Consider the following 72,089-nt stretch of genomic DNA (forward strand, 5'->3'; position numbering starts at 1 on the left):
TCAAAATAATCTTATGCTCCTACACACTGCTCAAAAGGCAAATCCATGAAACTGTAACACTATTCTGACGGTCGAAAAATCGCATCTCCAACTCTCTAAGTCGTCGATATAGGTTTCATTTAAAGCACTTAATTTATAATTCCATTTATACTTATACTTGTGTTTGTAATTCTACAAATTGATAGTGAATTTCCTAAAGTAAATACTTAATCAGTGTGAGTCTTAGAGTATGAGTCGTCATAAGCTTCGAACTAAATAAAACCAAAGGTGTCAACTTGGTTTTCGATTACTCGCTTTTCTCTCTTACTATTCCACTTTGTTTATTTTATTTTCCTAAAAATGAATGTGAAAAAGTCACAAGCGTTATTCCCCCCCCCTCTAGCATTTTTGATCCTACAATCATAACCAAATGATTTTACCATTTTGGTCCTCTTACTACGTCTTAGTTCTTCATTATTTCCAAGATTATCCATATTCACAGTTTCATGAGTTATTTTATTTAAATTTTCTTCTTTCCTCTCTTTGCAAGGAAAGATATCTTCAAAAAATATAGCATTCATTAATTCTATTATTGGTCCAACATGTACATCAAGAATTATTAATTTGTGCACAAAAAATCGATATGCACCACTATTATTGACATACCAATAAAAATATAATCAATTGTCTTTGGTCCTAGCTTGGTTTACTTTGGCTTAGGTACTTCCACCTTAGCCAAACACCCCCACACTTTCAAATATTTATAAGAAGGTTTATGATTCTTCCATAACACATAAGGAGTTTTATCTTTCTTTTTGTGAGGGATTTTATTGAGAATATGGTTTGCCAATAAAATAATTTCCCCTACAAATGCTGAGGTAAACTCAAACTTATCAACATAGCATTCATTATTTCTTTAAGAGTTTGGTTCTTACACTTAGCAATCTCATTTAATTGAGGAGAGAAGGAGCAGTCGTTTGATGAATAATGTCATATTCTGCACAAAATTCATCAAATTGATCATCATATTCTTCTCATCGATCACATTGAATTCTTTTAACTTGTTAACCAATTTGATTCTCAACTTCATTCTTATAATTGTTCAATACTTCTAAGGCCTCACCTTTACCTTTTAATATATACACATAAATCTAGTGCAGTCATCAATAAAAGTAATAAAATACTTTTTACCTCCTCTAATTTGTATGAATTCTAAATCACATATGCCATTGTGAATTAACTCTATAGGGGTAGTACTTATTTCGACTAAATGAAAAGATAACTTTATTATTTTAGGTTCAACACATATTTCACATTTATGTATTAGATCAACATTAAATATTAGCAATAAATTTAAATTCACAAGTCATCTCAAAGTGTTATAATTTACATGTCCAAGTCTAATATATCATAAATTAGAACACTCGATCAAATAAACAGAATTAATTTTGTTGCCATTGAAGTCACAGTGTACATCCATTACATTCATTTTGAATAGATCATTCTCCATGTACCCTCTGTCAATGAATTGACTATTTTTTATCAATATATATTTATTGGACTCAAACACTAGCCTGAAACCAGCTTTGACAAGAACCAACTCTAGCACTAAATTCTTTCGAATGTTGGTAACATGAAGCACACCAATTAGTGTCACTTCTTTGTTTGACGTCATTTTCAGCATCACTTTGCCATGACTAATAATGTCAGAAGTTGCAGAATTATTCATGATTAGCTTTCTCCCACTGATAGGGGCATAAGTTGAAAATTAAGTCTTGTCAGAACAAATGTGTCATGTAGCACCAGTATCAGCCCACTATTACCTTGGATTGCCCACCAAGTTGGCTTAAAATATAACGACAGTTAGGTCTAATTCTGACATATCTATTGGCACTGACTTATCTTTAGTTATGTGCACTTGAGTAGCTTTTATGGACGTCATCATTCTTTGGCATTGTGATTCAATTTGCCACAATTATGGCATGTTCCTTAGAACTTCTTGTCCTTCCCTTAGCTCTATCATTTGCTGATATACTTTCTTTTCTTGCAATGTTTGGTTCTATCAGATTTATCTTAGCATAAATAGGCATTTTTATTGATTCTGATTTCTTGCGATTATCTTTTTTAATCCGTAGTCTTACAATCAGATCCTTAAATCACATCTCCTTTCGCATGTATTTTAGATAATTTTTGAATTCCTTCCACAAAGGTGGGAGTTTCTCAATTATCACGGTAACTCGAAAGTACTCATTCATTATCATGCCCTAGGCATGCAAATTATCTAGGATTAACTGTAACTCTTGGACTTGAATTGTCATGGTTTTGGAATCAATCATTTTAAAGTTTAAAAATTTTCCAATAATAAATTTCTTCAATCTGATATCTTCTGTTTTGCACTTCCTTTCGAGAAATTCCTATAATTCATTTACAGTGACATTAGACTATACATAGTGTATAATGTGTTATCCAAATTATTAAGGACATAATTTTGACATAAGAAGTCATTATGTCCTCAAGCATCATATGTTGCCTTTTTTCTTTATTAGTCTCACCTTGATATACGGAGGGCCATCTCATGTAAGAACCTCACAATGTGTAACATGGTTAGGTAAAGCAACATTTTTTATTGTCACATCTTAAAATCGATATCTATAAACTTCTCCTATTTCTCTCCATGCACTAGTGGAATAGGAGCCATCGATGATGACTACATCAAGATTGTATGAAAATGTTAAATATGGTGGTGGTGAAATTTGAGCTCAAGCAAAATGACAATATAACACCGCTTTAGCAAAGTCAATACTAGAGTTGGACTTTATCTCTTTAAGATAAATTTACCCCGTATATGGTGCTCACGGAATACGACAATCATTTCCCAAGTTATAATGACTTTATCTTGTGATAACAACACTACAAATCGCAAGACCTCTGAACCGAAAAAACTTCTTAAACTCTCCAAATGGAAGTATGGAATGTAATGCTTACTTTGCTTTTAATTGAAATGAATCAGAAGACCAAGTGGTGGGCTTATTTATACTTTGTGAAGGGTTAGAAGTACCTTTTGGTTCAATCAAATCTCATCCGTCAAGTTAAATTGGATGATCCAGATTATATCACTTCCCAAAGAACACAATGTACCTTCCCAAGGCACGTAATGTCTCTTCATTTAGATACCTTCTATTTTGAATTCAATGACTAAGATTAAGTCATTCAAAGAGGCACATTTGGATGAACCCGATTTGTCCATCTTTAATCCAACGATCCAGATTAAGTCATGTTACATATTAAGTGATGGACTTTAATTTCTCATTCACACCCTTATTTGTTCAAAACCAATTTTTCAATGGATATGCAGATCATACTCGAATAGACAAACGAACGCAAGAGTTGTGTACAAGAAATTGAGATTGATGTTTTAGTCTCATATCCGCTTTTTTTATAGATTTAATCTAGACGACTGAACACCTGTTCAGTTGACCAAACCAAATCAGATCTTGTTGTCTTTGTGCTTGATTTCAAGGTTTTTCTGTCAACTGAATGTCCTTTCAATCGACTGAAACCCTATTCTTTCCTTACTTGCTTTGATCCGATCAGATTGATCCCATGTAATCTGTTTGATCAATCGAATGATCCTTCTGATTAGTTGACTGAACTCAAGGATTCCATTGTTGACTTGATTCAATTGAATCTAATCTCAGTTTCCAAATATTTTCGGTCGACTAATCTTCCTGATCATTCGACTGAATCTTTATTTCCTTCTAAGCTCGGATTGAATTTGATCTGTTCTTATCTATTCCGATCGGTCGACCGAACCACCATGTTCGATTGATTAAACCCTTCGGTTAACTGAAGACTTTATTTTTTTGTAAAACAAAGTTAACACAATTATAAAAATAATAATCCTACAAAATAGAGTTATAAATAGATAAGTATGCATGAATCAAATTGATCACAATTAAGACTATTTGATCTCGACTTAGAAACCTTCATTGGTTTTGTCAGTCGGATCAATGCCTAAAGGTTGTCCCAATTGGGATATGTCCTTACTGACTTCAAGAACCAAAAGACCTCTCCATGACTTACCTTACTTACCTGCTAAATATCCGGTCTAGCTAACCTGTTTGGACTTTTTCTTCTGCTTAATGTCTAATTGATTCATCAGGACTTTCCTTCCTTGATGTTCGGTCTAGCTGACTCATCAAGTATTCTGCCAAATCAACTAATCTGGTCTTCTCCCTTGGTGTCTGGTCCTTCTGATTCACTAAGATTCTCTTACTTAGTGTTCGGTCCTCTTGACCTACTAGGACTTTCGATGTCTAATGTCTAGTCTTCCTGACCCATTAGGATTTTTCATATTAAGTGACCCACACACTTAACTCTCATATTAAATACATAATATCTAGCTTAAACATTTTGCTAAACATCAAAATATAAATTTGATTATCGGTTTTACATGTACAAGCAATATTTAATTAACGAGAAAAATAGATATGATAATCTAGGTGTTTAAGTTTCACCTAATTAATTATAAAGGTAGATAATCTTCTTCTCTAGTTTACCTATTAAATAAATCTAAGCACAACTTATTCACACTTAAAGATTGATCATCAAAATATTCATCTCTACTACAATTTAAACTCTGATTCTCTTATTTGTTCTAAGTGTTTTACCATTGCATCGCACCCGTGGGGACGATATATCCATTTACGATTTATTTTCAATGTTTTACTAATGCATCTCATTCATGGGATGTTATATTTTTTTTTGTCCTCAGCCTATGATACCGTGATAGGACATCCAGATTGTCACCCAAGCATCCACGGTTCAATTCCTAGATATAGTATATTTGCGAAAATTTTTCTTCTAAATGGGGTGCACAACCAAAAGATGTTGAGCTTTTGAACTATTTACCATGTACACTTCCAATTTATCATAATGGTCTATAGAAAATTTTCATAGAATCATATTAATCATCCTAAAATTAATTAATAAGATTAATTAGATTTATCATATGTTCTATCTATTTGTTTTTATTTCTAATAGATTTGGTTGATGTCAATATTAATTTGACAATGATTAATCATCTTTAAAAAAAAATCTTCGAAAACATTTGGTTGGTGCCAATGTTGACACCAAAGGATTAATTTTTTTAAAAAAAACGCTTAATATATATCGACAAAGTAAATGGCAATTAAAAATTATAAATATGGTGCGCCTTTTCTTATTTTCTTTTCTGTTGGGTAGTTAAACGGTACTTGTTTTTTTTAAATAAATTGGAGAAAAAATTTTAATCACAACTTCAACTCTACATATAATTTTTATATCCAACAAATTTTATATCCAACAAATTTTATTTCTACTTCCTATTTGTAAAGTTTTACACTCTCATGCAAATAGCAAATATTATTATCAAATTACCCTTTATATATTTTATGAATAAAAAAATTTAAAAATAAATATAATTTCTTCAAAATTTATCATTTTAAAATATAATCAAATATATTTTTTATTCAATTGAGTATTATTATTTTTGATTTAACATAATTCTCTTGAAATTCAACATTATTTAAAAAAAAATTAATATATTTTTCATCTAATTGAAATCATTTTAAGAGAATCAAATATATTTTCTATCCAATAGAAAAAAAATCGTATAAAAAATATACTAGACTCTAATTTAATATATTAAATTTAAAAATAATTATATTTATTTTTAAATTATTTGTATTAAAAAATATAAGAGATAATTAAGTAATTTGATGTTTATTATATTTGAGTAAATGTAGAAATATAATTTTTTTTTACCTAAGCACTATATAAAGTTTAAGTTCAGGTAAATTGCCTTTGTTTTTTTTTTTTTGGTTTTTGTTGGTTCCATTTTTATTTATTAGTCGAAATTATTTATTTATTTATTTACCTTCCTAGCTACAATTGTTGCAGATTGGCACGTCGGCCGGCCCAACACCACCACTGCGCGTCAGTTGCGGCCGCTGCAACCACCGTGATGCTCCGCCACGCGCGGCGGCGCCCAGGCTACGGCCTCCATCTCTGCGCTGCCGCCTCAGCACTCATTCTTATTCTCTTCTCTCTCTCTGTACTCCATAGTCGCCTCTCCTCCTCCCCTTCTTTTCCCCTCCGCCTCGGCCTCCCTTCCGTCCTTCCCCGCCGCACCCATGTTGACCCAGTTCCTGATCATGACACTGCCCTCTTCGAAGACGAAGACATCGATCCTCTCAATGAGACCGACCCAGGAGAGGACAGGATTGATGAGCTTGACGTCGTCGAGGAGGAAGTGGAACGTGGTGGAAGCGCCCAGGTGGAGGAGGAGGACTCCGATGAGCAAGATACCGACGAGACTTCAGTCCAGGATATTCCCAGATCAGGCCTGTTCTGGGACCATGGCCTCGGCGTCGCCCGCAGGCGATTTGGCCCAGCGGATCAGGACTGGCAGCGCAAACGCTTTCCCTCGTCTTACGGTGCCTGCCCCTTTAGGAGCAAGATCTCGTTCGCGTCGGATGATCAGCCGGTGGATGAGGACATGCGGATCAAGCTCGACTCCATCCGGAAGGTCGAGGACGCTCTACTGCTAAAAACGGGCTCCGGCGAGTCACCTCTGCGGGATGGGTGGGCCCGTTGGTTGGAGGGGAAGGGGAATTTCCTCCGACGGGAGCGGATGCTCCGATCTAATCTCGAACTCTTGAACCCCAGGAACCATCCTTTGCTTCAGGATCCAGACGGCCCCGGATTAACGACCCTCACTCAAGGCGATCGGTTGATTCAAAGGACGCTGTTGAGGGAGATGGAGAGAACGCCACTAACTTTGCGCAAGGGTGATGATGCTAAAAGGTCCGAGAGGAGAAGAACACTAGTAGTGGAGAAGCAAGAGGAGATATCAAATGGGCACCTGCAGAAGCATACCCAAGAGGGTCGAATGCACACTCATGATCGGCGATGGGGCTATTTTCCTGGTTTGGATCCCCATCTAACATTTTCGGAGTTTATGGAGCAATTTCTGGGCAGTGGACAATGCGGCATAACAGTATTCATGGTGTGGAACAGTCCACAATGGACTTATGGTCCCCGGCATCGCCTGGGCCTTGAGAGTCTTCTTCATCATCATTGGGACGCTTGCGTTGTTGTGTTCTCTGAGACAATGGAGCTGGGCTTCTTCAGGGACCTAGTCAAGGAGGGGTATTGCATTCCTTATCTAAAAAGTAGTTTCCTTTAAAGGTTTTGCTCGACGAGCTGTGTCCAGCATTGCTTCCATGTCTTGCTCACATTCTTCCTCCTTCTAGAAACGCTCCTGCTTGATTTCACGCAAGTCAGATTTTTTTCCCCACATACTAGTTAACTGAACATCCTTTCTGATACTTTCGGCTGATTAGCTTACTAAAACTTCTAACTTTTTCTCCATACATGCTTCTTGGATCTTGTACAGTTATATTTGATCTCCATCTACACCTCATTGTGTATTTATAGTTCATATATCTATTGGTCTGGCTAGATGCCATCATCGAGACTTCATTTTTCTTCCTATGAATATCCAATACTGATTTCAAAAGAGGACAGTAAAATAAAATTCAAAGATAACAGTTTCATACTTAGGTTCTTCGTTGATTCATGATTTTATTTTACTTATTGTCAAGGATGTGTACTGAAGAAATGCTTGTTTTCATGTGAATATGCATCCAAGTGCCTTTTATTGACTACATCATGTACTTGCCACAGGTATAGAGTTGCTGTTGCAATGCCAAATCTTGAGGAACTTCTAGAGGACACTGAAGCACGAGTTTTTTCATCTGCATTCTTTGATTGGAGGAAGACGAAGTATTATTCTGTTCATTATAGTGAGTTAGTGCGTCTTGCTGTTCTATTCAAGTAAGTTTTTAATCTTATTGCTCGTGTAAGAGTTGTTTTATGAATACACCCTTCTTCTGCAAAAAAGAAATGCAAGTTAAAGTTAAAAATTGAAGCGGCAGCATACCCATGAATTTTAAATTATATTTTTGTTTATTATTGACTTTTTTCTTTTGTCTATTTTATATATGCATACAATATTATAAGCAATGATTAGTAAGCATAATTACTACATCCATCATGTACTATGTACGAAATTCTCTTTTATTTTATTCTTTTTTTGTTTTATTTGTTTTTCAGTTGCATATTATTTTGAGAGATCCAATAACGCTTGTGATGTGATCTTGCATAATTTAATATAGACAAGATTCATGTAGCAGACTTGTTTATCATTTGCACATTGTTTATCAATTGCAAGATTTCCAAGTAACTATTTCTCATTTCTTGTGTCGATAGTTTACTAGAATCTACGATTTAGAAGTAACCTTATTCCAATAATTGACCAACAAACCTTGTAACAATATAGAAAACATAGTTACTGGCAGTCTGGTACTTAACTACTATATTACCATAAATTTTATGACTACCAAAGCTATATATTTCCTCCTTATGTCACACTATAAGTTTGTACCTCTAAAATTGTAGGTACGGTGGCATATACCTTGATTCAGATATTGTAGTTCTAAAGCCTCTGCACCTGCTTAAGAACCTGGTATCAATCGAGTCTAACACATCTGGCAGTACAGTCTTCAATGGTGCAGTCATGGCATTTGAGAAGAACAGGTACCCAGGCATGTTCGGAAATTACAAAAAATGAGGATTAACAAGATGACATGATCAGGATTTGCAAACAGTTTTGTTTTATTTTATGTTGTTTGCTTTACATTTGCTGATTTATAGGATTATTAGTTGATTCTCACACACACCTGCATATATCTCTGCAGTTCATTGATGCTGGAGTGCCTTAAAGAACTAGTTGCAACATATCATGGCAACCTTTTAAGGTGGAATGGGGCTGAGCTTATGACACGAGTAATAAACAGGGTCTCTGACAAGACTGATAAGTTTGATATGCAGATGGAACCTCAATTTATCTTTCATCCTATCAGTTCGACAAATATCACAAGGTGCTCAATTTTTTTAAGATTGTTTTTTTTGTTTCTAATTGACAAGAACTATTTCAGTCAGATCACAAACTATTCATCCACTACCTTCATTTGAACCAGACAACAATTAGCTTGGCTATTGTAGACGATAACTGTGTCAAAACTGAAGATCAAGCCTGATATTTTCTGTCCAAAATTTATAATTTTCATTCATGCAAGTCTGTGGAATTTGATTTCCTAATTAAATTATCATTTAATTCTTAATTTGCATTTAAAGTGACTTTTTTTTGTAGTTTTGGCTCGTTATAACACAACATGAGCACAATGCCCAATTTGTCTTATGGTATAAGTCTCTTCTCTGTTTAGCAAGGACTGTTATTAGCGAATTTCTGTTATACTGCTGGACACCTCATTTATGATTCTGTCATCATTTTCAATTAAGGTTCCATCATTATGGAAGATTCACTTGACAATCCAATTGGATACTACACAGGTATTTTGCAGAGCCTTCTGGTGAGTTTGAAAGAGTTGAAGAAGATGCTCTTTTGAACAAGATTGTGAATGAATCAACCACATTCCATTTCTGGAATGGCTTAACATTTGCGCTGGTTCCTAAGCCTAACAGTCTCGTGGAACGGCTTCTCAATCAATATTCCCTTCATTGTCACGGTCTGTTGTGATTTCACTGGGACAGCCCAACCTTCAAAACTGATGCCACCTTTGCTGTCTCTAAAATGTGCTAACGTGCATGATCAGGGTGCTGAAAACAAAAATCAAGGGGGCATTATCAGAATAAAAAAGCAGCTGCTTTAGGCGAAATTGGTACCTTCTGAGGGACATCATCTTTGGTGAATCAATTTACTGCGCTTGGCTGCTGTTGCAAGAAAGTCATTTATTTAAGAGACAAGCTTTATACAGGATTTAGAGATAAGTGACTCTTTAATGTTGTTGGTAACAAAGTGCTATGGCCTATTCCCGAGATAATAAAGAATTGCGGATATAATTTTGTTTTAAAAAAAAGGAAAAGGGATGGTTTTATAGGTTAGATGGAATTTCATTGGCCACATTGTAAAACACTGGCATTTATGTTGGTATGCCAGAATAATGTTGTGGCCCATACCATTTCTGAGCTATAGATTCATTCATTAGTCTGAAGTTTCTCTTCTAAAGGGGCTTGTTTGTATGAAATCATAGCAATGTTCCTGTACTTTAAGTTTTATCAACACCTTTTTTGGATACAATTATTAGCTTTCAGCGTGTTATTACTATGAAAGGTTATATACTTTTAGTATTGATGATACCTGATTGTGATCATTGCTGATGAAATTGGCAAGGAAAAAATGGACGCTTCTGTTAGATTTTGGTCTGCAATTATATACTTCCTATTAGATCGTTTCTTTTGCTGATTTTGCATCACATGGATCTCCCTAGGTAGATCTAATGACTTGAATTTGCTGATGAGAATTCTTGCCATTTTATTTTGATTACTGATTTGATTTGAATCTTACAGAAGTTCTGGTTCTGATGTATTAAACTAACTGTCATGATCATCACATATTGAAATATCTGATTATGGTTCTTTTTGCACCTCTCTCATTCAAAGTCTAAATAGATGCTGAACTCTAGTTTTTCATCCTTTATTTGGGAGTATCTCGAAACAGGAAGTTTACTGATCTAGTCTTTTGCTGTTATTCTGAATTGCACAATCATTACAATTCAACACTGATGAAAGCTCTTCAACCTTATGTACAGCATGTGTTTCAACAAGAGATGACAATCTGAACACGTTCCATGAGGAATTCAATCTCCAAAGATCTCCAACTTTGGCCATCCTCCATCGGCTTGCAATTTGACAAACTCTGCCAAGAGTTTAATCTCATCCTCCTGCAACCTTGGTCCAAATGTGCATTGCCCTCTCGGCGTGCACTGCTCTCCAAATCCCTGAAAGAAATGTAATCATCTCTGCGCCACTCTCAAGCTGCAAATGACACAAAGGTATTGGCTACTCACTGGCATTCTTCCCTTTCCATAGTATGTTATGTTGTATAATGATTCCTCCGTGTCAAAACCATTCCTGCCAAGAAAACACAGATTGAGTTAATCCTCCTTAGATTTGCACAACGTTTGTTGGCTCAGATACTACCTTTGTAGATCTTTTAAGAAGAGAGTCGCACCCTGGAAATGAGGTATTTGATGAAATCACTAGATATAAACTGATCTGATGAAAAGGGTAGAATTCATGGACTTACAGGCTGCAAAATATTGCCTCCCATATCATGGCAGCCAATACAGGCTTTCTGAAACAAAGCTGCTCCATTTGACATGGACTGGCTATAGGCTACTGCAACAAATAAGCTGAAACACTAAATTTTTCAAGTGTTTACTGGATTGAACAACTGGTCCAACTTGGAATCCGAGAACAATTCAATTTGACGTAAACTCCATATAGTAAGCCAAAAACAGTAGAAGCAGATCTAGTGGTTGGGACTTTTTTTTTATTATATAATTGCTTGGTCTTATGTTCAAATATTTTACTGGTTTATCTTATTTTTATTGAACATTATCGTAGAACCAATTCAACCATTAAATTGCTAACCCTATCGGTTCTCTCTTCGGTTTTCCTATTTGACAAAAACTCCATTAGTAAAGCAAAATTATGAGGAACACTTACTGGCCCGGATAATTTTTATTGAACTTCTAGGTTTTAGGTTCAATTTTTTTTTTTTTTTACTAGTTTATCTTAGTTTTGTTAAATTTATATAAATAGTTGGTACTTGTAAATCATATTTTATAAACTATTATCGGTTTAACCAATTCTACCATTAAACTGCTAGCCTTGTTTTATAGAAATGTAGCTTTTTATGCTTTCTATTATTTGCAAGACAACGACAATTAAACTGGCTCTCACCCGGAGCAGAAGCGAGGCAGGAAGTGGATAAGACCAGCGTTACAGCGGCAGCCACCAGCCCCTCAACTGCTCCTCCTCCGCCATCATCGCCACTACTTCTTCCTCCTCCCGGCGGCAGTTTCTTCTGCCTCTCTTGCCTTTGGCAGAGTGGAGTCTCCTCCATCTGTCAATATAACAATTCCTAATTGAGATTATAATTGATGCTGCAAGAATTTGAGCATTAATTTTCTTACTTTTGAGCGGAAAAAGCAGCAGGAGGTGCTGCTCCAAGTGAAAACCGAGCAAAATGGTTGCATTTTCTCGTTCTCGCAGAGCAGGCAAATCCCGAATAGATGTGGTCGGGAATGGTTTGAGAAATTTACGGTTTGGGGGGATTTGATAGGGGTCGGACCCATGGTATGAAATGCCGTTTCGTGCCGCCCGGCACGGGCGGTTTTTACCGTTCCGCCGGGCGGCCGAAACCGGCACGGGAGGCGTCCCCGTCTCGGCAGCGCCGGAGGAGACGCGGGACGCCTCCGTCGGCGCCGGAGGAGTGGCGGGACGCCTCCGGTGGCGTCCCGCGACGCCTTCGGCACCAAAGGCGTCGCGCGTGACGCCTTCGGCGGCGCCGAAGGCGTCGCCGAAAGCTTTCGGCGACGCTGCCAGCGTCGCCGGACTCTTCCGGCGACCCTTCCGGCGCCGCCGGAGGCGTCCGGCGACGCTTCCGGCGCCGCCGGACACCGCCTGCGGGATCGCCCGCGATGATCGGGGCGATCTCGCGTAAGCGCGATTTTTTTCTTTCTTTTTTTAATATTTATTTATTTTATTTAATTAATTAAATTAAACAATTCCTAAGGAGGATATGGGTTATTTCGAAGAGGCTTTTATAAACCCTAATTAAATTATCCTAATAAAATATATTTAAAATTAAAATAAATTTAATAAATTTTATTAATTAATATTCTGAAAAAAAATAATATTGTAAATTTAATTTAAAATTTTTTAAAAATATAATAATTCTTATTTATATTCTAATATTTTCTTTATCATTTTAAATTTCATTTAAATTTTTAAAAAAATTTTAAAACTTCTAAAAAAAATTTAAAAATTCTAATTTTTTTAAAAGAATTCTAATAAATTATATTTATACTCTGATATTTTTTAAAAAAAAAATTTTACATGATATTTTTTGCTATTTAAAATATATATTATTTAATTAATAATTAATTAAATGAATAAATAATTAATTTATATAATTATTATTAATATAAAATAATATCTTGTATTAATTTATATTATTATTATTATTATTATTATTATATTATTATTATAGATACTTCCATTTTAATTTAAATGATTGATATATCAATTCTATTTAAATAAAATTATTTTTAATTATTTTTTCTAATAATATTAAATTATTCAATAATTGAGAACTTATAATAAATCAATATACAATTTATTTTTATATACATCATAAACATATTTATCTTATAATTACTATAGATAAATAAAAAAATACCGAAACTGTATCGGCACGGTACGATACGATACCGAAACCGTATCGTTCCGGTCTGAGACCGAAACCTCGGCACGGGTCGAAATTTTAAATCTTGGTCGGACCGGACAAATCAAACCGGACCGATGGATAGGATTGTACTGTATAAAATATAGATTATATTATATATAATATATATTGCTCCTTAAAATTTAGGTTTTTACAAATTGCGGCCAAGATAATGCAAGGACAGTAAGATTTAACTACAAAGGAAACAGACGATTGATGAAATGCAGGTGTCAAGGGACTGCTACTGGGAGTTTGGTTGCGAGTCTTCATGCAAGATTTCTACACTTGAAAGGCTTAGGCTTAGGGTTGAGTTTGGATGTGAGTCTTCATGCAAGATTCTGCACTTGCAAGGCGTAGGCTTAGTGTGTATTGTCTAAGGTTGATGAAAAAAAATTGATTGAAAATATTAGGGTTTGTTTCCTAAAATTGAAAAGAGAGAGAGAGAGAGAGAGAATGACATTGGAAGAAGAGGAAAAAAATGACTATTTTTCTTTATTCCTTTAAAAGGGAGAATATTATAGAAAAATTAAAATCACTCATTTCCACTAAAATCAACCCGTGGCAAGCAGAAAAACTAATTTCGCGATCAAAACTCTACTCTTTGTTCTCATTCTGACTGATTGATGCATGCAATGGTGGTGTGTATCAATAAAATGATCCGAAGTCGAAGGTGACTAGCGTTGATGTCTTGTTCTCAAGGATAATATTTGCAGGACTAATGTTGGTGAGGGAGGATGAATCTTTCTTAATGTGGATGAACTATAATGACTATTTCTTTGCGCGAATGAATGGCAGTGATAGTTTCTTCACATGAAGGAACAGTGATAAAAAAAATTTCACACCGACGAATGATGGTGATTGTTTCTTTGGGCAAACAATTGGCAGCAACTATTGCTTCAGGCGAACCAATGTCGGCAATTGTTTCTTTGCTCAGATGATGAAAGGAAGAGGGCTACAATACTAAGCGAGATAGTGAGACAAAGCAACAATGAGATGAGGGAGAAATGGGGCTGACACTGACACTGACGTTCAAGATAACATGCAATATCTATGCCTAATTACCATGCCAACCTCTTTCATGCATTCCTTCTATCCTAGGTCTAGGACACTCTTGCAGTATCCCTGTGCAATATGTCTACACTTACAAGAGATGGTAGGCGAATATAATATTCGATGTCTCTTGTCATGTAAATGAAGCCTAAGTACCATGGAAGCTGAGGTTGGTAGTCCTCGTTGGTGACTTAGTTAAGGATCATAGGGATGATTCAATAGAGAATAATTTTGTAGTCCCCCATTGGATGGAATGGGATAAAGATACTACTTGGGGATCATGAGATTGATAGGGGACTTCATCTTAGTTTAATTAGTTGGGTTATCAACACATTTGTTTCTTTACTTTTGTTGTCATGAGATGTAAGTTCCATGTTTGCAAGGCCATTCCTCTAATATCAACATGATGGTGTTATATTTTAGGCAATTATTGGGAAAACACCAATCATTATTCCTAGACATTGTCAAGGAAGATTGATTCTTTTGGGGATTTGCATAGAATTGACATCATGGATGCAGTTTAAGGAGTCATGTCTAATTGCTACATTAGTCACTACCAAAGACTAAGAAATTAATGAAGTATATGAAATGGCAAGAAAAGTTAGAATTTAGAGATTGCAAATTAATTGGAGGGGAGAGAGGTGCCTTTGGATAAGCAACATTCAATAGATGTGTTCTAGGCAAGCTTAAGAGTGTTCCTTGGACTTGATCGAACATGTGATTCTTAAGGTTAATGTGTACTTACTATGCCGTGTGGTTGCCTAAATATAACCTCCCTACTAGCACAGCGTTGAACCTACCTAAATAGGGCTTGTGGATTAGTATGGATATTTTTGAATTTCATGTGATGAGCTAGGTTGGATGCAACTATATGGAGATTAAAAAAGGCAGTCAGTATATGAAGTTCCAGCCAATGCGAGGTCCCGGGGGAGAGTCTATTGTACCCAGCTTTACTTTGCTTTGCAAGAGGCTGTTTCCGAGACTCGAACCCGTGACCTCTAGGTGCAGTAACTTTACCATTGTGCTAAGGCTCCCCTTCAACTATATGGGGATTATGTTTGGTAATTAAAGGTGCGGTCCAACACTCAAGGACAAAATACAAAAGTACCTTCAGAGATGTTCAAAGTGTCTTTAATTTGCATCAAGTAAGATGGGATGAGATAAGTGCTTTACATAAACTTTGAGATTATGAGATATCTAGTCTATGGATTTTCAATTTTCACATAATGTTAAATTAGATGACTAGAATGGCCACATGATTTGTGTGTATTATAAAATGAAGTGATAGCTACTAAAGGAATCAACCAATAATGTGTGTGATTGATTCCAACCAATGCTAAAGGAATCATTTGATGATGCATGTGATTAATTTCGACTGATGCTACCGGTCGAGGAAGAGAAACATAGTGAGAGTGAACTGTGACAGTTAAGGAAGGGAGGCTTGATGTCAACAATGAGTAAGAAAGAATAGTAGGCCATGCATGTCGAGAATGACAAATGAAATTAATGGTTTGGAGGATGGTAAGCTATGTCTGATGATTTGAAGGATGGCAAGTATGTCTGATGAACAGCAACAACTGATTAAGTATGGCAAGTACAAGAGGTAGGAAATGTCGTGCATTCCCATTCCCATCCCCCTCCCTTTTTGATGTCAAATTTGTGTTGGAGTAATGATATTGCATTTGATATGTTTATAATGATAATATATGGTACCTCTTCTATATTAGTGATAACCATATCTATGGTAGATTGCGGAATAATCGGAGATATATCTAAAAGAAACCAAATCAAATAGGAGGAATGGAGTAAATCAGATGGAAGATTAAGAATATTTTCGTCACTATAAGGAAATCTCATGTTAGATACTGATAATAGGGTAAAGGTGTGATGCAACACTCGGAAGGCACATATAAAACCACTTTCATAGCCCCTTGCCAATCTAGTTAGATTTCCTTTTGGATTCACTATTGCATTCAATCACATATATATCTCATTAATTTCCATATCAATTTATATCCCTAGCTAGATATAAAAAACCACCAAATATGAAAGCATATCTAAGGCACCAAAAAGTACACGGAAAACTACATCTCGAAAGATTTAGTGCAAACTTTTTTCCTATATATATCGCTCACATCGTCGTTATATCTTGTCTGCTATTAATACATTCTACTGCACTAGCAGTGATGGATCGTCGAGATCAATCTAGGGTACGGCTTGTGATGGATCCTCAAGTCCAAGCCGCAGCAATGCTTGTGATGGATCCTTGGCAGCATCCTCGCAAACTCTATTCCTGCAAGTACTGCAACAAGATGCTGAGCACGCCTCAAGGGCTTGGTGGGCACCAGAATGCACACAAGACTGAGAGGCAACAGGCAAAGGTAGCACCCAATCGGAAACCAGAACCATCTGAATGCTTTGTTCTGGTGCCACTGGAACCACCAGGTGGATCAAAAACAGAAAGATTGAATGTTAATGAAGGAGGTAATAATTGCAATGCTGGCAGACCAGTTACTAGAGATTTCATCTCCAACATTGGTCAAACTAATCATGTTGTCATAGGTCAACAAAAATTTCCTGATCATGATCTTGATCTCTCCCTTCGACTTTGAGCATATACGGTTGTCTGTTTGGGATTTGTGGTATTGCATGTGTTTTTTGTGAGAATAAGTGTAGTAGCATGATACAACAGGTGCATGATAGTTTCTTTTAGAAGTGTTGCATGTTAATAAGTTTCCTTATCTGGAACAGTCGCCAGTTAGTTTATCCAAGTTCGTGGTGTTTCATGTCATTTTTTTGGAAGGAATTGTTGCATGTTCATGAGTTAATGGGTTAAGGTGCAATTGTCGTGTGTTCCAGGTCAAACTGCTGTTTCTGAAATGAGAATGTCGCATGTTAGTTTGTTCTTCCATTCATGGAGATGTCTTTATTAAATGTGCCTAAAGTAATATTGAAAGAAAACCAATCAAAATCATCCAATTCAACAAGATCAAGTTTTAGGAGATGCCGAAAAGAGTTGCTTTTACTCTATCCTTTTCATTGAAGGGACAACTTGGCTTGTGTAACTTCGATACAAGTCTTACATTTGTATCTTGAGTCGAACTCAACACTGCCATTATCTTAATCTTGCTAATTTATATAGATTGTATGTCTGTCTTGGTCATGTCATAATTCAAATAACTCAATTAAATAGAGTATAAACTTTATTCCTCAAATTAGTTTTTTACTGTAACATGGCCTACATCTTTAAATAACCTTGTCTATTGGTATAGCTCTTGACTTACAATAATCTAGATACTGGTTCTTTTGAATATAAGAAACATGCAGATTATCAATGAGCATTAGCTCTTTTTTTGTTCAAGATCGTCTTCAATAATCTCTATCAATGCTTATGATCTCGGATGTCGAAGAGTTTCCCATACAGACCTCATTGTACCAAGTTCAAGAAGAACATTTCTTATCTTTGCAAATTTGTTGAGTGGCTCCAGTGCGAACCAACACTCTTCCGGGGTCGACTTTGAATGCACTATGGAGAGTAAATTGTTAGACACTCTGTTGATTAGCATATCTTCTTCAATTGGTGGGCATATCTTTTGGTCCAAGAACTTCTTGATTATAAATTTCTTCAATTTGATGTGCTCTGCTTTATACTTCTCGTCTAACATTTCTATAGTCTTGTCCATCCTTGTCGAGCTATACATATTGTATAATTCGTCATCCAACCTAGTATAGAAAGTCATTTTGCTTATATGCCATTGATGTTGCATTCAATTGAGGATCATCCTCAATCTGTATCCTTCAACAGTAAGAGTCAGACCGTCTACTTTTAGATTAGCTGAATCGCACTCTGGATTATAAAAAAATAGTAAGAATTTAATGCTTAAAAAAAAAATAGTAAGAATTTAGCTTTTCTCTAGCATGGTCATCTAGGAAATATCTTTTCAAGAACCCTTTTTGCCAAGTGGACAGTAATCCATGAAGACCAATTAAAACAATTTAAGTTAAAAATATATAAATTATTTCCAAATGATCCTCACCCAGAGTTGCCATGTGTCCACATGATTGCCACGTCCTCCAAGCCGAACATGGATGTAAAGTGAAAAAATTTTAAATTTTAAATTATTCCAATGTAATTTTCAGCAATTTTTTTTTTAAAACGCCTTTAAGTTTCATTATTGTCAAAAATTGGTGCAATTTATATATATATTGATTCCGTCTAGAAATTAAGTCGGATGAAGGCGAGTCTTGTTGTGCGAAAAGTTGACGGAGAGTCGTCGAAGCGCTGGACGTGCTGGGTACCTCCCTATAAAGGTTCCCATGGGTGGTTGACGGAGAGGGGTGATTAGGACGGTGACGCTGTCTTTCTGTACACACTCAGACGAGTCTACCAGTCGTTAGAGACCAGAAATCAGGGAAAAAGTCCCCGGGTCAGGCCCTCCGACGCTTAAGTCAGGTACTTTTTCCCCAGAAAATGCAAAGAAAGGACGAAAAGTAAAGACTTAGTGAAAAATGACGAGTGAACGTACCTGCATAAGGGACAATGCCTCCCTTTTTATACTGCAGCGAAGATTCTTGGGTCTGACGAGTGTCAGGGAATGTCGGCTGTCAGGCTTTGTCTGGCGGTGGTTGGCACGTGACTCTTCCTAATAGGCTGGCGGCAAAACCGAAGGGGTGTTGGGCCCTGACCGTTGGCATATTCCCTAACACCTTGATTATTCCCTCTGACAAGCGGTTACGATTCCTTGGCTGATTTGTCTGTAGCGTCCGACTGATTCGAGATCTGGACTCGCCCTGCTCTTATATACTGTTGCCCTCGACTTGTATGCCCGATCTGTGCTAATCTTGTGTCCAGATCTGCCTGTCATTTGCTACCTCCGATCTGCATATTGCGATCTGCACTCCGGGTTTGTATCCAGACCGGTGATCTTTGACTTGGGTGTCCTGACCTATACTCTGGGTCTTGTTCTTGATCCACATCTGTCGACTGTTATTCAAGGCATGTACGTTCCGACCTGCACGCTGAGTTTGTAACCAGACTTGTGATCCTTGGCTTGCATGTTCCGACCTGAGCGCCAGGTCTGTAACCAGACCTGTGATCCTTGGCTTGAATGTTCCGGCCTGAGCGCCAGGTCTGTAACCAGACCTGTGATCCTTGGCTTGAATGTTCCGACCTGAGCGCCAGGTCTGTAACCAGACCTGCGATCCTTGGCTTAAATGTTCCGGCCTGAGCCCCAGGTCTGTAACCAGACCTGTGATCCTTGGCTTGCATGTTCCGACCTGAGCCCCAGGTCTGTAACCAGACCTGTGATCCTTGGCTTGCATGTTCCGACCTGAGCCCCAGGTATGTAACCAAACCTGTGATCCTTGGCTTGAATGTTCCGACCTGAGCGCCAGGTCTATAACCAAACCTATTTGTTTGTAACCTTCATCCTTAGTTGTTCCCGGCCCACGGGTCCGCTTATTACTCACTATCAGGGCTGGTCTTATAATCCCCTCCTTCGACCACCCGGTCTGTTGAGACTTTGACTTTGGCCATGTAACCTGGACTTTTGACCCCCTTGATCTCCACATCGGCTTGACTGCTAACCTGCCACTGGGGCTTGACTCTTGACTTTCCTGTCGACCAGGTCAGCTTGACTTATGACCTGCCACAGAGGCTTGACTTTTGACCTTCTTGACCCCCACGTTGGCTTGACTGTTGACCCTCTTGTAGCCTTGACTCATAACCACCTCATCCTACCGACCAACAAAATACGCACCGTATCACAAGTCTCCCCCTCAAGTCTAGTCGAAGGAGGATATAGTCCGACTGACTAGACCCAGTGTCCTGAATACCTGATCTGGCTCTTAACTCCATTGCCGACCCATCATCCCTCTGATTTCTATAGGATGTCCAGCCGTTCTGGAAGATAGCCGCGCTCACTTCCTGCTTCTGTTGACTCTTCGACTTCTGAGTCCGGTTAGTCTTTAACTGCCACACTGGTTTCCAAGTGACTCCTCAGGTCCCGAGGGAGTCTTTTCACCTTCCTCTTCTTTATAAAAGGCTTAGTCTCTTCGTACCAGCTCCTTAACTTGCTTATGGATCCCCCAAGTGGTCTACTCTACGACACCAGTTGGCTATTGCCGAGAAAGCCTTACATGACATGACTTTGAGCCGGGATCTACAGATCTTCCTTCACAGGGAGCTAGAAGAACTATGTCAAGCGGCTAAATGCAGGACTCGGGCGGAAGTGGCTTTGAAGATGAAGGCGCAGGCAGACTTTCACTCTCAACTCCATCATGTCCTCTACTTGAAGCTGAAGCATGAGGATGAGGTGTCTTCTCTGAAAGAGGAGAATCGACTGCAGGGTGCCACCATTGATCAACTACGAGCCACCCTTGACCATGTCCAGATAGAGCTGGCTCAGGTGAAAACTCGTTTAGAGAGAGGACACCAAATGTCTGGATCTGGTAGCAATTGAGGCTGCTGTTATATGTTCCTTTTTTGAATGAAATGCAACATATTTTCTTTTTTGTGAATGTATTCCTTTGTTCTCGTGTCTTTGTGTCTTTATCGTTATGAAACACCTGCATTCTTTTAACATTTCTAACAAAGATAACAAAAATGACAAGCGTACCTCACTCTCCTTTCCCTTCACCGGCCTACTATCAAGCAGTGATGCATGAAAATAAGTCAGGCTATATCTCGCCCATATGCCTGTGAAGAAATACCGCTCGAGAAAAGTTGTTGAGCCGACCCGGAGGGTCGTTGGTCGTGAGAGCCTTGCTCACTTATAACTCGCACTGGGGCGAGAGTCTGGGACAGCCGACCGAGCAGCTCGGTCGTTGGGCGTGAGAGCAGAGCTCACTTATAACTCGCACTGGGGCGAGGGTCTGGAATAGCCGATCGAGCAGCTCGGCCGTTGGGCGTGAGAGCAGAGCTCACTTATAACTCGCACTGGGAAGAGAGTCTGGAATAGCCGACCGAGCAGCTTGGTCGTTGGGCGTGAGAGCAGAGCTCACTTATAACTCGCACTGGTGCGAGAGTCTGGAATAGCCGACCGAGCAGATCGGTCGTTGGGCGTGAGAGCAGAGCTCACTTATAACTCGCACTGGGGCGAAAGTCTGGAATAGCCGACCGAGCAGCTCGATCGTTGGGCGTGAGAGCAGACCTCACTTATAACTCGCACTGGGGCGAGAGTCTGGAATAGCCGACCAAGCAGCTCAGTCGTTGGGCGTGAGAGCAGAGCTCACTTATAACTCGCACTGGGGCGAAAGTCTGGAATAGCCGACCGAGCAGCTCGGTCGTTGGATGTGAGAGCATAACTCACTTATAACTCGCACTGGGGCGAGAGTCTGGAATAGCCGACCGAGCAGATCGGTCGTTGGGCGTGAGAGCAGAGCTCACTTATAACTCGCACTGAGGCGAGAGTCTGGAATAGCCTACCGAGCAACTCAATCTTTTGATCAGAATATATACTGTCGACCTGCGGGTCGATCTCCCGGCCAGGATATATGCCGACGACTTGCGGGTCGATCTCCCGACCAGGATATATTCCGCCGACCTGCGGGTCGATCTCCCGACCAGGAACTTCTTAAAGCGCTTCGCCTTCGCCTGTTATCAGGAAATATATCATTAGTGGTGTTGAGGAAAACCATATTAAAACTCTTACTTATCCCCTGCCCTATTGCCTTTGAATTTCTTTCCCGCTACTTCTCCTTAACGGTTCCCAAGAAAATCGCGTGGTAAGCGTTTCCGTACTTCCGCTTCATATCATGATTTCCTTATCACGTCCATCATTAATACGACTCTTAGGAGGTCGACACCTGTCCTCTGCCTTTATTGCTTATGCAGGATGACGCCGCCCATCCACTCCTTTTTGTACACGACTCCCCATAAGGGTATGTTCTTCGGCGATCGGGCGGCTTTAAGCGCTTCCCCCAAAAATATACTCATCTCTTTTCGATATTCCCTAAGAGAACTCGCTTTATAAACCCTAAAGGTAGTCCGCAGTCATTGCCTTGCTCGTTTTGACTGCCTTATTCCTGTTGCTTCGACTTCTCCGGCGTCCGCACCTCTCCTTTTTTTAGTCTCCTTCATCTAGCGCTCTTCTCCTTCTCGACTAATTTCTTCCTCAACCTTCTTTACCCTGATAATGGCTGATGGTAAGACCACTCTTTGATATTCCTGCTTCATTTCAGATATAGATGACCATGACCTATCCGCGATTCGCTCAGACTTACACCTTAGTAATGCTTATGAACTCCGAGTCCCCACGCCGCATGAGCATCCTGCTAATCCTCCAGAAGGTTTTGTGACCATTTTTAGAGACCAGATTTTAGGAGGCCTTCGTTTTCCCATCCATCCATTCATTTCTTCCCTGAATGAATACTTTGGCATTTGCATCTCTCAGTTTGCTCTTAACTTCTTTAGGGCGGTTTGCGGCACCGTTATTCTTTGTCGCGTATACCGACTTCCCTTGACTGTTCATCTTTTTCACCACTTCTATTCCTTCAAACGGTCAGAGCCCGGAGTGTTTATGGTACAGTCTAGGCCTGGCTACAAGTTTTTTTCGGACATGCCTTCTTCAAACAAGGGGTGGAAATCCCGTTTCTTCTTTGCCAGACTACCTACTCCGCCGATCGGGCCCACACAGTGGTGCTCCAACCTCCCTTCCGACCTCCTTGTACATCAACGCCAACCTTCTTGTATCCCTGCTTTAGAAGCACTTCAAGGCGTGCTCGTTAACCTTTCTGTATTACTGTTGGAAGGCCTTTTGTATTTGTTCGGACTCAGCCCCGTTCGGGCAGACATTGGGGGTCCGTTCGGTAAGACCTCGTTTTCCTCTTCGCAACTCTTCGCTAATTGAGGTATCTTTCTTTTTATCGCAGAGGCTGCCATGTACCGAGTGTACTCTTCCGATGTGAAGCGCCGATCCACCTCCTATTTGAAAACTTTAAGAGAGGAGCTGAAAAAAGGTTTGGCAGCTTCTTCCCAATCCGACCCTTCTGCCTCATAATCCGCTCCTTCCGCTTCACTACCTATCCCGTCGGCGACGACCCAGGAGGGAACTTCTTCGGCCCTTCCCATGGATGTGGCTCCAGCGGAAGACCCGGTCATTGTGGAACAGGTCGATCTGTCCACTGCAGAGCAGATCGAGAAAGCCCCTGGAGAACAGGTCGGGGAGGCCGCTGAAGAGCAGGTCGAGGAAAGACAAGTGGCATCCCCCCGACAGGCCGGACGCCTGAAACTTCAACGCAAAAGGAAGAGAGTGACTCCAGCTATTCAAGCGTCACCTCCACCTATCCCTCCCAGCCGTCGCTCTTCTGCTGCCCTCCGCTCTTTGGAAATCAAGGCTACCTCTCCTGCCCGGGAGAGCACTATGGGGCCTGAGGTTCCTGTCGTGTCGCCCCGCATATCAATCCTAGCTCCCGGTCGAGATATAACTCCTGAGCAGGCTTCTTTGCAAGCACAAGCTTCTTCTCCTGGTCAGCCACCTTTACCCTTAGGGGACCAGCCCGGGAGCTCTGCAACTCTATCTGTCTCCCGTCCCTTAGACGTTCTCGCGTCTTCTTCTAGATCTCGGAGGAAAACTCGCAAGAAATATTCCTTTACTGATTTTTGGCGCGTGCCTTCCTCCGCAGGCTCAGGGGCCGCCGCAGAAATTGCTGAAGGGGATCCTCCCCTTACCGCTTTGATCGAGTCAGAGGGAGACTTAGCGGCCTCCTGGCGCTCTGGTAATCGCAAGTTTTGGAAAAAAAATCCTCCGATGGGGGGGGGGGGGCTAGACCAAGCGACTTGTCAGATGGTGGCTGTAAGTCTTTCTACCTCTATGTTCTTCTGCTGTAGTCCTTTATAACCTTTCTTCTTATATCTAACACAGGCATGCTCCGCCAACCCCTAAGTGCCGTTCAGTACGCCTGTGGCTTGCAGAGAGAAAATGAAGTGTTGAAGGCTCGCCTTGAGGAAATAGAGCTGCCCCTAACTCCCCGCGATCCACTCAACCCAACTCCTGGAGATTTGGCGCATTATCTTCGCTTAATTGGAGAGTCCGAATCTGCCCGCAATATTTCTCATGCGGCTTTTGACAAGATAAGGACCTTGGAAGCAGCTTTTCAAACAAGGGAGTCGGAATTGGCTTCTGAAGTGGAGAAGCGTCAAACACTAGCAGCTGAGCTAGATAAAAAGGATGCTCAGTTGGCGAGCTTGCAGGCAACTCAGGAGAATCTTCAGAAGGCTATAACAGAAACCCATAATCAATTGGCTTCCAGCGCCAACCGAGAGAGAACCCTCCAAAGCCAATGGGAGGCCAGCCAAGCAACTCTTAAATCCATACAAGCCGATCTTCTGGAAGCGCAAGAGAACATTTCTCAGAATCGACAAGCTTTGACTCTGGCCCAGTAGATAAGGAGAAGGCGGAGACTACGTTGAAAGACTATCAGACAGGTGAAATAGGTCGTTTGAGGGCCTACAGACAAGCTTATGTTACCTCCCCTTTCTTCATGAAGAAAATGGGAGATCTGATGAATTTCATGGTATGTTGTGGCATGGGTGGAGGAGCTTGCCAAATGCTCGAACAGGATTTACTTAAGGCTGCTCCTTCAGAAAATTTTCTAGATATAGGTCGCATCATGGATGAGATTCCTGATGGGTCATTCCCTTCTTTTAAAGATGATGACGACCTCTTCCTTCTTCCCGAGCCTCCGACCGATTCTACGTCCTGCCCCCCTGAGCCCCCCGCTGGCCCTGTTGAAGATAATCCTCCGGTTGAAGATCCATGAATTGACAATATGTATTGCACTTTTGATGTAAAACTGTAATCAGTCAAGTCTCTTCCAAGTTATTGGTTGAATTGTCTTCACTTTAGCGTGTTTATCCCTCTCATGATACCTCTGGACCTCGGGCATTCAATTTTCTTTTAGTATATTAATCATCTGACAGTGAGTTGTTCGATTGTTGGCATTCCTGCATATTGCTCTTCTGAGTCTATTTGAAACGTCCCAAGGCATTACGTGTAATTTGGATACCTATTTTAGGTCCCATCTACTCCCGATCAGGGTTTCTTCTATTCCCCCAACCTGCCTTTCTCGTCCTCTACTGACCCCCGGCCTTGGTCTTGCTCCTCGATCTGTCTTTTGCCTTTTCTTACAGGTTTGTATTATAGGCCTGGATAACTGAAGCCCGAGAATTAAGAGTTATGCACAGACCGGGGTTCCTCCTGATCCAGGTCTGTATAGACGAAGACCTGGGAATTAAAGAGAATTAAGCTCAGCTCGGTAAAGCGTGGGCGCTTTTCTAAAACTGTTTGCATCTTTTTCCGAGATTCACCTTTTCGTACTTCGTGCCAATAATTTTCCGAATGTGCCCTTGGGCGTTACTTCCGATGAAGATCCTATGACTTTCATTGTTCCCGCCCGTTATTTTGCGCCTATGGATGATAATCTGACGAAATTGCCCCTTGGCTAGGCGCCTATAAATATTCTCCTTGCTTTCGACTTCCAACGTTTGGTATCCTTTTCTTCTTCCTTTTACGTGAACCTCTTCTTACTTCCGATCTGCCTGCTCCTGGGTTGATATTTTTTCCGCCCAATCTTTCTTCTTTTTGCTTCTTTTTCCCATGGCTTCTCCTTCCTTTCTTCTTTCTTTGGCGGCGGCGTACTATCCTGGCTCATCCACCTTCGATGAACTGGACCGGGATGACCTACGCTACACCTATGAAGTTGAGGATGATGTGCAAGTGATTATCCCCACGGGAATATATCAATTCTTCAATCCCCCTGTTGGCTCTAGTACCTTCTTTAAAGAGCAATTCGTGGCGGGCCTTCGTCTTCCTATCCACCCTTTCTTTTCCGACGTATGCCGCTACTTTCAAATTCCCCTGGGGCAACTGACGCCCAACTCCATCAAGATCCTCTGTGGCTTTGTAATACTATGCGAAGTATGTGAAATATCCTGGTCCTCCTACTTATTCCACTGCTTCTTTACCCTTCGGCGCCAGGAAGAGGGCACATTTCGTTTTCAGCCACGTATCCGAACTACTTTTTTCTCATCCCTGCCGCCTTCTGCTCCGACCCGGAGGAACAAATTTTTCTTCATTGCCTTTCCCCACGAGGTGGGGTGGCCCCTGTGATGGCAGCAATTACTTCCTTCCCCTCCCGAACTAGAAGAGTTTCACCTGGACTCTTCTTATTTAGAAGCTTCATCTCGCCTGTCCGGCTGGCAACTGAACTTAACGCGTTTACTATCTGAGGAACTGTTGTCCTACTTTCGCCTGAGCTGTCTGACCTATGAAACACCTCATTCCCTGGGTAAATCTCTCTTTCCTTTTTGTTCTCACTTCGTGGATACTTTATTTTTTCTGTGGCAAGTAATTTCACACTTTATCCGATGCAGCTGAAGTCTTAACCTACGCTCCAGAGGTTCAGCCTCTCCCTTTGAGCGATATGGAGATAATGAGGCGTGGCCGAGTTATCCTTCAGAGGAGAACAATCCCCTATTCGTCTTCGACTTCAATCGGTGGGGCTTCCCTGGCCAATCCTCCTCCCCGACCTGCTCGGCGAGGGTCTTCTGGAGCTCAGCCTGCTCCCTCGGCTCGCCCCTCTAGGACCCGTACCGCACGTTTGCCTCGGCTGGCTGCCCCTGCTCGTCCCCGAGCTGCGCGTCCACCACGGCCAGTCACTCCTGCTCTCCCCCGGGCCCCCCGTACGGCTCGACCTTCTACTTTAACACCCCTCCAATCAGCGAATCCTCCCAGAGCCACTTACATCCCCGGTCTTGGTCTTGGTGAAAGGCTTATGGGGCTTGGCGGAAGAACGGACAACGTTTCCTTTGCCAGTCCCGCTTTCAGAGAGGCTTCTCAGGCAGCTCGCAGGGCTCGTTCCACAAATGACCGCCTGAGCCAGGAGGCACCCTCCTCTTCTAGACGCAGGGCTTGGCCACCGTCCGATGATTCTGACTCGGACGATCAACCATTGGCTCAGAGGCGCCGCCGCCAAACCCCACGTTCGGTGTCCGACTCAGGCCCCACGTCTATCCCTTCTTCTCCGGCTGCAGCTGCCTTCCCTTCACCCCCCAGCGTGGCTCCGCTTCCAATCCCGAGCCATGTAACTGATCCCCCTACTTCATCCACTAATCAAGCCGAGCCCCCCTTGGCTCAACCTTTCACCTCGCAGCACGCTCAGGGAGGTGAAGCTGGCCCCTCAGAACGCCTTCAGTTACCATTCCTGCTGCACCTCCTTAGGGTCTGTCTTCAGCTCCTTCTGGCCCAACCACTGAGCCCTCAGCTCCTCCAGGCTCAGCCGCGGGTCCCTCAGGACCACCCTCGCTTACTTATCATAATTATTGTACTACTCTCCCTTCTGAGGAATAGTTATGGTCTCAAACGAATGTCCCCACCAGCTCCCTCAAGATAAAATGTCATCTAGCCACTTTATGGGAAGAAAGCATGCAACATATGAACTCCCTGCCTTCCCCGGCCCAGATGGACCAATTTGGAGAGTTGTATATCAAGGTAACTTTTAAAGATTTCCCAACTGCTGCTTTTCCCATTCTTATCATATACTTCCTGTGTGTCCCAGGCTTGTGCAGAATCTCTAGTAGTGAACCATTCCTTCCATGCTACTCATTATCAGAATAAGATGCTACGAGATCATGTTGCTGAACTGGAACTACAACTGAATGATCCTGCCCAAGCTAGCCATGCTTTGCAGGCCGAAATAAAAAATTTGACCAAGAAGAAGAATAGTCTGTAATTATCCCTAGCCCGTACCAACCATGAACTTAGAGATCTTCAGGAAAAACAAAGTCAAGTTGACCTTGTACACTAGCAGAGTATGAATCAGCAAGCTTTAGAGCACCAACGAGCCATGGATCAATTGTCTCAGAAGCTGCGTGCTGCCGAAACTCTGGCAAAGGATCAAGACCAAAAGTTAAAATCGCAGGAGGCCCTTTTGAAATCTCAAGAGACCCAGCTTACATCCCAAGCCACAGAATTATCCACTGCCCGGAATGAATTAGCTCAGGCTTGGGCCACCACAGAAGGCATATCAACAGCTCTGACTGTTTACAGAGAGGGAGAGAACGATCGCTGCTTGCGAAACTGTGCTCAGTATCTGCGTTCTCCAGAATTTTGTGCACAGGTGGGACATCGTTTTTCCACGTCTGTTATCTACGGGGCGAGTGGGGCTCTGAGACAACTTCATGAGCAAGATTATTTAAAGTCCCTTCCGCCTCCTGAGTTCTTAGACCATGACCGAATCCTCAAAGAGATACCGGATGAAATATTTGCTCCTTTTGAATGATATTTTTTAGCTTCTTGTACATAATGACCTGAGAATTACTTGTAAAGTACTTTGCTGTTTCTTTGTTTGCCTTTCAAGGCTTGCTTTTATTAAAATTGCTTAGCTTTGTCATAAAAAGTATTAAGACATACAATTTCTGCTTTCACATCTTCTGCTTCCTCCGATCTGCCTTTCCCCGGTCTACTAACCCAGTTTGTGAGATAAGAGATAGCTCGGCTTATCACTCGGCCTACACTTCTTGGCCTGTCTCTTCAAACTCGATAAGGTCACAGGTAATTAGCGCTCCAGGGTCGATCTAGCCTCTTGCCCCGTTAATCTTGTAAATAATAGGCTCCGGATGCTAACTTTTTAATGACTTTATAAGGCTCGTCCCATTGAGGTGCCAACTTAGTCACGTCCCCCACCGACTTGATTTGCTTCCAGACCAGATCTCCCTCTCCAAAGAATCGAGGAATCACTCTCCTGTTATAGTTTTGTCTCATTCTCTGTTGATAAGCCTCCAGCTGAGCCACCGTTCAGTCCCGGGTCTCACTAATAAGACCTAGCTCAGCCAACATTCATTCTGTGTTTTCTTCATCATATAATGTCCTTCTGACTGATGGTACTCCAATTTCTATGGGTACAACTGCTTCATTGCCATAAACTAGGTGGAACGGTGTCAGACCTGTACTTTCCCGAGGTGTTATACGATAGGCCCATAGAATGCTTGGCAACTCTTCCACCCAATTGCCTCTGACATGATCTAGCTTGACCTTTAGACCTCGTACTATTTCTCTGTTGATTACCTCGACCTGACCATTGCTTTGAGGATAAGCTACTGAAGTGAAGGCTTGCGTTATGCCAAATCCCTTGCACCAGACCTGGATCCTTTGTCCTTGAAACTGCCTTCCATTGTCAGACACCAGTTTGTGAGAAATACCAAATCTGCAAAGAATGTTCTTCCATAGGAATTGAATGACGACATCTTCTGTGATCCGAGCCAAGGCTTCCGCTTCCACTCACTTAGAAAAATAGTCCACTGCCACTAATAAGAAACGCCTCTGACCTGGCGCCATCAGAAATGGTCCCACGATATCCATGCCCCATTGATCAAAAGGACACGAAACTATAGAAGTTTTCAACAGGGCCGTAGGTCGATGTGTCAAATTTTGATGTTTCTGGCAGGATAAACATGTGTTCACCAACTTGTGAGGATCCCTCTGTAAAGTAGGCCAGAAATACCTGGCCAGGAGTACCTTGCGAGATAATGTTCGACCGCCCACATGACTGCCACAGCATCCCAAATGTATTTCTCGCAAGGTCTGGTCGGCCTCCTCCATACTCAAGCATTTAAGCAAGGGTCGGGAAAATGACCTTTTGTAAAGCTGATCCCCAATCATAACATAAGCATGAGTCCGCTTCCTGATCAGTCGTGACTCTTCTGGATCGGTTGGTAGAATACCCTGCTTGAGATAGTTGATCATGGGTGCCCGCCAATCAATAGTTGTTGTTAGTGCAGCGGAGACCGACAAGAGGGGGTGAATTGCCTGCAATAAAAACTAAACCCTCCTCAAGGCTTTCAACTTAAATAACAAAGCAACAGTTATGAAATTCAACAGAACTAACATAAACAGAAATATAAGACTCAGCTATTTACTTGGTTACAACCAAAAAGGTTATTAATCCAAGACAGTAAGAGAGTGCACTAAACGAAGTCTCCTTCTCTGAAGGCGGAGTAGCCTTTTACACTTGAAGAGCACAGAACTGTTGCTTAGGAAATGAGAGTACAGGAGTTGTATTTCGAAGTCGTTCGTATTCGTTCACTGTTTTCGATTTTTTAAGAGCTACCCGAGACCCTCTTTATATAGGGGTTCTCGAGCTTATCAGTTCACCTGATCCTTCGGGATCAAGTTTGACTCGAGAGGGATCGGTCGACCGAACCTGCTGTACCTGCCCAGCTTCGCGTCCAGGTGCAGTCTCTGTGGATCGAGCTTGGGTTCAGTCGACCGATCCTTTTGTTCGGTCGACCAATCTGCCAACGGTCTTCTGCTGAGTTGGCCCGATCAGATTGCTCGACTTGGTCTCTGGATAGACTTCGGTTCGGTCGATCGATCAGAAGGTTCGGTCGACCTATCAGCTCCTCAACGGTTGGCTGCTTGACGTGACTTCTGACGTGTCACCAACAGCTGGCTTCGGATACAGAGGGGTTCGGTCGACCGATCAAGGGGTTCGGTCGACCGAACCATTGACAAGTCAACTTCCAGTTGACTTGTTCCGGTTCGGCTCCTTGGGTGATTACGGCCTACCGGAATAGGGCTCACCCGAACCCAATTCCCGGCCTTCTCCTCGAGCAGGCTTCCTCCCCGGCTTTACGTCCCTCGAACGCCGCGCACATTCTTCTTGCCCACCGGGTGTACTCTTCCGCAGCTCTCCCGTCATTCGGATGCACCGAGCCCGTCGACTCCCTTCCCGTGCCGTCCTTCTCGCCATCTATGTCTTCCGCTCGACTTCTTGTGCTCCTAAGTTCCTGCACACTCAGACACAGGGATCAGACAAAACGCAGGACCTAACCAACTTGGTTGATCACATCAAAACTACCACGGAGTTTAACAATCTCCCCCTTTTTGATGTACATCAACCAAGTTCAAGTTAGGGGTAAACCAAACAAATAGTAATTTGAAGAAAATTACTAAACTAACAATTCAGGCATAAATTTGCGATTTTGAACTAAATTGCAACATTAAAAATTTTAAATTCCCCCAACTGAACTTATCTTTTATTCTCCCCCTTTGATCACAACAAAAACGGGGACAAAAAGATTTTCAACGTGAAACATTTTCTAAGTGTCAAAATGTTTTTCAAAATACAACTAAAAATTTTCTAAGTTAAAAATAAATTCTAAACAAATTTCTAAGTAAATGAAAAAATTTTCTAAGCACTATTCAATTTTATTTTCAATGCTTTTATCAAAACGTTAATTAAACAGTTCATTTCTAAATTTGGCTTCCAGGTAGTGGCGAGGCACTAGGCCTTCTTGGTTATTGGAGCAACAACCACTTTCTAGTCAAAGCCGCATTAGGAAAATCAATGTTTAAGTTTCTCTTTTGAAGCCTTTAATTTTAAAGGATTAATTAAGTACGGATTTTGGAACCCAATAGAGGTTCCTTCCTACTGGGTTAGTCAGATAATTAGGGGGTATAAAGTTTCTTGGTACTTTTCTAAGTTGACCCTGATGGTTTCTAATGTACCAATTTAATTTTTCATAAATCCTAATTTTTGAATTTGGAAATTTCTTTAAGCATGCATCACTTTTCAATTTTTCAATTTCATTTTTTAATTTTGTATTTTCTATTTGCAAAACCTCATTTTCCAAATTTAAATTTTCCAAACTTATTTTTAAATTGGCAATTTCTTTTTCTGATTTGAATAGATCTTTAGACAAAGCTTTAATAAACTCAAAAGACTGTTTAGGGTTTAGGGCACATACCTTACCTACCTGTTTGTCGGTAGCTCCCCCTTCATCGCAGCTTTCCTCTTCTGTCTCTCCCCCTTGATCAATGCTCATCTCTGAGTCTGAGTTATCTTCAAAGAGGTGGTTGGCCACCAATGCTAGTCCCGAGAATTCTTCGATTTCTGACTCGGAGGATGAAGAGTCGTCCCATGTCGCCTTCAAATTTTTGTGCTTGGAGGAATTTGGTTTCTTGTAATTGGTCTCTGTCTTTTCCTTTTGTTTGCAATTCAATTTTGGGCAGTCCTCCTTGATGTGCCCTTCTTCGTTGCAATTTTAGCAACGGACTGTCCTTCTCTTTTGACGATGTTTACTTGACTGCGATCTAAATTGGTTAGATTTAAAAAACTTGTTAAATCGTTTTACCATTAACGCAGCTTCGTTTTCGTCAATCGTCGCTTCGGAGTCGGGATCGTCCTTTTCAGCTCGTAGGGCAATGTTGAGGTTTGACTTTTCTACTTGATTTTCTGTAATTCGAGATTCGTGAAGTTCGAAAGTTGAAAACAAATTTTCTAAACTACTTACCTCAAGATCCTTAGAGATGTAGTACGCATCTACTAAGGATGCCCATTCTGGAGTCCTCGGGAAGGCGTTGAGCGTGTATCGGATGGAATCCCGGTTCGTCACTTCTTCTCCAAGGTTGGTTAGTTGCGTGATCAGTTCTTTGATCCTTGCTTGGAGCTGCGCTACCTTCTCGCCTTGGTTCATCCGGAGGTTCCTCAACTGGTTCCGGAGGATGTCGCGCCTAGCTAGTTTCGCTTCGGATGTACCCTCGTGAAGCTCCAGGAATTTCTCCCATAGATCTTTCGCAGAGTCGTAACTTCCGATCCGGCTTACCTCCTGAGGTGGCAGAACACTGAGGAGGTGGAATTCCGCTTTTCCGTTGGCAACGAAGTCGGCTTGCTCCTTCTTGCTCCACGTGTTTTCTTCTTTGTCTTTAGGAGCTGCAAAACCATATTTCATAGTAATTAAAATATCAAAATCTGTTTTAAAGAATACCTCCATTTTTCGCTTCCATGTAGCGAAATCTCCGTCGAACTTCGGGGGATGGATGTTCGCGCTGGACATTGTTCTGATCTTTGTGCTTCAGATGGCGGTTAGTCCTTCTGAGGCTGTTGGGCTCTGATACCACTTGTTAGTGCAGCGGAGACCGGCAAGAGGGGGGTGAATTGCCTGCAATAAAAACTAAACCCTCCTCAAGGCTTTCAACTTAAATAACAAAGCAACAGTTATGAAATTCAACAGAACTAACATAAACAGAAATATAAGACTCATCTATTTACTTGGTTACAACCAAGAAGGTTGTTAATCCAAGACAGTAAGAGAGTGCACTAAAAGAAGTCTCCTTCTCTGAAGGCGGAGTAGCCTTTTACACTTGAAGAGCACAGAACTGTTGCTTAGGAAATGAGAGTACAGGAGTTGTATTTCAAAGTCGTTCGTATTCGTTCACTGTTTTCAATTTTTTAGGAGCTACCCGAGACCCTCTTTATATAGGGGTTCTCGAGCTTATCAGTTCACCTGATCCTTCGGGATCAAGTTTGACTCGAGAGGGATCGGTCGACCGATCCCCAGGTTCGGTTGACCGAACCTGCTGTACCTGCCCAGCTTCGCGTCCAGGTGCAGTCTCTGTGGATCGAGCTTGGGTTCGGTCGACCGATCCTTTTGTTCGGTCGACTGATCTGCCAACGGTCTTCTGCTGAGTTGGCCCGATCAGATTGCTCGACTTGGTCTCTGGATAGACTTCGGTTCGGTCGACCGATCAGAAGGTTCGGTCGACCGATCAGCTCCCCAACGGTTGGCTGCTTGACATGGCTTCTGACGTGTCACCAACAGCTGGTTTCGGATACAGAGGGGTTCGGTCGACCGATCAAGGGGGTCGGTCGACCGAACCATTGACAAGTCAACTTCCAATTGACTTGTTCCGGTTCGGCTCCTTGGGTGATTGCGGCCTACCGGAATAGGGCTCACTCGAACCCAATTCCCGGCCTTCTCCTCGAGCAGGCTTCCTCCCCGGCTTTACGTCCCTCGAACGCCGCGCACGTTCTTCTCGCCCACCGGGTGTACTCTTCCGCAGCTCTCCCGCCTTCGGACGCACCGAGCCCGTCGACTCCCTTCCCGTGTCGTCCTTCTCACCAGCTGCGTCTTCCGCTCGACTTCCTGTGCTCCTAAGTTCCTGCACACTCAGACACAGGGATCAGACAAAACGCAGGACCTAACTAACTTGGTTGATCACATCAAAACTACCACGGGGTTTAACAGTTGCTTCTATATTGTTTTGCAGATCTATCTAGCTTATCAGAAAAGTTTGTGTCGTTGACCGATCCAGCACCCAAGTGGTTAGGGAACTGACCATCTTTGCTAGCTCATCTGCTCTTTCATTATCTGACCTGGGAATTTTGGTCACAGTGATTTCTGTGAAGTCCTCTTTCATCTTTTCATATGCTTCCTGATACACTTGTAATTTGTCACAATTTATCATAAAGTTACCATTCACCTGCTGAGTCACCAACTGGGAATCTGAATAAATGATTACCCGGGCTGCCCCTACATGCCGAGCTGCTTGCAATCCTGCCAACAAAGCCTCGTATTCTGCTTCATTGTTCATGGCTCGGAAATTTAATCGGACCGTCAGTTGAAGTATATCTCCTTGAGGAGATATTACCAAGACCCCAACCCCGCTTCCTTGATGATTAGCAGATCTATCCACATAAATCTTCCAGGTTTCCTCAGAGTGGGTCTGATGAACTTCTGTCAGGAAATCTGCCAAGACCTGCGCTTTAATGGCGGTGCGCGGCTGATATTGTATGTCATATTCTCCCAACTCTGTGACCCATTTGATAAGCCGACCCGCAACTTCTACATTAGTTAGTGCTCTCCCCATAGTGCTGTTGGTTAGGACGGTGATAGGATGCGACAAGAAATAGGGTCTTAACCGCCGAGCCATAAGGACCAGTCCATAAACCAATTTTTCGAGAGCCGTGTATCGGGACTCGACTCCTTTCAATAAATGGCTGGAGAAATACACCGGTCGTTGTACATTATCATGTTCTTTTACGAGCACGACCCCTACAGCCTCAGGGGTGGCCGACAAATAGACCCATAAAGTCTCTCCTACAACTGGCTTAAAGAGAGAAGGGAGAGTCTCCAAGTACTTCTTCAGTTCTTCGAAAGCTCTGATGCATTCTTCATCCCATTGGAATTTGGATGCCTTCCTTAGCACCTTGAAAAAAGGAGCAGCTCGGTCTGCAGATCTGGAAATGAATCTTGATAGGGCTGCTATTCTATCGACTAGCTTTTGGGTTTCTTTTAAATTCTGAGGAGGCTGCATATCCTTGAGCACTTGCACTTTTTCAGGATTGACTTCTATTCCTCGCTCAGTCACCAAGTAGCCCAAGAATTTTCCTCCTCTGGCTCCAAATAAGCATTTCAAGGGATTGAGCTTCAGCCCATATTGTCGAAGAGTCCTGCATGTTTCCTCCACATCTTTGATCAAGTTTTCGGCCAGTGGGGATTTGATGAGTATATCATCTACATAGACTTCCACATTTCGCCCGATCTGCTCCCGGAAGATTTTATCCATCATTCGCTGGTATGTGGCTCCGGCGTTCCTGAGGCCAAAAGGCATGACAGTGTAACAGAAAGTACCATCAGCTGTAATAAAGCTAACCTTTTCTTGATCCTCCCGGGCTAGAGGTATCTGATGATACCCCTGGTAGGCGTCCAACATACATATTCTCTCGCAGCCGGCCGTGGAGTCCACCATTTGATCAATCCGGGGCAAGGGATAGTAGTCTTTTGGGCTCGTCCGGTTGAGGTCCCGGAAGTCTATGCACACTCTCCACTTATTGTTGGGCTTTTTTGCCAAGACTACATTGGAGAGCCATGATGGGAATTGAACCTCCCGAACGTGTCCTGCTTTTTTGAGCTGATTCACCTCGGCTCTTATTATTTTATTCTGGTCAACTGAGAAATTCCTTTTCTTTTGCTTTACCGACCGGGAAGCAGGTAATAAATGCAACTTGTGCTCAGCCACTTCCGGCTTGACCCCAGGGAGTTCCTCAGTAGACCAGGCAAAGATATCCCGGTTGCGGATCAGACACTGAATTAATTCTTCTTTGAGGGGAGAGGGAAGGTCGCTTGCCACCCGGGTCAGACTTTCAGGTCGCTCGGCGTGTAGTTGTACTTCTTCCCAAGGGATGAGTTCTTCAGCTATAGGTAGAGGCTCCTCTTGAATAGCATGAACACCTCCATCTTGCATCCTCTGATTTTTCCGAGCCTCGACTCGGACCATGTCAATGTAGCACCGGCGAGAAACCCTCTGTTCTCCTTTGACTTCCCCGACCTGCTCGCCCACGGGAAATTTGATTTTTTGATGGAAGGTCGAGACAGCAGCCCTAAATTCATGCAAGGCGGGCCTCCCTAGAATAACATTGTACGAAGAAGGGGAGTCCACTACTATGAAGGTTCTCCTCCTTGTGCGCACCAATGGCTCGGTGCCCAAAGATATGGCCAGCTTAATCTGACCCATAGGCTTCACTTCATTGCTTGTAAATCCGTATAAAGATGTAGCCACCGGCTGGAGTTCAGCAGCATCAATCTACATTTCTTCGAACGCAGTCCTAAATAGAATGTTGACTGAGCTCCCGGTATCAACGAAAACTCGAGCCACTCGGCTATTGGCAATGATGGCTTTAATGATGAGAGCATTGTCGTGAGGTAACTCCAGGCCCTCCAGGTCTGCTGGCCCGAAGCTAATAACAGGACCAGTAGCTTGTTCATGACTGCATCCGACGACATGAACCTCCAAGCGCCGAACATGAGACTTACGTGCTCTCCCTGAATCTCCATCAGTTGGCCCCCCAGAGATCATGCCGATCTCTCTGACAGCTGCATTACCTCTGTTCTCGACCTCCCGTGATCCTTCTGGCTCTTTTCCCCGGCCAGGCTGATGAGTGCTAGGTCCTGCGAGGTCGAGATGAGATTGTCTAGTCTGTCCTGCTCCCCTTTGTTCCTCCATCATCTTGATCAACTGAGGAGCTAGCTCGGGCGGAGGCAAACCCATCTCGACAGCCCGCTTGGAGTCTCGAGCGAACTGAAAGCAATGGTTAGTATCATGCGAACGTGACCTATGATAGGTACAATACCGATTATTCCCTGGCCCTGGTCGGGGAACATGTACAGCAGCAACTCGAAGGGCAGGTCGAATTTCTGGCCCAGGATGAAAGGCAGGTCTGGCTTCTCGGGCTCGTAGCAGAGGTTGAGGGGGTGGCTGAGGCGCTCTTCTTTCTTGTTTGTTGGCGGAAGGAAGTGGTCTTTCAGCCTTCCTTCGGGCTGCTTGTGCTTCTTCCACCTTGATGTAGGAAGCAGTTTTTTCCACCATCTCATCAAAATTCCGAGCGGGATTTTTGATGAGATCTCTGAAGAATTCCCCTTCTCCTAATCCATGGGAGAAGGCGCTCATCAGAATCTCTGAAGTGGCAGTGGGGACATCTTGAGCCACTTGATTAAAACGATTGATATAGCTTCTCAGGGGCTCAGTCGGCCCTTGCTTCAGAGTGAAGAGACAATGATCTGTCTTCTGATATTTCTTGCTACTAGCAAATCGGTGCAGAAAAGTCGTTTTGAAGTCCAGAAAACAAGTGATGGACCCTTAAGGTAATTCATCGAACCACTTTAAGGCTGAGCTAGCTAAAGTATTCAAGAAAACTCTGCATTTGATAGCATCACTATATTGGTGTAGCAGGGCTGCATTTTTGAACTTCCGCAAGTGCTCTTCCGGATCCTTGCTCCCGTCATATTCTCCGATCGACGGAGCTCTATAACCTTTAGGCAGTCTTTCATTTAGAATCCTAGCCGAGAAAGGTACTTTCTTATCTGGATCCTCGGGGAACACCTTAGGTACGACAAAGGCCTTCCCCTTCTTCGAATCCCGAGGTAGTGAACTCTCAGCCATAGAGGCTTGAGGCTGCTCCTTCTTAAGGCTCTGTCCTCGGGGCTCTGGCTGATAATATCCCACCCCATGCTCACGATAAGGATTTTGAGGGCATACCTCATGTTGTTTTCTTTTAGAACCCCGATCTGAAACAGGGAGGGGCTCCTTGGATGCCTCAACAGGAACTTGTCGCGGTCGTGAAACAGTTGTCTATCTCTCGGAGGCTGCCAACCTTTTGGCCTCCTTGAAGAGCTCGTACTCTCTGGCGGTCATAGTGACATGAATACGGCCAGACTCCTCCATCGTCACGTTCCGGAACAGGTTGCTGTGTTCCCACAGACGGCGCCAAATTTGATCCCGTCCAGAAGCTGAGTCGGATGAAGGCGGGCCTTGTTGTGTGAAAAGTTGATGGAGAGTCGTCGAAGCACTGGACGTGCTGGGTACCTCCCTGTAAAGGTTCCCACGGGTGGTTGACGGAGAGGGGTGATTAGGACGGTGACGCTGTCTTTCTGCACACACTCAGACGAGTCCACCAGTCGTTAGAGACCAAAAACCAGGGAAAAAGTCCCCGGGTCAGGCCCTCCGATGCTCAAGTCAGGTACTTTTTCCCCAGAATATGCAAAGAAAGGACGAAAAGTAAAGACTTAGTGAAAAATGACGAGTGAGTGTACCTGCATAAGGGACAAGGCCTCCCTTTTTATACTGCAGCGAAGATTCCTGGGTCTGACGAGTGTCAGGGAATGTCGACTGTAAGGCTTTGTCTGGCGGTGGTTGACACATGGCTCTTCCTAATAGGCTGGCGGCAAAATCGAAGGGGTGTTGGGCCCCGACCGTCGGCATATTCCCTGACACCTTGATTATTCCCTCTGACAAGCGGTTACGATTCCTTGGCTGATTTGTCTGTAGTGTCCGACTGATTCGGGATCTGGACTCGCCCTGCTCTTATATACTGTTGCCCTCGACTAGTATGCCCGATCTGTGCTAAGCTTGTGTCCAGATCTGCTTGTCATTTTCTACCTCCGATCTGCATATCGCGATCTGCACTCCGGGTCTGTATCCAGACCGGTGATCTTTGACTTGGGTGTCCTGACCTATACTCTGGGTCTGGTTCTTGATCCACATCTGTCGACTGTTATTCAAGACATGTACGTTCCGACCTGCACGCTGGGTTTGTAACCAGACCTGTGATCCTTGGCTTGAATGTTCCGACCTGAGCGCCAGGTCTGTAACCAGAACTGATTTGAATGTTCATCCTTAGCTGTTGGCTGTGATTCAAGACATGTACGTTCCGACCTGCACGCTGGGTTTGTAACCAGACCTGTGATCCTTGGCTTGAATGTTCCGACCTGAGCGTCAGGTCTGTAACCAGACCTGTGATCCTTGGCTTGAATGTTCCGACCTGAGCGCCAGGTCTGTAACCAGACCTGTGATCCTTGGCTTGAATGTTCCGACCTGAGCGCCAAGTCTGTAACCAGACCTGTGATCCTTGGCTTGAATGTTCCGGCCTGAGCGCCAGGTCTGTAACCAGACCTGTGATCCTTGGCTTGAATGTTCCGGCCTGAGCGTCAGGTCTGTAACCAGACCTGTGATCCTTGGCTTGAATGTTCCGACCTGAGCGTCAGGTCTGTAACCAGACCTGTGATCCTTGGCTTGCATGTTCCGACCTGAGCCCCTGGTCTGTAACCAGACATGTGATCCTTGGCTTGCATGTTCCGACCTGAGCACCAGGTCTGTAACCAGACCTGTGATCCTTGGCTTGAATGTTCCAACCTGAGCGCCAAGTCTGTAACCAGACCTATTTGTTTGTAACCTTCATCCTTAGCTATACCCGGCCCACGGGTCCGCTTATTACTCACTATCAGGGCTGGTCTTATAATCCCCTCCTTCGACCACCCGGTCTGTTGTAACTTTGACTTTGGCCATGTAACCTGGACTTTTGACCCCCTTGATCTCCACATCGGTTTGACTGTTAACCTGCCACGGGGGCTTGACTCTTGACTTTCCTGTCCGCCAGGTCAGCTTTGACTTATGACCGGTCACAGAGGCTTGACTTTTGATCTTCTTGACTCCCACGTCGGCTTGACTGTTGACCCTCTTATAGCCTTGACTCATACCCACCTCATCCTACCGATCCCACAAAATACGCACCGTATCATATATATATATATATATATATATATATATATATATATATATATATATATATATATATATAAAAGACTACTTACAATCTTATTAAAAACGTAATCTTATTTTATATTTTAATCCGTAATCTTAATATCACATGATAGTAATTTTATTTTAAAGTCTTAACTATTACAGTATAAACTAAATTTACTTTTTAATTAAATTATTATAATAAAATATTATTGTATTAAAAAAATAATAACTCATCGAAAATTACTCATATTAATACTATTATAGCATCAACATATAATAATTTATCCTAAATTGTTTATAGGGTCATATTTGGTGTATAACAACTATGATTATACCATATTATTACACTGCAATAAATATATTTTTAAGATAAAAAAAATAAAAAAGGCCTTCATATCTTTATGAAATGGGATTTAAGGATAACAAAGATATCAAAATCTAATATATGTAGTATCTTACTTTATTATTTGTTACACGCAATTAAAAGAAACTTCTAGATTATTCATCAAGAGTATTTCTCGATTTATCCAATAAATTTTTTTTATAAAATCGGATCAATCACTTCAAAACTAGTAAATAAAATTAATTCCAAAATTTGATTAATACTAAAATGACCTTAAGATTTTTATTAAAATGACTCTGTTTCTTTTCATAAAATAAATAATCTAAATGATAATTTGAAATAACAAAATAAATATTCTAATTTTAAACGAGAAAATTTTGGCAATAAAATAAAAAATAAGAATGACATTTTAACATTAAAAATTAATAAAAATTGAAAGACAATTTAAAAACCATCCTATAAATAATTAACAACTTACAGACATCATCACATTTTCATTTTAAAAATTATGTTGAAGGTTCTACTGCAAATTGAATAAATATTTTGTATAAAAAAACTTTAACCTGACAGTCTTTATATACATGATAAAAAAAAAAACAATCTGCCAATTAGCCAAACTGAGCATTCAAGATTGGTCTTCAAGATTGGACCAATTACTTCCAAGGAGCGTGTATCATGCAAAGACTGAAAAGGCCTCAGATTACATCCAAGGTCATGAAGAAAAGTTAATTGGTAAGAGAATAAGATCACTGCGTTCTTTGGATGTTTTGAAGTGCCTGTCTAACTGTTGAAAACTTCCTCTGGATCTTAAAAGCTGAAAATGGGTGGGCCGCTTCGGTTTCAGTTCTACTGTTGCAGCTCATCTTCCTCTCCAGTTGTTTGTCGAAGTGCATAGATGACTGTCGCAGGATTTCAAACAATGAAGAACCTGAGTTTGTGTTAGATTCAGTCTTTTCCGTAGAGGCATTTGATTTCATTTGAGGGCCATTGAATTTTGCAGAAGGTTTCTTATTCTTACTCTCCAGATTATCCTGCAGAGTGAAACACATACCAGAATGTTAGTTTACATATTGCAGATTAATGCCATAACATAATTTTACACCACTAATTTTGTCCACTTGAAAAAAAAAGAAAAGATAAACCGCAAAAGAAACGATACTGATCCTGTCCGGAGGCTGAGTCGGATAAAAGCCGGTCGCGATGTACTAGTTGTTGACGGAGAGTCGCGATGGCTCAAGGATGACCTGGACATGTGTAGGAAAAAGCTCTCACGGGCGGCTGACGAGGCTGCAGGTCCTGCATACACTCAGACGATCCCTCCTCACGTTAGAGGCCAGAAACCAAGGAAAAAGTCCCCGGGTCAGACCCTCCGACGCTCAAGTCAGGTACTTTTTCCCCGGAAAGTATAAAAGAAGAATCCGAAAAAGTGAAAGATTGGTGAGGAATGACGAGTGAGCGTACCCGTGTACGAGGAATCCTCCCCTTTTTATGCACTAGCAAGGGCTTCTAGAACCTGCAAGCATGTCAGAAAACGTTAGACGCTGGATTTTGTCATGTAGTGAATGACACCTGTCTGGCTATTATTGGCTTAAAGGCATCTTCTTGTTTAGGAACCTCCGCCTTTGCGCATATCCCCTGGTGTGTCATAATTACCCCCTGACAGGTAGTTATGATTCTCTGACTCCTTTGTCGTTTAGCTCCTCCGGTCTATTATAGCCTGTATCTGCTTCACATCCCCCTGTCAGACCTGCTCCACTCTGTTAGCTTTGCCACCTAAATCAGGCCTTCGAACGTGTGTCTATGGCTTCGCGCCGTATCCTCGCAGATCTGCCGAGCCCTATCTGTGGTACCTGCCCTGTGACCTGCTGCCCAGCTTTCGAACGCAAGCCTGCAGACAGAGTTGTCTCTGATCAATTCTGCCGCTCCCGTCCCGTACCCTGTGACTTGTGCTCCGGGCCTTCGAACGCAGGCCTGTAGATCGATCTGTCTCTGAATAGCTCTGCTGATCCCGACCTGTACCCTGTGACTTGTGCTCCGGGCCTTCAAACGCAGACCTGTAGCTCGATCTGCCTCTGAACAGCTCTGCTGATCTCGACCTGTATTCCTTGACTCGCATTTTCAGCAAACCCGTTCTCCTGAGCTGTTGTCCCCTGCAACGCCCATCCCTAAGCTCCATCTGTCGTTGTCCTTTGTCTTTCTGCTACCTTGACCCCTTGATCGACAGGTCTGCTTGACCTTTGACTACCACATATACCTGACTTTGACCGCCTCCTATACTTGATTTTTGACCGCCAAGTCACCTCGACTATTGATTGTCATATCATCTTGACTCTTGACTACCGCATCACCTTGTCTTTTGACCGCTACATAGCCTTGACTCTTCTCCTCCCTTCTTCTAGGCCCCGCCACTACGCGCCGTATCAGATACTTTGTTGCATGATTTGCATTCGTTTAACCAGCCATTGGAATATATAAGATTAACAAAATTGTGTTGCGATATTAGAACTAGCGAACATAGATGTTGAAGTTCAAAACGTTGATCTAGTTCTTGGTTTTTAATGGAGACACAAGAATACAAGGCCAGAAGGCCTAGAAGTATATAGCTACACTACAAGAGAAATGATAAAAGGTGAGAGTCTAATGGTGAGTCAACCAACCATTCTATGAATCTCGATAGGATGAGGATGACAGTTCAGAGCCCAATGCAAGATTTGTAAACCAGATATCAATCTTAGTGGCGAATCAGTAAGTAATCATCTGCATCAATTCCATTTCTTTCCCTGGCATCATATAGTTTCACCCTATCCATGAGCAAAGGGATATTCAGAAACATCCATTCAACTGCAAACAAATTCCTTTCAGAAAAACTATGCATTTTGTTCATGCTTCATTAATTTTAAGATATCTTAATTTAAGAAATGACAAGGTCAAAAGTTAAAAAATTTAGCATCAATTCTTTGGATCGCAAAGTGGACTGGCTACCATGAGAATACATAATTCAACTTACAAGAAATACTAAGACAATAGCAAGACAAAGTAAACTGCCTATCATTGAACAGTGGTAAATTGTAACTGAATGGAATAGTCTATAACTGTGACTCAAAGAAGTGGTGCACAATTGTACTTAACCAATGCCCAAATTCAATCCAAACCTCCAAACTTGGGTTAAGTTGCTTTCAACAAAACTACTAATTAGGCTCAAGTTGGGTCACATTAAGGGATTGTTTGCTTGTCTATAAAAAAACACATATCCAAATTGCAAGTATTTGGCCACTAATCAATTTGCAATCTTCTAAAGAGCTAGAAATGGTACAGCAGCATCCACCGATTGTAAGTCACGTTAGCTGCTAGGGAATAACATACAACACAAATTAAAATATTGATAAAAAGAAAACAAAATTGATGAAAAAGATGTTGTCTAATGTCAATATTTTATTTCTAAAATCGAAAACAATATAAAAATAGTTTTTAAAAAAAATCTTTTTTGAAAATTATATTAACATGCATAATTTTGCCACAAATTATTGAATTAAAAAACTTTAAATGTGTGGTATTATCATGATTATCTTACTTAATTAATTATAAAAATTAACAAACACGATAAAGAAATCAAGATATAAAATAACTAATGAAAAAAATATATAAACCTTTTTTTATTTAATAATAAGTGATTCATGAACATGAGTGATTTCCTTTTTGCTAAGTTAATTTTAAAAAGTAAAGATAAAAATATAAATATGCTCACTATCTTGTATAGATGATCGGCTCATGTACTTCAAATAATATATTTGGATTTGTAGTAGTTTAACGACTATCATTTCAAAACATAACTTCATTTGCAAACAACCAAACATAGCTAGGAATGTCACTTTCTACATTTGCATCCTGCGCAATTGTCATTTGTAAACTTTAACAATAGGACATATTTAGTTGAAAGTTATTATTAATAATCTTGGTTATCTACCTAAGGTTATATTATTTAATCCTCTTTGGTTCAAGTAATAAGTGATTCTCAGATAATGGAGCATGTATGTCATGTAAGCAAATGAAATATAATTCGGAATGTGATTACTTTGGAAGTATGAGATTTTACGTGATTCCGAGGTTAAAAAAAATTCCAAATTTTTTTTTTCAAAATGAGTATTCCAAAGGTTGAACTAAATAATATTAGATTATATTTTATTCCCCATAACATTGATGATGTGATTACCTAGTCATTACATAGGCAAGGTTATGTATGATAACTTGAATCAAACATACCCTAAAAATAATTAAACACCTCCTTTAGTTCTTCCAGCTCTATGACATAGGTAAAAATTTGCAACTCATTGAATTTCTACAAACACGAGTATTTTGTACTGCCAAATACTGCAAACTTCATCATTTGTTTGAGTTTTCCTCCTTTTGAGTTCTTCCTATATTGAGCTTCAAAGTTGTACTAACCATGATTACAAACCTTTGTTGATACCTTTCTTGTGTTCCAATGAAATGCACCAAAATTTTACAGGGATATAAAAGGGACACAAACCAGAGAAATTAAGGATGCCCGTAAAATGTACCAAGATTATTCATCTGCATTTTAACATGCCAGCCTGACCATTACATTCAAGCGTGGAGCCTACCAGGTTATGACAGAACTCAAGGCAACTTAACAACACAAAAAACCTCACAAGCAACTCCCCTATAGTTAAAGAAAATTCAACCCCTTACTAGTTACTGAATTTTGAGTCATTGCATGTATGTAAATTTGAGTTCATAAAGAATTTAGCCATCCAGATGATCTACATATGTAGATCACAAAATGAATCATGTATCACTTTCCAATATTTGCAAAAACTGCAACTATATGTTGTTTTCCTATGAACATAAAATAAGAGAAACACACCTCTTCTTGAAAATTTTCAGAGGCCGGAAGACTACTCCGACTATTACTATCATCACGACCAAAAATGAATGCTCGGGCAATTGATGAACTTTGCTTATGTGAACATTGCATTGAAGATTCTGTAGTTCGACCAAGAAAAGACGACTGCATGATAAAAACCACTGATATAAAATTAACATATTGCAAAGGAAATTGAGCTTGTAGATTTAGCAAATCAACAAGAATTAGCATTTATGGGTCACTAGCAAAATTAACCTTGGATCTGATAGGATAATGATAACTTGAACATAGTTATACAATCCTATACACATGACCAAAAGATATAGACAATGAAAAGGAAAGAAGTACAGTATTAACACTTGTTTTTTCTCTTAGTTTGTTAGTATGGTGTGTTAAGTAGGATGCCTAGTGTGTAAAACAAAATTCTTTTAGATTACAAAAATTGCAGCATTATAAGTTATGTTTTGGGGGGAAATAGGTTAAGATAGTCAGAATTTGTTTGAAGTCAATCAATAAATGACTAGAGGTAGGCAAAATAGAGTCATTAGAACCAACTCTACAAAAACTCTTAGAGAGCTTTGAGCTAGAAGAGGTTGCTCAACAAGTTCCCAAAAGTCTATATTAAAGTGTTTGCATTGCTTAAAGGTCTCTGAAGCCTTGGGCAAGGTTGAAGTCATTGTCTCATGCTCCTTAGTATACTCTCTTGTACTTAGTTATTTCATTTATTGTATTGAGAAAGAAGTGACCATTTTGAACATTCTAAGGTTGGAAGTGTAAGAGGTTTGTAAAGAGGCAATTTTGGTAGAATCATTTGGGAGTGACTCACCTAACAAGTCATAGACAAAGTAGGAGCGAAATCTTTGAATCAAATTAAATTGAATGTGTTAGCATTACTTTTGTTTGTGTTTATTCTCATTTTCTCTACATACATACTTTACACAAACAATAACACACACGAGCACCTCACAGGAACTAACATTTTAATTATCCTTGTCTTGCAAAAGAGAATTTTTTTTTCCTAGTTGCAACTATTCACCCCTTCTCTCAAGCCAGTTCAACTTGTAGTCACGCCGCCATGACCATTCCTAACGGCTAACGGTTATCATAAGTTTAGGTTCACATTATGCTAATGATATAGGCATGAAAGATAATCATACCTTCAACTTTTTAGAAAAGCTTACAACAAATTGTCACTAGAATTTCTTAAAATTAGCCTCTCATACTTTTGAACTGATAGGAAGCCAACTATTGGTGCTAGCAAACTTAACATCATTTGTGTATGAAGCTTAGTTTGCCTCAAGTTTACCAAAACATCATGACAATCATAAATATGAATATCAAAAGCTCAAGATCTATTGCAAATAATCGCACCTTGGAAGAACTGTTGTTTCTTTCCTTCGTAAGCAAACCAAAGTTAGCTGCAAGCATGAATAGAACCAATAAAAAAGAATAAAATTAGTAAAGCCAAAAGGCATAATTTCTATGTTTACATGTTGGTTTTGCTCTCTTTTTTGTTTCAGAAACAGCATTCATGTTCTTGATAAGACCAAGAATCTCTCTGGAATGCTCATCATCTATGAGAGAATCAACTGCAGGTTCCTTCTGTTCATGTTTGAAGTTTTTCTTATCAGTGAATGATTTTCTAATAATAACTCTACTAAAAAATTAATAACAAAGTTAATAAAAAATAAAGTAAAGAACATTCAATTATGTATTAATTGTCTTGTGCCATATGTTGGCAAGATATGAGTAGCTTGATCAAGATTATATCTGACAGGAACAGAAGTTTCATGTCATCTGTTGAGACAACCATGTAATACATATGCACCCATAAACATGAAAGAAAGCGGTAAATATGAATTCTTTCCCTCAAAAGAATAAGACAATAGGATATAACTTGAATCTTACAAAGAATTAACTTGTTGTAAAGGGGAGAAAAAAACATGGTTGCCCAGATATGTTACTCAGACTCTTCACCTAGCTCTCCATATCTATGTTGGACATCCAACTCTTTCACACCAACACTTTGGCTCACAGAAACCATGTGCATAATAAACTTACAGAAAAAAAAGGTGTGGACATACCCATTTTGGAGTTAATAAATGCCAGGTCACTAAAAGTGAATATGGAAACAAATTCAGATATGATTCATAGGAACTTAGAAGAAAATAATACCAATGTACTAGACAAATTAAGTCTCTTGGTAATTATCCCCAAGTTATGAGACTATTCAGTTAAAATTTTATAAAAGCTTCTTCAAAAGATAAGTTATCTCAATGAGTATCAAGCATAACTGCTATCAGATGGTGCAACTTAAGATATAAGAACTTCTTAGAGAAATTACATTCCATTCAAATAGACGCTAACGAATAAAACTTTGCTCTATCTCTTCATCATCTGATGGTAAATAATCATCATCTTGAGTAAACATTTTTGCCATCATTTGTTTTGCCATTTTTGTGCTTTTATGAATGGTATTAGTTGGAGGTAGATCTGAAGGTTCTTCATAATCGGACTCTTCACTTATTTCCAAACTTGCCTCTTCTTCATGAAGCAAAGTTGGTTCTTTCTGTTTATTATTGAATCTTAATCTCTGAAGCACATTATCTGTTGCAGCTGTATCTTGTTGCTCAAGCCACTTCTGATGAAGCTGATTGCGCCTTTCACAATCAATTGGTGCTTCTTCAAAACAAGTTGCAATCATATCAGTTAGCTCTTCATTATCGTCAATTTCATCTTCTTCATTCTCCTGAAACCTCATCAAATCATGGTCACTATCATCTTCTTCTTCAGCCTCATCATCAAGAAAGGCTTTGGCAAGTGTATCAACAGAATAAGAGTCCATATTAAAAGCTTTGTGAGGTTGACAACCAACATTTTCGTTGTCATCTCCTTTAAAAATTTTGTAGGGCCAACACTGTCAAGCAACTGGTGTAGGTTATCAGTAAATGAAACTTGTCAAGAAAATTACTATCAGATATCTTAGAAGTTCTCTAAAATAAGAGATGCCATCAATAAAAATAAAGGAACAAGAAAACATAAAGGAATTGTCAATGGAATTTGCAAAATTTGTTCTATATATCAATCAAATAGTGCAAAAAACTTCATCAGAAAGTTTTCTACATCAAAGGTCTAATAAATACACCAAAGGAATGGGAATTCAAGGTCTCATATCTAATATTTGTTAGAACATAACCATATAAAATAAACCCAGAATCATCATGTCAAATCATCAAGAATAAAACTGTAAACTATAGCGGAAGCATACCTGAAGCCATAATCTTTAATCCTTAGAGAATGGTTGGTTGATCTTCCAAATCGATGCATTCTTCCCTTGAGAGCCCTTTTATTTTTCTCTCTGGTTCTATTCTAATAATGGGATTTAGAGATAGTGGAACGTAAAACACGAGATCCGGGGACCATAACCACAATATATACAGATAATTCTGTTAATTATCTCCAACATTTCTATTTCAGCCCATCACAAAAACAAAAATTAAACTTTAGTCTCCACACATCAAAGGTCCATATCCTACCAGATACATTAAAACCCAATAACTGAATACTTTAGTTGATCACTTTAATTTGGACTTAACTTAATAGACAACCCACAATACATAATTATTCACATGTAACCCCATATAACTTTAATTGATCTAACAATCTCCCACTTGAGATATATGTATAACCTCATAATTATATTTTGTGAAAATAACCTTTATGAGATCAAACTAAAAAATGCCATCATTCCTGAATGTATCTATAACCAATTTGGTCCATCAATCATATCAACATAGCATCAAAGCAACCTTCGTTACACTTATGGTAACTCATCCCATCAATGGTCACATATGTCAAAACAACTGAATGACATGGATTATGATATGGATGTGTGGCATGAAAATTTCATACAATGTGATCATAACATATTTATTTCCAACTGGTCCCGCTTAAGAGTGTGAATAAACTAAAATTTTATTTCTACAAAAAATAACATAACTGAAAATGTCTACAACAGATAAAGCATTAAAATAACAAACTCCCACTAAAACTAAATGTCCTCAATTGACACAACACCCATATGAGCAGTGTGCTCATGAAACATTTTGAGTGGTAGTCCCTTTGTAAGCGGATCCACAACCATGGAGTCTGTACCAATGTGCTCAATAGACAACTGCCCACTCTAAATTCTTTCTTTAATAACCAAAATTTGATGTAAAACCGCTGACTTATTGCCACAATGTAACTTTAGTGGTCTTTTAATACCATCAATAATGCACAGTTCCGTGACAAAATTCCATAGCCATATCCTGTGATTGGATACCTCGTAACATGCTATAAACTCTGTTGTCATTGTAGAAGAGGTTATAAGAGACTGTTTAGCACTCTTCCAAGAAATGTCACCTCCAGCAAAGAGATAGATATAGCCAGAAGTAGATTTCATACTATCTTGACATCAACAAAATCAAAGTCAATATATCCAATGATCTCAAGTTGATCCAACCTCCAATACATGAGCATGTAATCTTTTGTTCTCTGTAAGTACCTTAAAACTCTTTTGACTGCTTTCCAATACTCTAATCCTAGATTACTTAGATATTTACCCAACATCCCTGTCACGTATGCAATATCCAGACATGTACAGACCTGAGCATACATCAGACTCCCCATTGCAGATGCATAGGGAATCTTTTACATTTCTTTTTCCTCAAAATCATTCTTAGGACACTGATTGAGACTAAATTTGTCTCCTTTAGCCCAAGGGGTATCACCTGGTTTACAATCTTGCATCCCATATCGCATGAGAACATTCTCGATATAGCCTTTCTGTGATAGTCCAAGATACATCAAGAGTGATCCAATGTATCTGGATACCTAGTACAAAAGATGTATCACCCAGATCTTTCAACTCTAAATTCTTAGTTAGAATCTCTTGGTTCATGCAACAGATTTATATCGTCGCTAGCGAGTAGGATATCAACAACATATAAAACTAGAAAAATATGCTTGCTCCCAATAAACTTATGGTATGCACAATCATCAACCAAATTCATCTCAAAACTAGAAGAGATGATCACTTGACAAAACTTAAAATACCATTGTCGAGATGCCTATTGGAGTCCATGGATGGATTTCTTGAGTTTGCAAACCATATTATTTAGGTCTCCAGACACAATTTTCTAGTTGCACCATATAAATCGTTTCATCAATGTCACCATTGAGAAATATTGTCTTAATATCCATCTGATGTAACTCAAGGTCAAAATGTGCCATTAATGCCATTATAATCCTAAAAGAATCTTTTGAAGAAACTGGAGAGAAAGTCTCTTTATAATCAATGTCTTTTTCCTTTGTAAAGCCTTCTGCAACAAGATGAATCTTATATCTTTCCATATTGCCTTTCAAATGTCTCTTGGTTTTAAATATCCATTTGCAACCAATGGGCTTCGCACCTTTAGGCAATAAGACAAGATCCCAAACATCATTGTCCTTCATAGACTATATCTCCTCATTCATGGCATCAATCCACTTTTGAGAGTTAGAACTTTCCATGGCTTGATGGAAGTTGATAGGATCATCCTCCATTATTCCGGTGTCTACCTCATGTTCTTGAAGAAATACAATGTAATCATCTGGCACTGCATTTCTTCTCTCTCTAGTGGATCTTCTTAATGGCATAGGTTCTAGAGGTGCTTGAGTTTGTTCATCTGGAATATTGTCTTGAATAGGAGGATATCCTACATTGCCATTGTCTTGTCGTATTGAGTCTTGGTCAATGTCCGGAATGAAATCTTGATCAATGCCCAAAACACCTATGGGAATATTTGCATATTCCTCTACAAAGACAATATATCTAACTTTATCTCCCCCTGCAAACTCAGCATCCTCAAAAAACCAGGCATTTCCCAACTTAACAATTGACTTAGTTGTGGGATCATAAAACTTGTACCTCCTAGATCTTTAGAGTACCCGATAAAATAACAACTAACCGTCCTTGAGTCCAATTTTTTTTCATTAGAATTGTAAGGCCTTGCCTCAACTAAACATCCCCAAATGTGCAAATGTTTAAGACTAGGTTTTTTGCCTATCCAAAGTTCATAAGGGGTTTTGGTAGTTGCTTTAGTCGAGACCCTATTAAGGATATATGTTGCAATCTTTAGTGCTTCTCCCCAGAGTGATTCTAGTAAGGTAGAATAACTAATCATATTTCTCACCATGTTTTTAAGCATTATGTTTTGTCTTTCAGCAACACCATTCATAGTAGGTGAACCCAACATAGTGTAATGTGGAACGATACCGCATTCCTCTAGGAATCTAGCAAAAGATCTTGGACGTTATTCACCTGAACTGTCAAATCTACCATAGTATTTACCACCACGGTCAGATCTAACAATTTTAATCTTTAAGCCAAGTTGATTTTCAACTTCAACTTTCTAATTTTTGAACACATCCAATGACTGTGCATTTTCATGAATGAGATAAATGAAGCCATATCTTGAAAATCATCTATGAATGTTATAAAATACTCTTGGCCATTCCAAGAAGCCGAAGGGAATGAGCTACAAATATCAGTATGAATCAGTTCTAAGATGTCTGAAGTCCTATTAGCTTTAAATCTCGTTTTGTTGGTTTGTTTGCTTTTTATACAATTAACACAAATATTAAAATTGTGAAATCTAAAGGCTCAAGAATTTCACCTGACACAAGTCAATGTATTCTCCTTTCGGAGATATGCCCCAATCTTTTATGCCATAACACAATTGAATTCTCACTAGTTAATTTTATTTTAGTACCTATATTAGTATGCAAGGGATTCATTAAATGAAGCAATAATATCCAAAGAATATAGATTATCATGTCCTGATAAAGAACCAAAACCAACCAAATTTGAATCACGAAACAAACTGAATATTCCATTTGCAAATGAACAAGAAAAAACAAATTTGTCCAAAGCAGAAATAGAAATCAAATTCCGCCTAAAAGACAGTACAATTAATATTTCAACAAGATTCAAATAAATTCTCGTCTTTAACAATAATCTAAATTTTCCAATTGCTTTAACTTGAACTTTGTTGCCATCACCAACGTATATGAATCTTTCAGCATCATTTGGTTTTTGGCAATCCAAGCAACCCTGCATAGACACATTAATGTGAGTTATTGCACCAAAATCTATCCATCACATGTGTCTTGGCAATGAAGTCAAATTAACCTCAGAACAAACCATATTTAGAAGTATATTTTTCCTAGCACGCCATGCGTGATAATTACTGCATTGCTTCTTCATATGCCCTTCACCACCACAAAAGAAACAAACTGAACTTTGAGAATCACTAGGATCCTTCTGCTATTTCTTTCAAGGTTGTGTATCTGCAGCCTCCTTATCCTTTCTTTTCTTTCCTTTATTCTTCGTCTTTGAGGTAGAGGCCAAATGAGCACTTTCTGTCTTATCTTGCTTCAACCTTTCCTCTTCCTAAACATAGTGTGAGATGAGCTCATTCAAAGACCAAGTCTCTTTTTGACAGTTATAGCTCACTTTAAATTGATTAAACCGTGGTGGAAGAGATATCAAAATCAGATGCACTAGCAAGTCCTCAGAGAGTTCAAGCTTAAGTGCTTTCAATTTAGAATCAAGATGAGACATTTCCATAATGTACCCTCATATATTGCCTTTACCCCTATACCTCATTAGAGTGTACCAATTTCAAACTTTTCATTCTTGGCAAACCTCTTTTCAATATCTCTAAGGAAATCTTTTGCTGTAGTAATGTCACTAGACATTATGCCCCTAAATGATTCTGGAATGGCTTTCTTCATAATCATGAGACACATGTGATTCGACCTCTCCCACTTTTCAAACTCCCTCTTATCATCAGAGGTACTCTTATCAATAAGAATAGGATGACAACCAACCCTATCGCAAGATCGAGATCCATTACTTCAAGAACTATAAGCAAATTCTCTTGCCATGATTTGAAGTTTGAGCCATTTAACATAAGAATTGAATTGATGTTGGAACAATCTCAGTAGTCAATCAGTCATGGGTGTCTGTTTCCTAGAGAGAGAAACTCTAATTTCTCTCTAGGATTTCTGATCATCTTCCACACAGTGAGGTGAGTGATTTCTAGGCTCTTTCTCCGACGACTTTGGAAGGACTCTCCTCGATTTAGTCTTCTCTTGGTGGCGGTCGTCCACTTGTGGTGGATGACATCTCTCTAGAGGTTCTCGGGTGGAGTTGGAGGGTGCGGAGAGGATATCCTACTACTATTTCGAAGGGTTCTTCTTCAATATAGGGGTTGCCTTCTCACCGATGTTACCGTCCATCTTCTCGATAAACCTGTTCTTATCCCCTCCTCTTCTACTTCGGTTTTCTTTTGGTTTTCTTCCTCTCCCCTTTCCCCTCCTCTGTCCTGGTGCCCGAAGGAAGGCTGTGATTGGTCAAATTCATATTGCTTCACACATCGCCAGAATTTTGCTGGCGTTTTCAAAATCTGTGCATTTTCCGACCGGCATGTTCCAAAGAAGGAATCTCTTGGGCTAATTATTCAACATTAATGGACAATAATTTCAACGAATATTGGCTTTAATTGGAGTTCTCCTTAATTGGAAATCTTTGGTGGCATTCTGATTTAGTCTCGATGTGGATTAATTGGAGTTCTTTTGATTTAGAAGTCTTAGGTGTCATTTTGAAATTGATCTCGCACTTAGTGTAGACCACTTGGTTGCTTGGACGTTGATTCCCATTTGGTGGTTGTATGCATGTTGCTCTTCCATTTTTAAACAGTGAACTGTGGTGAATAATTGGAAGGGTTTGTGATTTGTTGCATATTTGGACATTTGGAAGGCTTGCTTGCAATCTTTGACTTGTGATTGAGATTGCACGTGGACACTTGTCAATGGGTAAAAGGAAAAAAGGCTTCAAATATTCTCCCTTGAGCAAAAATCATGCAAAGGTCTCATTTGAAGAATCAAGGTTTAACAACATGGAAATTTCGACCGTTAACTTGACAGTTGGCTTCACCATAGAGTGTGGTATAGAAAGAGGTGATGACGTGGCTCTGGATGTTGGCGTTTCATCTCAGGTGGTTGGTGCGTCTGATGCTAAGCCTGATGACATGGTGGATCATGGGTCCTATGTGGCTGACATGGTGGAACATCAAGTTGAGGTGGATCAAGCAACTGATGTGGCTAACTTGCCACATGGGATGTAGGAGTTTCCTCCCCTAGGACAGCCTCAAGGGGTACGAAGACCACCATCGCCAGAGGTGGTGGGGGAGACCCTGTCAGAACAGCAACCTCAAGCAACAAACAATCTAACGGAAGAATGCAATAGGGCTAATGAAAATGGAGGGGACAAGCAACCTCAACAAAAGAAGTTTTGGGATAATTTGTTCAAGGATAATCAAAAGATGAAGCTCGCCATGTCGCTAGACCAATATGAAGCTAAGGGAGAAAAGACTTACTTTTGACTACAATGACATAGATAGCGTTGAGGATGCGATGGGGTTCTATCTGCTTGATTGTTTCATGGGCCAACACCTTGGGATAGATGGCGTAAGAATTATTGGTGCTCGCTGGAAGATTAATCACACATATTTCTTGCACATGAATGGGTGGGTGCTCTATCGCTTTGACACAAAAGAAGATCGTGAAAAGGTTATGTAGGGAGGACCATATTTTGTCTTTGGTATTCCTATTTTTTTGAAGATCATGCCAAGGTGTTTTCTCTTTAATGAAGACTGTCATTTTGTTCCTACTTGGATTCAAATCCATGAGCTACCGTTGGATTGTTGGATGCAAAAGGTGCTAAGCATGATTGGATCGGAGGTTGGAAAACTGTTGTACACCGATAACTTGACACGTACAACGGACCGTTTGGAGTATGCTAGACTCTTGGTGGAAATTCTGATCTTTGGAGAGAGGGTGTATGAGGTGTTGGAATCTATACTAAAAGACTAGCTTTTTGTATAAATATTTATTTAAAAATAAAAATCATATTGGTCAAATGTCTACATTTATATACTAAGTGTAGTTGTTCAATTAATTTATATTGTAGATAATATGGTGTGTGGTGTCACACACAAAAGATCATGTTATCAATTCCTTATAAATTATAAACAGTAGCTCACGAGTAAGATAGATAGGAACAAATCATTGGAATAGTCGTAGTGTAATTTGGTATTAGTTTATCTTGACTATAAAATTACACTAGTACACTCTGAGTGTATTGAGCAGGACCATTTAAGGTAAGTTCTTTTTATACTGACTGCATAAAAGAACAAGACCTTTGTTATTATGAAAGTGTGTGCTCTTAATCATGATATAATAACAAGCACATATACTCAATATTCATTTCTTTAATTTATTAAAGGGTGCGATTTAGTTCGATAAATCAATAGGCCCGATAAGTTGGGAAGTGATATTATTTATATGGTGTGTTGTTGATTATAAAATGAAACTGTGTCCTAATAATCTAGGTTGATAATGTCCCCAAGAGGAGCTCATAAGGATTGTCATGTAAACCCTGCAGTGGACTTAGTCCGCCATGACGATAAGGTTGAGTTGTACTACTCTTGGAGATAGATATTAATTAAGTAAGTTGTCAGTAACTCATTTAATTAGTGGATATTCTATATCTTAAACATAGGGAGATTAACACACTCATGATAAAAAAGGAGCTCATATAGTAATATGGGATTGGTGTGGTAGTTCAATAATAACGTTTTAGTGGTATGAGTTATTATTGATGAACTCGAGTTGGGTGTTCGAGGCAAACACGGGAAGCTCATGTTCATCGGGAGACCAAAACCAATTCCTCCTCTCGGTCTCTGTCGTAGGCTCTTATTTATAAAGTTTTATACTCACCCATACCCACCTTCTTACCCACCTTAAGGTGGCCGGCCAAGCCTAGCTTAGAGCCCAAGCTAGGTCTGGCCAAACCAAGGTGAGTTGGTGGCCGACCCTAACTTGAACCCAAGCTTAGGTGTCTGGTCAAAATAAATTAAAAGGATTTTATTTTTTAAAATCTTTTTTATGTAGAAGCCATGGTTTTAAAAGAGAGTTTAAAATTTAAATATTTCCTTTTATAGTTTTCTATAAAAGATTAAGAGAAAGGTTTGATATATTTCCTTATTTGTAGTTAAAAGAAAGATTTTAATTTTTAATAAAACTTTCCTTTTTTGTAACCATCCTCATGATTTTAAAAGAGAGTTTTAAAATTTAAATCTTTCGTTTTATAGTTTCTACAAAAGATTAAGAAAAGATTTGATATCTTTCCTTATTTGTAGATTGAAAGGAAGATTTTAATTTTAGAGAAAACTTTCCTTTTTGTAAATCATCCACATATTTTAATAGAGAGATTTTAATTTATAAAAGTTTCCTTTTATGACCAACCATGAAGGGAATTTTTAAAGAGAAAATTTTATTTTAAAAATTTTTGGATACAAATTAGGTGGTGGTCGGATCTTGCTTAGAGAAGAAGGAGAGAAAGGAGATTTTGTTTCTAGCATCCCTTGGAGCTTGGCGGTGGTGGCTGAACCTCATCTTCTCTTGGAGTTCTTGTGGTGGCCGAAATTTGCTTGGAGAAGAAAGAAGCTTGGGTGGATTCTCGTCTCGGTAGATCGTTGCCCATACGACGTCCGAGATAAGAAGAGGAATACGACAAAAGATCGTGAGGTCAATAAGCTATAAAAGGTATAACTAGTTATTAGTTTCCGTATCATAACTAGTTCATCCTTTTATTTAGATCTTGAAATACCAAACAAAAGAGGCTAATGAATCTAGGTAATCGAATTTATGTTTTCGATTTTGTGTTTCTTTTATTTTTTGAACTTGTGATTTGATTGTTCTTTTTGGTTAAACCTAGGGTTACTATAAGGAGATTAAATATTGAATTTCATTGAAAGGCTTTGTCTAGGAAGTGATAGATGCTCTCATACCCAAGAAGGCCTAGTGCCTCACCATGTTTAACCTGGAAGCCGATCTCTGAAATTAATATTTAATTGAATTTGTAACATGGGTGGATTTGGATCAATAATGTTAAGCATCATTTGCGATCCAAGTCTAAACCACTAAGAACAGATAAGTTGAATTTAGAATCAATAATGTTAAGTTCCGTTTGCAATTCCAAATTTAATTTCTAAAGAACACAATAGGTTGTTAGGAATGGTTCAGGACTTGTACAAAATTTTTGTACAGAGGAGCCGGTACGATATTCCGAGTAGCAACCAACAGTCCCCATCACTTTGCCTACTGAAGTTTAAGTTGACCTCCATATCATCTATGAAAGCTTAACGGATTTCTATGAAGTGTGTAAAAGATTGGGCCATCGTTCGGACACTTGTCGTTGAAGTGATGCCTTGGCGGGGCAGCAAGCAAATCGATCAGGAGATAATGTGCAAAATGGTGCCAATGAGCAGCGACAATGGAGGCCAAGGTCGCAATAGAACTCGTTCGAGGTAGAAATGGAGGCTGGTTCAGCAAAGACAGAATTTGGAAGCATCGGTTGAGCGTAACAACTTGGAGATTGTTGTGGCAAATCATACTCCGATGTCTATTGAACCTCCTATTGCCTGTTGAAGTTCAAGGCGCTAGAGTCCAAGGTGTTGTTGATCAAGTTGAACTCCAAGATGATGTTAACCACAATGTTGGAGTCCAAAATGTTGAAGACATTGGTGATCACGTTGGAGACCAAGATGTTGAAGACATAGTTGATCGCGTTGCAAACCAAGATGTTGACCAAGATGTTGAAGACGTAATTGATCCCGTTGGAGACAAAAATGTTGACCAATATGTAGTCCAAGATGTTGACCAAGCTGGAGTTCAATTTGTTGGTGTGGAAGCAACACGGACTATAGAGGAGGGGCAACCACCGTATGATGCACTTTCTGCACATTGCAACTTGGGAAGTTCATCTTCTTCGTCCTCTTCGACTGAACAAAGCACCATGGAACCAAGTGAAACAATCAATACCACATCTAAGGCGTCAACAACATCATTACCATCAGCCACGTTTCCGAGTGCAAGTGGGACTGCAAGTGGTGACACAATGGTGCCAAGGAGTGGGTGACAACTTCGGGCGCGAGCAGTCCGCCGAGGTGGTCAATGAAGGTTGCCGCTTGGAATATTAGGGGCTTTCACATGGCCCTAAAACATGGAGTACAACACCTCCTTCAACAAAAAGATATCCAAGTTTTGGCATTAATGGAGACAAAGCTCAATGAGAATTCTCTAGATCCAATATTGTAAAGAAGGTTTTCAGGTATGGGCATGCATATATTTTTGGCTTTTCTAACCATGGTCACAGACTACTTCTTTGGGACTTACAGAAGATTGATATGGATATTATTATGGCAATCGATCAGTATATGCATTGTCATGTCCGATGTCATATTTCTAGCAGGAGTTTCTTGGTGACTTTTGTATACGAGCTTCACTCAATTGTTACAAGAAGACCATTATAGGAGGTACTCATTGATTTGGGAGATACTATCACCGATGCATGGATGATCATGGGTGACTTTAACTCTTTATTATCTATTGATGAAAAGCAAGGGGGTCTCTGGTCACAAATCATGAAATGAGTGACTTGTAGATTTTTACACAAGCTTGTAGTTTGGTGGATCTCTGGTCCATTGGATACCGATTTACATGGTCTAATGGTAATGTATCTTGCAAGCTAGCTAGATAGAAATTTGGTTAACTCCTTTTGGTTGATGGTAGATTTTGATGTGTATATGGAGTTTATGGCACCGAGATTTCTCTCGAATCATTCATGCGCCATTGTTCACATACTAGCCAAGGACCGGCCCCCAAATAGACCATTCAAATTCATCAACATGTGGGCATTGCATGGAGACTACTTGAAGGTTGTATCATGGGCAACCCCGGTAATACGCAATGTTCAATTTATCTTAAGGATGAAGTTATTCCGATTGAAGAAATGTTTGAGGGAGCTAAATAAGAAGCACTTTAGACACATTTCAGAGAAAGCAAAGAAGGTAAAAGTAGAGCTATAGGAGATACAAAGAGGCATTCTTGATGGTGGTCGAACCCCCTTGGAGTATAGTCACATAAGGAAGAAAGCTATTCTACTAATACAAGCAGAAAGGCATTTTTATCAACAAAGAGCAAAGAACGTTATCTTGAGAAGCGCGGATAAATGGACAAAGTTTTTCCATGATGTGGTGAAAAGAAATAACAAGAGAAATGCAATTATTACGTTCAAGAAAAGGAGTGGGGAACAAACCACAAGCATAGGTGAAGTAGCAGAGGAATTTGTTGATTATTTCCATAGTTTACTTGGTTAGAAAGAGGTGTGCAATGCATGGGACAACAGTACTCTTGAGGGGTGGAAGTTAACAATGGGAGAATTTATGTAAGTTGGTTGACATCGAAGAAATTAAAGCCGTCCTACATGAGATATAAAAGCTTCAGGATCGGATGGTTATGGTTTGCAATTTTTTACTTTTTCATGGGATATTGTTGGTAATAATTTTATTGTAACAGTGTGTGGAACTTTTTCAACATGGCAAGCTACTCAAGCAATGGAATCATTCCTTGATCTCATTAGTGCCAAAAAGAGATCATACTATTGGTGTTTCGGACTATAGCCCGATATCTTGTTGTAATGTCTTCTACAAAGTTATATAAAAAATACTTGCTAGCCGGCTATCACATGTTTTGGATTTCTTATTAGATCCGACTCAAGTGACATTCATTCAAGGGTGTTCTATTGGTGATAATATATATTTAACTCAAGAATTGCTTCAGAAGTATGCTCGCAAAAGAATCTCACCTAGATGTATGATCAAGGTAGACTTGAAGAAGACCTTTTATATGGTTGATTGGGATTTTCTTATGGCCGGTCTTGTTGGTTTTAGGTTTCCCCAATGCTTTTGTGAATGCATCAACATTATATAAAGGGTGCAGATTTTTGGGCATGGCAAAAGAAGGATTCAGACTCACCTTTGATTAAGAGGCTCTTGGAGATATGTAGAAAGATATTGGTGGCATCAAATGGAGTTAGGGGAGCAAATATGAGAATGATGGATTGGTTTGTTGGAGGGGGAAAAGGAGTTACAAATCCTTACAAATTTTTCATGCCAAGGGGGTCGAAAGTTCCATGGAATTCAATGGTGTGGAGGCTGGAAATCATGTCAATGCATCGATTCATACTATGGATGCTTGCCCATGGTAAGTTGAGAACCACGGATAGAATGGTGTATGAGCTAAATAAGGAGTGTATCTTATGTTGGCAACAAGAAGAATAAATCATCATTTATTCTTTGTATGTCCAGTTGCTTATGCCCTTTAGAACAAGGTAAAACAATGGCTAGAAATCCATCATAATTTCCAATCTTTTGATGAGTTACAGCAGATTTTTGGGAGACATTATAAGGGTGGAAACCGCAAGATGAAGGCCCGACACTTAGGTATCTCTAGCGTAATATATTATGTGTGGGAAGCTAGAAACAAGTGTCGTTTTTAAGGCACTACTCCGGATGTTGATTGACTATTCCGTAAGATTCAAGTTCATGTGTACCGGATGGTGGTAGAAGTTATACGACTCTTATAATTAAGTGGTAGAAGTTAAAGGATGAGAAACAAAATATATTTAAGAAGAAGATAGGAGTACAAGTATTAAGTAAAATATATGATGATTCTAATACAATATGAGATAATACGGTATCAAAGTTGAAAATAGTTGTTAAAAATGTACTCGGTGAGTCAAAGAGACATACACTACTAAGTAAGAAATCTTAGTAGTGGAATGAAAAAGTATAAGAGAAAGAAAATATATACGACTCTTATAAGTGATAGAAGTTAAAGGATGGGAAATAAAATATATTTAAGAGAAGATAGGAGTACAAGTATTAAGTAAAATATATGATGATTCTAATACATTATGGGATAAGACGATATCAAAGTTAAAAATAGTAGTTAAAAGTATACTCGGTGAGTCAAAGAGACATGCACTACTAAATAAGAAATCTTAGTAGTGGAATGAAAAAGTACAAGAGAAAGTGAAGGAAAAAACGAATAGATTATTAGAAATTATATATTTGTAAAAATGATTAAAACCTAAAAAATATACAATAGCCAAGAAAAAAAGCTAAAAGAGCAGTGAATGAAACAAAGAATAAAACTTTTGAATGATTATATCAAAAATTGGATGCAAAAGAAGGAGAAAGAGACATTTATATAATAGCTAAAGTGAGAGAAAGAAAGATAAGAAATTGTATCCAAATAAAATGTATTAAAAATGAATGTTATAGGGTGCTAATAAACAATGGAGAAATAAAAAGCGATAGAAGAGGTATTTTCATTAACTTTTTAATGAAGGTTTGAGTGACCAACTTAACTTAAGTGATTTAAGTAGGTTAAATGAGTAGAGATATTTAAATTTTTATCATCAAATTCAAATTTCAGAAGTAGAACAAGTTTTAAATGGGATGTACAATGGAAAAGTCATTAGACCAGATGATATTTCGATAAAGGAATGGAAGTGCCTAGGGAAACAAAATATTAAATAGCTTACAAAATTATTTAACATGATATTGAAAATGAAAAAAATTCCTGATCAAATCGAGAATAAGTACTCTAGTTCACTTATATAAGAACAAGGGAGACATACAAAATTGTGAAAACTATAGGGGCATTAAACTATAATACTTTGGGAAAAAGCTATAGAAAAAAAATAAGAAAGGAGACCGCAGTGACCGAAAATCAATTTGGGTTCATTCCTGAAGGTCTACAATAAAAACTATACATCTTCTTAGATAATTAATTGAAAAATATCAGGAGAAAAAAAATTTACATATAATATTCATTGATTTAGAAAAAGTTTATGATAGAGTCCAAGAGAAATTATATGAAGAATTCTATAAAAGAGAAGTGTTAGCATAACATATATTGAACTAATTAAGGATATGTACAGGGATATAACGACTAGAGTAAAGACTTCAAGCGAAGTAATTGAAGCATTTACAATAGAAATATGATTACATCAAAGATCAAATCAAAGTCCCTATATTTTTACACTAATTATGGACGAACTCACTGCACATATTCAAAACACAGTACTGTGGTACATGTAATTTCCAAATGATATTATTTTGGTAGATAAAACATGTGATACTAAACTAGAATGTTGGTAGGAAACACTAGAAGGAAAATATTTTAGGCTTAGTAAAATAAAGATAGAATATATGGAATTTAAGTTTAATAATATTAGATATAATGAGACAATTGTTAAGATAGAAGATGACAAGTTATCGGGAACCGAGAGCTTTAGATATTTAGGATCATTTTTTAAAATGATGGAGGGATTGAGAGAGATGTCTTGCACAGAATACAAGTACGATGGTTGAAATGGAGGAGAATATCGGGTGTTTTATGTGACCATAAAGTACCTCTAAAACTTAAAAAAAAAAATTACAAAATCGCAGTTAAACCTACTATGTTATATAGAGCTGAATGTTGGGCAATGACTCGAGCACGTAAGCAGAAGATGAGATTTACAGAGTTGAGGATGTTAAGGTGGATGTATGAAGGAGAATGGACAGAATAAGAAATGAAAGTATTTGAGAGAAAGTCAGAGTTGCATCTATTAAAGGAAAACTCTGAAAGATACGTTTAAGATAATACGAGCATGTACTTAGACGACCAATAAATGTTCCAGTTAAGCGATGTGAAACTATGACAAACACGCATATCAACGAGGAAGAAGAACACCAAAAAAGACTTGGTTAGCAACAATAAAATAAGATAAAATTTATTTAAGTATAGATGATAATATAGTTAGACATAGAGCTCTAATGTAAAAGGATATATATAGTCAGGCCCGGCCCAGAGGCAGGGCCATCCTGGGCGATTGCCCAGGGCCCCAACTTTGGGAGGGCCCACAAATATTATATATATATATATATATATATATATATATATATATATATATATATTAATTATTTTAAAAACTAAGTTTTATAACTTTTCACTGTTGCACTTGTCTTTCGCCGCCGCAGAACCTCAACTTTTTGGAGGGGCCCTAAACTTTTAACTTTTAAATGATTATATATATATATATATAAATTATTTTAAGAATTAGGTTTGGTAAATTGTTGTCTGATTTTTGTTTGTTATCTTTTCTACTAGCGACTCCATGAGACCGCGACGGCATCACAGCGAGGCTGTGACTTTGCCACTTCTTTACACAGCTGCACCACCACCTCCGACACGTTGCTCCTGGAGGTTTTGAGCTTACGGTGCGGAGGTTTGCGAGTTGCGACGGTTGCGGACTGTCATCTTCAGATCTACTCATCTTTTTCATCCAGGTATAATTATTTTAATTGATTTAAATTATAGTTTTATTCAGTTTATTTAAATTATAGTTTTACAATTATTGTAATGAAAACATTTGGTGAAATGATAATATTTGAAAATATATTTGATTTTTTGTTTGATTCGAAAACATTAAAATCATTAGATAATAATGAGTTGAGAAAATATTGTATTAACATCCACTTTTACGCATGAAAATTTATTAGATGTTGAGTTAGATGATTTGTTTACGGAATTAAAAATATTACAAGTAACTTTACCAAATGAGATAATGTCAGCAATTGATATTTTTAATTTTATGAAAAATATAGATTGTTATCCAAATGTTGCAATTGCTTAGAAAATATTGTTATTGCCATAAGATCACCTGAAAGGAGTTTCTCGAAATTAAAATTGTTAAGAATATACATGAGATCAATAATATCACAAAGAGATTGCAGGGATTAACAATTTTATCTATTGAAAAAGAGATTTTAGAAAATCTTAAAATTAATAATATTATAGATGATTTTGCATCTAGAAAAACTAAAAGAAGTCATTATAAATAATTTTTTACTTTATGAAAAAAAATTAAGGGTCTATTTTGATTGTTTCGCCCCGGGCCTCCTGATTGTTAGGACCGGGTCTGTATATAGTTGACCCACCTAGTAGAATAAGACTCGGTGATTGTTATTAATATATAGTTAATTTATTGAAAATGATTATAATCAACTAGATGTTATTCTAGTCAACTTGAGTAATTTAAATAAATGGGTAGTCACGGAAATACAAGACCGGCTGAAGGCATAGGTTACAATAGGTCATATGCCTTAAATCCTAGTAAAATTGAGGCTCATTATTTTTAATACTTGAAAAATAAATTTTAATGTTGTCATCGAATATTAATTAATGAACGTTATCTCTGTCCACGTTAATGAATATAGAGTAGATCATCTGATCCGTAAAGTTCATCATTATACTAATTGATTTGATTTATATGAATCCTATCAAATAGGTTGCGTCTATTCAAATCTACTAATAAACTTTTGTGTAATGAATGTGGCTTTGTATTTTGGTAAGTTATCCTCAGGTCCAATTCTTAATTAATTCATACGTGGATCCCGCTTCTTATTTACACATTACACTAATTGCATTCACTGATTTTATATGAAATTCTATTTATAGCATACGTGCAATTCATTTCTTAATTAATTTATTGATTTATTTATCTTACTATTCTAGTAAGAATACCAAGACCTCTATTAACTAACTATTAATTAATTGAATGAAACTAAAAATTAAATTACATTGATGCGTTTTTTCTTTATACTTCGAAAGAAACTTCAAGATTTATTATTAATTTTAATAGATACATCAATCAATCAATTAGATTTAGAATTTGAAACTCAACTATTATATATTATTAAAAAAAATTCATTAGAGTTCGAGATTGAATTGTGATATATTATTGAATTTTTTTTTATTAATAAATTAGAAATTTAGAGTTTGAACTTAGCAGCAATGTATTATTGAGAATTTTTCTTATTAGTGATTTTTTATGATTTTCTTTAATTCCATATCTTAGGATTGATAACACTGCGAGTAGAGAATCTTCTATAAATATCTTGATCGACCGATAATGTTAGAAAACATATTTTTCTAAATTAATTTTTTATAAGGGGATTTCATTACTATTGAAATTCTTGAGCGTAGGGGTGACCCTCAAGAATAAATCATATTATTTAATTACTCGATAGAAAATATTTATTTTATACAATTTACCTGTATTCCTCCTATCACATTTTACAATTAAGTAGTACTAGCCCATTTAAGTCCCTTTTTTATCCGTGCTTCGTGTCTTTTTTTTTCGGTCATAAGTGATTCCATATATTTGTCCTTCCTGTCTAGTGGTCCTCTCAGAGGATGTCTTATCCTTTATCGTCGGTCATATTTTTTCTCACTCTTTCTTCGACCTCCCTGATAAGAGCATGAATTAAAGATTTTTTTATTCCTACAACGCAAAATAGAATAATAGTCCTTTAATATATTTTTTTTTGTTTTTTTTTGTATAATGATAGATATTGGTTCGTCCAGATTAAGAACTCTTAACTTTTTTATTAATCATATTATCTAATTTAGAATGATCCATAGTAAAATTTGATAGTTATCAATTGTTTTTGGTATACTTGAAAATATTTCCTTGGGATAAAGGAACATTACAAACACAAGATAATCTGTGTAAAGGAAAAATCATGGATAGATCTGAACATCGTTATAAAAAAATCAGTTGATCTCTTTCGTATTGGCTTAGAGATAGGTTGATAGGGATGCTAGAAGCAAGCAAATCGTTTACCTCCTCCGTGTTAACTTAGGGATGGATTGACGGGGACGCTGGGGGTGAGCAAATAGCCTCTTGCCACTTGAGCTATGCTCTAATTGTCCTCTCAAGATGGGGTTAGCAAGGATGCTGGGACAAGCGTAGTCATCTATTATCATCTTGAGCCATGCTCTAATCGTCCTCTCAGAATAATTTAGTGGTTGAGATATGAAGTGTTACTATATAAGATTTTAGGGTCGAAATTTGACACGTCCGAGTATGTCTTCGTGTCTTGGTCATCTACACTAATGATTAGTAGTTACCTATGATTTACCTCTTTTGTGTTGACATAAAAAAAGATTAAAAAAGATACTAAGGATGAGCAAATCATTTTTGACCACTTGAGCTATGCTCTAGTCACCCTTACTTTCATCAAGAGAATCACATTAAAATCAAACAATTCATGGAGAGATCCAACACCGACCCTCGCGATGTTGATTGTGTTTCTATTCAGAAAAAAACTTATTTATAGATATTATCTAATATATTATGCTATTTAAATTAATTAAACCAAATAAAATTTAATATTTATTTATTATTATATTTGTGAAGGTAATAATTAAAATTTAAAATATAATTAAATTGAATTATATGGTATAAATTAAGTTTTATTGTTCATTTAATTTTAAGTAATTTTATTTTTGATAAAATAGTATGGATTTATATTTTATTATTATTATTATATAAATATAAATATAAATATAAATATGTCTACTAAAATATATGATTCTGGATATAAAAAATATGAAAAAAGGAAAATAGAACTTTATTCAATCTAAAAAAGTGCATTTTAATATAATTAAAAATTTAAATGAAAAGCTGATTAAATTTTCACTAGAAGATAATAGTTAAAGACAAAAAAAAATATATTTAGAAGAAGAAAAAGATAACTACTAGATTTTGAAGATAATTTTTTAATAATATTGATGAAGTTATTGATTCAACAAAATAAAAAAATTATAAATATAAATTTAATAAATTTATTAGTTGAAAAAGGTACTATTTAAAAAATCAATATCTCTTTTCTAAATGATGAAAATTACGAACATTTTTCTATCATTTATTACATTTGAAAATTATCAAATAGTGAAAAATATGATAGAAAATTACTAATATATTAAAAAAATTAGATAAAGTATTTTATTTTATTGTAAATTATTTAGTTAAAAATTAATTACAATTCAATTAGCAAATGAATAGTGTCGTAATTGGAAAAAATCTTAATTTTTTATGAATAAGTCTTTTTTTCTTTCCGTTCCTCAATTTTGATTATTTCTTTGATCTTAAAGATCCTATATTTTTGTTTAACCTCTCGATGACCTATATCAACCTTGATAGTTCTTGTAAAACCTAAGCCATATGGATTTTAAGAACCGTATAAGAATTTACATATAGGAAATACAGAAATATATAAGCATGGATCTTCGTTTCATCAATTAAACATGGTATAAGAAAAAATAAATACATAAACATAATAGACAAAGAACCTGATTGAATAGTCATATTCTTGTCTTTAGCGTCATCGGTTTGATTTTTGTGGAAGAAGATGTAGCGGAAAAGAAGGTCTTCCAAGGGGCTTAGGGCTGACAACGCCGAAAATATTTAGATCAATGGGGAACCAAAATCTCTGTCAAGATTCCCTCCTAAACCCTTGGGGACCAACCCTAGAAATAGTGGACATCTATTATCAACTCATATATAATAATAGATGCGGGACTATAAGTCCATATATATACTGAACATCTATTATCATCATATAGATAATAATAGATGCAAGTGTAAAATACCGAAAAAAAAGCGAATATTGACAAAGGAATTTTCCGGAATTTTTAGAAATTTTTCTGGAATTTTTCGGACACCGTATGGACGAGTTTAGGGGGATAAAAACGGGGCCCGGGAGAGCTTGTTTAGGTTATTCCAATTAAATGAGGAAATGTTTATTCTTTTTATTTTCTTTTCTTTTATTTCTTTCCTCATTTTCGCCGTTTCCTCTTCACTTTTCCCCGACCCACGCCCTTGCGCCCTCGGTGCCGTTTCTCTTCTTCTTCCCCGAACCCACGCCGTGCCGCCGCCACCCTAGCGGTTGTTTCTCTCGTCTCCAGTACAAAGGTAGGTGGCTGTGGGGAAGCCTTGTGTTTTTCCTTTCTTCCGATCTTTGCCCTAGAGCCTCTGCGCCGACCCCTCTCCCTCGCGCTCACGCCCACGTCTCTTCTCCTCTCTTCCTCTCTTATTCCGAGCGCCGACGGCCGGCCATTTGCCTCTGCCCTTGCTTGGATCGCGCAGCCCTGTCCTCCACTGTGTAGATCGCGGGATGCGGCCCCTCCTCATCCCTAACGCCGGTACCATTTCAGCACCTCCTTCATTGAGCCGTGCCCTAGGTTGGGTTCACCACCAGTCGACTAGCCATCCAGCGGTGAGTTTTTCTTCCCTTGCGCTACTGCCTCTATACTTTCTTCCTCACTGTGGTCACCTTCCGAGCCCTAATTCCGAGCTGTTCATGTTGATTCCTTCTTTGCTAGTTCCTACAGCTTGTTGTTGAGGTTTCTATTGGAGAGGGAAATTGCCAGCACTAAGATATTGTAAGTCTGTTGGATCTGGATTTCATACTTGGTATAGGATGTTGTGTTCACCGGGTGGATGCCTCTGGTTGCAATTTCAATGTAGATTCAGTCAAGAATCTACGACAGAAAGGAATTTCGGCTAGCAATTTCCAGCAGCGGAGTATCCTGCTACCGACTATCATTGGAGGTAACCACTCATTCCAAATAAATGCTTTTGGTGTAAAGCTATGTGAGGGGTTTTGGTTGTATTTCTATGAGTATTTGGAGGATATGCATTGGTATCGGATTATGTTGGAGATGTTGTAATATGCAATTGCTTGGTTAGTTGTGGATTTGTGTAAATTAATGATGGATCGATTAGGGTTTTTCCTAATTAGGTTAAGTTGAGATTTAGCTAGTTGTTTGCATATATAATTAGCTAAATTATAATCCTGTGATTGATACAGGACTTTGGTTTGAGACGAGACGTTGGATTTGACTGGATTGGACCTGCGATTTGAGGCGGGTACCTCTTGACTTATCTTTTATGATATTGTCATTGGATATGTATAGTATTTTATAACTACATACAATGAACATGTTTGCCTTTGGTATGTCACTGTTTGATATCCATAGCATGTTAGGTTTGTCACCTGTGATGTATCCGTGATTATATCTCGTGATTTGTTGCCATGATTATCTTGTTACCATGAGTATCTTAGTTTCTAGAGTGACATACCATGCTTACTGAGGTTAGGACTAGGATTTGGATTGTTGTTTCTGGCCTGTGTATCTAGATTATCTGATACTTAGGTTTTTGTGCCATATCAGATTTGTGTACCTCTATTTGTATATCATATATGATTCGGGTGTTTAGACCCTGATTCTTTGATCTGTGTATATTGTTGGTACATATGCTATGGAAGAGGGATATGATTTGGGTCTAGGTTGTTATACCTTAGAGGACTTGTATACCATAGATCCGTGGATTTGACTTACTGATACTGTGGTACCCATATTATGTATATATGGTTTTTTCTATGCTGATCAGGATATTCCATACTTATTATGTTCAGGACATAGGGTTATTGATATTCTATCTGACCTGTGTACTCTAGATCTTGGTATGTGACCATCGCTTTTACAGTACCCATTTTGTATGTATGGATATGGTTATGTTGATCAGTTTTTGCCATGCTTAGTGTCATGCATCATGATTGCATGCTGTGCGATAATCGACTCCATTGTTGTTGAGCACATCGCCAGTTACATGGATCTGCACACACCACCACTCATGGGTTAGTGGTCGATTCGGGCAGTGTGTGTTGCAGTAGGGACTTTGTTTGGCTCGTTGGTCCGCTCATGGGTAGTGTGACACAACGTGTTAGCCGGCAGGATTCCTCCCGTCATCGTGTACCGGGAGTTGAGAGCATTGAGCTCCCCATTTATGATTTGCGGGATCGACAACATCCGTCCACTCGGTCACTCATCGAGAGCAGTGACGGTTGACAGCCCTACCCACTCGGTCTCGCCATTTGTGTGTGAGATGACTGACTGGCGTCAGGGGTGACCAGGACACATCATTGGCATCATATGCATTGATGCATTTATTTCTTGTGATTGTGTTTGCTGCATTTATTTGTTGCATTTGGTTGGATGCATATGTTGACATGCATACAGGATTTAGGGCACTTTCGGTTTGATGACCCTTTTGTTTGGATAGGAGTTCCTGGTGAGTACAGCTTCCTTAGTTACCTTTCAGTTTTGCATCTTTCCTAGATATATGATTAGGAAGCTGTATTCCATGTTTATTGCTGTTAGATATATTTTACTAGGCATGTCTATTGGTATTCGCTGAGTTGTTGAACTCACCCTCGTAGACTCTATATTTTTCAGGTACCAGGTTTGGTTTTGGTGTCGCTTGGAGTATCCTGTCTGCTGGTCCCCACGTCACATCAGAGGACTTATCGGTTTCACGTATGTTTTGCTTGTTTTTATGTATCAGTTTGTTTAGCTCGGTACTCTGGTTTTATTTTTGGAGAGTTGATGTTGTTATGTGGTGTTTTGTATTTGTTATTGGTTGTGTAAGCCTAGCCGGCTAGCAGTTTTGTGTTTTGGTTTTGGTACAGCCGAGTGGGCTGCTTTATTTTTAACTGCGTGGTGTTTGTTTTCTTTTATTGTTATTATTCCAGCCGCATGTGGCTGAGGTATACAGTGCTTGTAGAAAAGTTTCAGATTGTCCGCCGTACAGGGGAGATGCTGCCGAAATTTCTTCGGACAGAGACTCCTCCGGGGCGTGACAGCAAGACTATAGGTTCTATACATACAAAGTCTACATCCAACAACCGAAATCCAATAAGCCTAAGTTAGATCACTTTAATGGGTTCGGTTTGTACTCATATACATAATTTACAATTAAGCCCACCAATTAGAGATAATAACCAACAATCTCCCACTTGGGCTATTTGTGAGTTGTATATGAAATACAAGTAAAACTGTAGTTGATATCAAACTTTAAGGGTATAGAATATCGTTGTAGACAATCTGGTCCATTAATTTCATTGGTATAGGACTAAAGAGGTCATAACTACTGTATATAATCATCATAAGCCCCAACAGTAATCACAATTCCAATGTCATTAATGATATAGATCAAGATGTAGATGTGTAGAGTGAAAATTACATGAAATGTGATCAGTACATGTCAATTTTCAACTGGTCCTAAGATGACCTCAAAAGAGGTCAGATTATATTTGCAAAATACTTTATGCTAAACTGCAATAGCAAATCATGATCAACTTTATGATTTTAAAAGGAATCTATATCATATTTATAAACACCAAATGCTAAACAACAGTAGTAAATGATGATATCATAGTCAGAGTGTCAAACAAATATATAAATTCCCATTAATGTTTTGAACTTTAAGTATGTACAATAATCAAAACAAAATGTTTATCTTTATTATCAAATATAGAGTAATAAATACAGACTTCTACTAGATGAGTTCTTCCATAAGAAGGACTCCCATACCCACAACATGTGCATGAAACACCTTAGGCACTAAGCCTTTGGTGAGTAGATTAGCCAATATGGAATCTTTACTGATGTGCTCTACTATAATCTGACAACTCTGAACTCTTTCTTTAACCTCTAGAAGCTTAATGTCAATGTGTTTAGACTTCGACGAACTGCAGTTGTTCTTGGTATAGAGTTCTGTGGCTTTATTATCACAGTAAATCCTTAATGGCCTGTCAATGCCATCAACGATCTGCAATGCTGTGATAAAGTTCCGCAGCCAAATCCTGTAATCGAATGCTT

At 39.2% G+C, this 72,089-nt stretch overlaps 3 protein-coding genes across 5 annotated transcripts; 2 read left to right on the plus strand and 1 right to left on the minus strand.

The window, feature by feature from the left end:
• Nucleotides 1-5,882: 5,882 nt before the first annotated feature.
• Nucleotides 5,883-9,954, plus strand: LOC122033604 (uncharacterized protein At4g19900-like). 3 transcript variants are annotated; one of them, XM_042592662.1, is made up of 6 exons: nt 5,884-7,170; nt 7,708-7,857; nt 8,482-8,619; nt 8,781-8,963; nt 9,436-9,611; nt 9,699-9,954. In XM_042592662.1, exons 1-6 carry the CDS (start codon nt 5,984-5,986, stop codon nt 9,704-9,706), a joined length of 1,842 nt encoding a protein of 613 aa, XP_042448596.1. In that variant the 5' UTR covers nt 5,884-5,983; the 3' UTR covers nt 9,707-9,954. The 3 variants fall into 3 exon arrangements, with proteins under 3 accessions (XP_042448595.1, XP_042448597.1, XP_042448596.1); XM_042592661.1 differs by lacking the exon at nt 9,699-9,954 and having other exon boundaries at nt 5,883-7,170; nt 9,436-9,622; XM_042592663.1 differs by lacking the exons at nt 9,436-9,611; nt 9,699-9,954 and having other exon boundaries at nt 5,883-7,170; nt 8,482-8,627; nt 8,781-8,913.
• Nucleotides 9,955-10,742: 788 nt separating this feature from the next.
• Nucleotides 10,743-12,154, minus strand: LOC122033605 (cytochrome c6, chloroplastic-like). Its single transcript, XM_042592664.1, has 6 exons — nt 12,084-12,154; nt 11,851-12,013; nt 11,192-11,283; nt 11,086-11,117; nt 10,953-11,016; nt 10,743-10,883 (listed from the first exon to the last, which is right to left on the minus strand). The coding sequence occupies exons 1-6, from the start codon at nt 12,144-12,146 to the stop codon at nt 10,743-10,745; spliced, it is 555 nt and encodes a 184-aa protein (XP_042448598.1). The 5' UTR covers nt 12,147-12,154.
• Nucleotides 12,155-16,632: 4,478 nt separating this feature from the next.
• Nucleotides 16,633-17,058, plus strand: LOC122033982. The gene has a single exon (XM_042593122.1). It carries the CDS (start codon nt 16,633-16,635, stop codon nt 17,056-17,058), a length of 426 nt encoding a protein of 141 aa, XP_042449056.1.
• The last annotated feature ends 55,031 nt before the right edge of the window (nt 17,059-72,089 follow it).

This window comes from Zingiber officinale, chromosome 11B (genome assembly GCF_018446385.1).
Source record: "Zingiber officinale cultivar Zhangliang chromosome 11B, Zo_v1.1, whole genome shotgun sequence".
Taxonomy (NCBI): Eukaryota; Viridiplantae; Streptophyta; class Magnoliopsida; order Zingiberales; family Zingiberaceae; genus Zingiber; species Zingiber officinale.

Coding starts and splice junctions, on each gene's coding strand:
- LOC122033982 (XM_042593122.1), top strand. CDS start 16,633: ATGGATCGTCGAGATCAATCTAGGGTACGGCTTGTGATGGATCCTCAA.
- LOC122033605 (XM_042592664.1), bottom strand. CDS start 12,146: ATGCAACCATTTTGCTCGGTTTTCACTTGGAGCAGCACCTCCTGCTGC. Junction 12,014..12,083: donor GCTGCTTTTTCCGCTCAAAA/GTAAGAAAATTA, acceptor TTATATTGACAG/ATGGAGGAGACTCCACTCTG. Junction 10,884..10,952: donor ATGGAAAGGGAAGAATGCCA/GTGAGTAGCCAA, acceptor CATTTCTTTCAG/GGATTTGGAGAGCAGTGCAC.
- LOC122033604 (XM_042592661.1), top strand. CDS start 5,984: ATGCTCCGCCACGCGCGGCGGCGCCCAGGCTACGGCCTCCATCTCTGC. Junction 7,171..7,707: donor AGGGACCTAGTCAAGGAGGG/GTATTGCATTCC, acceptor TACTTGCCACAG/GTATAGAGTTGCTGTTGCAA. Junction 8,620..8,780: donor ATGGCATTTGAGAAGAACAG/GTACCCAGGCAT, acceptor ATATCTCTGCAG/TTCATTGATGCTGGAGTGCC.